Raw genomic sequence first — 71,208 nt, 5'->3', positions numbered from 1 at the left:
GTCGTGAATTCGAGCCCCACCTTGGGTGTAGTGATTACTTAAATAAATAAATACTTTAAAAATGGACTTGGGTGTAGTGATTACTTAAATAAATAAATAAATAGTTTAAGAAATGAACCTGAATGTTAGGCACTGGAAATGAACTAGCTAAGAGGAAACTATTATTCACGCAGTGAAGAGGAATGAGGACCACAGGAGTGATGGTTCTGTTGTTGAGAGAGGCGGGGACCCAGTGCGCATGTGCGGGGTTGGCTCAGGTGGGAGCACAGGCAGCTCACCCGTTGTTAGCAGAGGGAGGTCTGAGGCTCTGGTGGCTGGATTTGTTGGTAGAGTGTGAGTGTTCTCTTGTCTTTTCCTCCTGCTGTTTGTATGTATGTAGTAACGGTACTGTTTTCATCAATTCTGAGAGGCAGATTTCCATATTCTAGCACCTATGAAATTGGAATAAATCTTACATTTTAAAAAAGATTTTATTTATTTATTAGAGAGAGAGAAAATGCGAGCATGAGCTGGGGTGGTGGGCAGTAGGCACAGACGGAGATGGAGAAGCAAAGAACCTGACCTGCGGCTTGATCCCAGGACCTTGAGATCATGACCTAAATCGAAAGCAGACACTTACGTGATGAGCCACCCAGGCACCCCTGGAATAAATCTTAAAAATCAGTGGAACATTTAATTGTTAATATTTACATTTAACCCTTGAACAATGTGAGGGTTTGGGGCAAAAACCCTCATCCCCCACATAGTCAAAAATCCACGAATAACTTCTGGCTCTCCCAAAACATAACTATTAATAGCCTACTGTTGACTGGAAGTCTTACCAATAACATAAAAAATCAAGTAACACATATTTTCTATGTTATATGTATTATATACTGTATTTTTACAATAAAGCTAAGAAAATGTTAAGAAAATCATAAGAAGGGGAAAATAGATTTACAGTGCTATGCTTTATAAAAAAAAATATCACAAAATGTGTGGTGGCGCCTAAGTGGCTCAGTTGGTTAGAGAGTCTGCCTTCAGCTCAGGTCATGATCCCAGGGTCCTGGCATCGAGCCCCGCATCAGGCTCCCTGCTCCACGGGAAGCCTGCTTCTCCCTCTCCCTCTCCCACTTTCCCGGCTATATTCCTTCTCTCGCTGTGTCTCTCTCTGTCAAATAAATAAATAAAATCTTAAAAAAGAATATGTGTGTATAAGTGGACCGGCACAGTTCAAACCTGTGGTGTTTAAAGGTCAACTGTATCCTTTCTCAGCACCACATACAACAGAGAAGAGTTGACATCAAAGGTGACTCAGATTCACTTCCCTGTGGGCCTAACTAGAGTGTCCTTTGGAGAGGCGCCCAAGCAGGGGCCTAGCAAGTGCGGATCACCTTGTAAGCCACAGGGGAGATGTCAACATTTTCAGTAAGAAACTTTGGGCTGGGGTGTGGCTATGTAGAGATGCATCCAGCCCAAACTTCTGAAGAAGGGTCCAGGTGCCTGGGGAGTCGGGGAGGGAGACTGGCCCTCTGCCCACAGGCTACTGAGCTGTCTGGGCTGCGGATTGTTCTTGATTGCTCTTCCTCGGCCGGCACCTGAACCTGGGTAGTGAGGCCTGACTCAGAGACCAAGTGCTTCCTTCAGTCAGATAAGATCTTGGCCCCATATCCTGTGTGGTCAAAACAAGGAGAAGTCCGAGGGTCTGAGAACAGGGAACTGTGTCCCGGCATAGCTCTTGGGGGTTACTTCAGCTTTATTGAGTGCTAGCAGGGGGCCTTTTACTTCTTGGGTAAGGGCACCTGGGGTCCCAGTCATCCTTTTCTGTAGCTGGAGTCTAGGAAAGGTCTGGAGGTTCTCTTGTCCAAAGAGTTGAGTGCTTACCATATTCAGTGCGAGCTGATCCCTGGGTATACAAGACAGCACCCCTGGTCTCAGAACTTACTTCTAGTCAGGGAGATGTAGTCATAAAGTGATCATGTATGTATGTATATAAATATATATATATATATATATATATATATATATATATATATATAGTTAAGATTTTATTTATTTATTTGACAGACAGAGATAACAAGCAGGAGAGATGTAGGCAGAGAGAGAGAGGAGGAAGCAGGCTCCCCGCCGAAGCAGAGAGCCTGATGCGGGGCTCGATCCCAGGACCCCGGGACCATGACCTGAGCCGAAAGCAGAGGCTTTAACCCACTGAGCCACCCAGGCTCCCCGTATATAAATATATTTTTAAAGATTTTATTTATTTTACAGAGAGAGCGCACAAGCAGGGAGAGCAGCAGCAGAGGAAGAGGGAGAAGCAGGTTCCCCGCTGAGCAAGAAGCCCTGAGTCTGGACTTGATCCCAGGACCCTGGGATCATGACCTAAGCTGAAGGCAGATGCTTAATGACTGAGCCACCCAGGTGCCCCATATATACATATACATATGTGTGTGTGTGTGTGTGTGTGTATATTTTTTTAAACCTTAAAGAAGCTATGTCTCAGAACATGTTCTGAACACTTTACAAAGACTAATACCTGTAGTTTGTACAATAATCTAAGAACCAGGAGCTATTACTATTATCCCTGCTGTACAGAAAAGAAAAACTCAGGCACAGAGAGGTTAATTGCCTTGTCCAAGATCACAACCCTCATTAAGTGGCAAATATTCAAACGCAAGCACTTTTGCCCTGGGGAGTCCTAACTCTTAACCAATGAGACCATGTTACCTCTCAAGTTATTTAGTCTAGCACAGTTTTTCTGAAATGCAAAGTCCCTTTGGAAATGGAAATGACGCATCCTGGAAGGAGGGATTTTAGCATCTGACAAGCCAGCGGCTGCTTTGAAGGCTGGCGGAGGGGGCGGGCATGACTGCTGCTCTCTGAGCAATAAGGACTTTGCAGTGGGCCCTTCTGTGGTGTATTAAACCTTGGGCTTCTCCTCCCTTGTCTTCACAGCTTCCGCCTCTGTGGGCTCCTCCACCTCACCTCATTTTCACCTTGTCTTGCCTTGGATGCTTTTAATCTGCGTGCTCAAGCTTTACTGCTGGGGGGTACAGGCTTCTTTTTCTCTTGGCCCATGCTGCTCCAATGCCCTCGGCTAAACCCGACAGAGGATCACATCCATGAGAGGGCCCAGTCAGTGGAGGGGGCAGGGGACAAGGGGAGAGGAGTAGAGAAAGACTGGAAATCAGATTTCAGGAACAGAAGCGGCCCTAGACCAAGACTGTGTCCACCCTGGGCAACAGAAGAGAGTCCTTGTGAAATATTGTCTATTGCATGGACTGGATCAATGGCCTGCAACTTATTCAGGACTCAGCGCTTTTATAAAACCGAGTGGTCCTTTAGTCCTTTCTGCTTTTCCAAACCCATTTGTAGTCCTGATCTCCTTTAGCTCCAACAGCAACTCCGGGAGGTATTCCTGGCAGAACACAGCAGGCTCCCAAGTAGTCTTCAAAGCCACAGTTCGACTTGTGAGACCCTATGATCCCATTCTCCAGGGTGAGTCATTTGCATGTCTAAAGTGAGTTTCATTTCAGAATGACGAGGCTGAACTGTGGCTGTATAGAACAGGGCAGCAGAGCTGGCAGGACAAAGCTGGGATTCTTTGTGCTTTAAACTCCAAGCTCTTCCATTCTATCTTTCCCCCTTTCAGAGGAGGAAGACAAGACAGTCTCAGATGCAGTGCCTTTGAGAACCAAGACTGAATCCCTGGACACAGCTGCTTGCCACCCTGGGCTCCAAAGCCAAATATTGGCCTGATTTTGTTTTTTTCCTAATAAATAAATATCAAATTTCTTCTTAGAGTGCAAACATTCAGGGAAGCTTCTGGTAACTCAGGCACATAGTGGTTCAAGGAATGCGGCCCCTGTAAGGTTAGGAGTTTGGAATCTATGTCTGAACGTGCTTCTGAAACATGTTATTTCTAACCCAAGGGCAATACAGGTCTCTATTTCATAAGAAATAATTAAAGTGAGTTAATAATTCAACATGTGCTCACTTCAGCAGAATATATACTAAAAATCTGAATGATACAGAGGAGTTTAGCGTGATAGGCCTCTGTGATAGGAAGACAGGCTAATGCGTTAAGCATTCCATATATAAAAATCAAAAATAAATAATTCAACATGTCACACATTCCTATTACAATGTTTTGTTTTGTTTTGTTTTTTCTTTACAAAATCTCTATGCTTTCTATATAGGATCGATCGTTGAGGTAGCTGAGAACTTGGGGAGTTTTGTAACTAGATGGGACTTTGTATGTACCGGGATAGAAAGAGACTCGGCCTTGTGGAGCCTGGTACACAAGATGGGTCTGGATCCAGGAAACCCGGCTGCTCACAGAGCCCTCACGCTCCCCGCCCCCACGGCCAGCTGGCTAGCTTTTGTGCAGCTGTAAAGGCTCAGCCGGCATTCTGTGCACTCTTCCTTCAAATGCTAATGAAAGCTCACAAATGGTAAATCGCAGGGTCGAACTAGTTTCTGCAGCCTGCCGAGAGCAGCTGGGAATCCTTGCCCCAAGCTCCCTCCTGGGATTTCCCAGACCCTCCCACCTCCCGATTTCCTGGGCTGTGCTCCAGCTGCCGAGAGCCGACTGCCACCAGAACCCTGTCTCTGGCCTGCCTGGCCCTGGTTATCTTTTGCATCAAATCCGAAAGCCCTAAGCCCCGTGCTCTCCTTGCCAGTCTTTCCCAGGCCTTTGTCATTCTCTACAATTTCACTGGGGATTCCGGGCAAACCACAGCTTCCTACCATCCTCCGCCAAGTATAAAGCACCTTTGAGGAGGGCCCTGAGGCGAGGCCTTCTAGGCCTTTGAATATAACATTCTTTTTTTTTTTTTTTTTTTAAGATTTTATTTATTTATTTGACAGAGAGAGATCACAAGTAGGCAGAGAGGCAGGCAGAGAGAGAGAGGAGGAAGCAGGCTCCCTGCTGAGCAGAGAGCCCGATGTGGGACTCGATCCCAGGACCCTGAGATCATGACCTGAGCCGAAGGCAGCGGCTTAACCCACTGAGCCACGCAGGTGCCCTGAATATAACATTCTTATAAGGTAGGTAGTATTGTCCCCATTTTGTAGATGAGGGACAGAGTCAGTCCCCTAGTGAACAAGTGATAGCGCCAAGATTTAACCCAGGCCTGTTGGGCTTTCTGGCCAACACCATCTCTCCTTACTATGTAACTCTTTAACAGCAGGAGCCATTTCTTTCTTTTGTTTTTAAAATTTAATTTAATTTGAGGCAGGAGGAGGGAGCACAAGCAGGGGCAGGAGGGGTGGAGCAGACTCCCTGCTTAGCAGGGAGCCCCATGCGGGACCCTATCCCAGGACGCTAAGATCATGACCCCAGCCGAAGGCAGACGCCTAACTGACTGAGCCACCCAGGCGCCCTTCTTTTTCTGGTTTAGATTTTTTTTTTTTTTAGATTTTATTTATTTATTTGACAGATCACAAGTAGGCAGAGAGGTGGGCAGAGAGAGAGGAAGGGAAGCAGGCTCCCCGCTGAGCAGAAAGTCCGATGCAGGACTCCATCCCAGGACCCCGGGACCATGACCCGAGCCAAAGGCAGAGGCCCTAACCCACTGAGCCACCCAGGCGCCCTTGGTTTAGATTTTAAAGTCATCGCTATACCCAACATGGGGCCGAACTTACAAACCCAAGATCAATAGTGGCCTGCGGCCAGGTGCTCCTAAAGGCAAGAGACACTTGGGATTCAAGGGGTGATAAGGTAGTTGGGTCCGAATGAGAACAGGGTCCGTGGAGGCCTCTTAGAGACAGAATTACCTGAGAGAGACCTCAAATCTGGCCCTATCTGAGCTCACCCCAGCCCTGCCCTCCCAAGTCTTGGGTGGGACCTGGTCCCTGACTCCATTGGTAGATAGCTTTCAGGCCCCAGGGATGAGAGTGCACACAGGTCATCCTCTAACGCCCTTGACTGCTTTGTAAACGTATCCGTTTCAGGCCCGCAGAGTGCTTTCCTGAAGCTGTGAGATCCTGGGTGGTTGGGAAGTGCCTCTGAGCCCTCTCTCTCTCACCCCAAGAGTGGAGCAGATCTCCAGGATGTTGGTCTAATCCTGCTGGGCTGCAGAGGGAAGACTTGTAGTTGACTAGGGATTATGAGATCATTTGTCTGAAAATGATACAATATGTTTAAGATCAGCAATAATAGGATCATTCACTGTGGTCAGTGACAGCAGGAATTACAGTCCCATGCATATATATAGTGTTTTCGTGGTTTCCAAGGGACTCTTAGGCACATTTTCTTCTTTCCTTGTCACCGGTCAACCTGTGGTATGCACAGCTTGAAGCGTCTGCATCACCATTTCATGTAAAGGAACCTGAGCCCGAGGTCTCACTATTGGCTGATTGTCAGGTAGCTTATCAGCCCTATGGACTATGGACCGGCACCCTACTCCAGCCATGTAGCTGCCATCCAAAAGCAGCTCTGCTCAGAAAGCTCTCATACTACTACCCATGCAGACATTTACTGATTGTGTGCTTAGGTCATGCTCTAGAAGCCACAACTCCCCATCTCCTAGGTTCTTCTCACCTCCATAAAAAATCCTTTTCCCTTCTCTGCGTCATGAGGATGTCAATGGTAATGGTAAAGCAGAATGATCAAATTAGTAAAGATTTTTAAAAGTGGTAATCTTCTGGGGCCCCTGGCTGGTTTAGTTCCTAGAGCATGTGACTCTTGATCTTGATGTCAGGAGTTTGAGACCCACGTTGGTGGAAAACTCAAAAAACAAACAGTGCTGTCTAATGCTGGTGAAGATGGGCAACTCATACACGGTTGATGGGACTATAAATTAGTGCTTTGTTTCTGAAGGGCAATTTGATAATAATCATTAAGAGCTTCTAAAATAGGGACGCCTGGGTGGCTCAGTTGGTTAAGCAGCTGCGTTCGGCTCAGGTCATGATCCCAGCGTCCTGGGATCGAGTCCCACTTCGGGCTCCTTGCTCGGCAGGGAGCCTGCTTCTCCCTCTGCCTCTGCCTGCCATTCTGTCTGCCTGTGCTCGCTCTCGCTCTCTCTCTCTCTGATAAATAAATAAAATCTTTAAAAAAAAAAAAAAGCTTTTTAAAATAAATAGTCTTTGATGTCATATCCACTCATACCTAAAAACGGGCTGTTGATTTTGGCTCAGGTCATGATCTCAGGGTCTTAGGATCTGCTCGAATCTGGCTCAGTGGGGAGCCTGCTTCTCCCTCTTCCTCTGCAGCTCCCCCTGCTTGCGCTGCTGCTCTCTCTCTCGCTCTCTCTCTCATCAATCAATCAATCTTTAAAAATACATACATAAAGATGATGTTGGGTCTGATATTACAAGAAAAGTCAGCAATTAGGCTTTTTTTTTTTAAAGATTTTATTTATTTATTTGACAGAAAGACAACACAAATAGGCAGAGAGGCAGGCAGAGAGAGAGGAAGCAGGCTCCCTGCTGAGCAGAGAGCTCCAAGCGGGGCTTGATCCCAGGACCTTGAGATCATGACCTGAGCCAAAGGCAGAGGCTTTAACCCACTGAGCCACCCAGGCACCCCTAGCAATTAGGCTTTTTTGAAATTGGGCAGGTGGTTTTCAGGTCTGGTCTCAGACCAGGTGAGCTGACTCCCTTCTGCCACTGAGAGCCTCTGGAAAGGAGCAGGGTGGCAAAGACTGCCTTTGGCACAGCCCTCCTATCCCACGGCAATCCAGGCCCCTCCTGCCCTGCCCTGGCCTCTGTCCCAGAAGGCCTTGCACCGCATGGTTTCAACTCATCTGTCTGAAGTGTTTACTTTGACTTATAAATTAGAGGTGGAGGGGTCCTTAGAAGCCTCCTGGTATGAGAAAGAGGACACTGAGGGATGGCTCACTGCCCCCCCGCCACACACACACACTGGGCCCCCGTCAGCAGTGGAACAGAAGGGTCTGGATGGTAGCCAAAGATTAGAATGGTAATGGAGGCTTTTCAGCTACCCAAAGTTGTTCTGGACCCAAAGAAAAATTATAAATAACAATTTTCAGGCATTGTGACCAACAGGCTTATGATCCTTGTGAGTGTATGTATGTGTGTTTTAACTTTTTAGATTTTTTGTTTGTTTTTGCCATTGAAACAGTTGGGGGGATTTTTTAAGGACAGGAGTTATAAAGAGTGTCAGAGTGGACTGGGACTGAAAGTGTGCTTGAAAGATGCATCACAGGGGTGCCTGGGTGGCTCAGTGGGTTAAGCCTCTGCTTTCGGCTCAGGTCATGATCTCAGGGTCCTGGGATGGAGCCCCGCATCGGGCTCTCTGCTCACCAGGGAGCCTGCTTCCTCCTCTCTCTCTGCCTGCCTCTTGGTCTACTTGTGATCTCTCTCTCTCTCTCTCTGTCAAATAAATAAATAAAATAAAATAAAAAAGAAAGACACATCACTGAGAGTAGTGTGATGTTGTGGGAAATACAGTCAGCGTCTCACTGTTCTGAAAAGATAATGCTATGGGGAGCAGAACTAGCACCCCATATGTCATAAGGAGTCAGGTGATGGCATCTGCCCCTGTGATTACTTAATGAAATAAGCATGGCATGGGGGTGATGGGGGCGAGGAGTGGAGAACGGTCATTATGCCAGACAGTAATTAAAAAGATGGGAACGGTTGATTGGAAGGGCTGAGCTCTTGTGGTAGGAGTTAATCCCTCTTCTCTTCCCTTTTCCTCTCCCTATTTCTTCCATCTACAACTCCTACCGGATTTATTCTTTTCTTTTGGTTCCAGAAAGGCCATCTTGCCAATCTCAGTGCTATGAAGATAGGATTGAGAATAGGTAGTTCAGTCTTCAGTGGCTCCAGGATTCAAGCCCAGTGTCTTTTTCATGGGAAGCCCTTCATAGGTGAGTCCTGGCTACCTTTCTAGCTTTATCACTAGCCACTTCCTTCATATCCACTGGTTTCCCACGGAAGTGGTCCCCAGACCCTCCCACATTTTTATCATACCTGGAATAACAGATTGTTGGCTGTCCACTAAGCTCCTTTTCTCCTCCTTCTGGGGCACAGAGACCTCTCTTGCAGTGGGTTGTGGCCGTGTGACTGAATTCTGGTCAGCGGAATATAGAAATGACTGTGTACCACTTTCAGACCAGGGCTATGGAAACCTTGTACACACGACCCTTCAGATTTCCTTCTGCAGTGACCTTGGAAGCCTTCAAGTGGAGAAGGCTGAGTCCCAAGATGGGAGAAGCCCCGCTCATTTATCCCCACTTGGAAGAAAGATTCCCTCCAAACTTAGCCTAGGATTTAGCACTAAGCAGGTAAGAAATAAACATCTATTGCAGTGGATCACTAAGACATACAGATTTGTGTATTAGAGCAGCGAGCCTTATCTTAAAACAACCAAACCCGCGAACTGTTCAAGCTGCAAGGCCCTGTTCACCTGCCCTCTCCTTTAGAAAGCCTTTTCTGATTCCCCCAGGCAAGAGTCCTTCTGTGTGTGTCCACAGTCCTTCAACGACGCACCACTTAGCACTACTCCCATCCCCAACACGCATCTGTGCATCTCTCTTCACATTGGGCCATCAGCTCAGTGGAAGCAAAGATACTGATGTTCGCAGGTCTAGATTCTAGCAGAATGACCGTAGGTGTGCAGTATGTAAAAATTCTAGATTTTAGCAGAGTGAAAGATAGTAGGTGTTCAGTATATGAAAACTAATTCCTTCCCGGATATGTGTCGTGTTCCTTCTATGTGTGAGACACTACTCTAGCCCTGGGAATACAGCAGTGGGCAAAACAGATAAAAAACCCTGGTCCTCTACATTTTAAACCCTGATGTTTGCAGTGTTTTAGACACTGGCCTCCTTGTATTTTAAGGAGTGGTTTAAACTGGGACTTAAATACTAATTTGACATCATAGAGATGAGTGTGTAGGAGACCGCTGCCACCTTCAGATGGTGTTATTTCCTCAATCTTTTAAACAATTCTGCAAGCTAAAATGTTAAAAAAAAAAAAAAAAAACAACTCTGTAGTCCCAGAACTTGCATCACACTGCAGAGGAGTAACTAGGATTGTTAAGTAAATACATGTAGAGTAGCAATACTGGGGACGTGTGTGCCAAAGAAGAAAACAAACTGGAGGGAGGGGGTAATTTCATTTATTTTTATTTTTCTTTTATCTTTCTTTTATTTTTTTAATTTTTATTTTATTTTAAAAGATTTTATGTATTTATTTGACACAGAGAGCCCCAGCGAGAGAGGGAACACAAGCATGGGGAGTGGGAGAGGGAGAATCAGGCTCCCTGCTCGGCAGGATGCAGGACTCGATCCCAGGACCCTGGGATCATGACCTGAGCCGAAGGCAGACGCTTAAGGACTGAGCCGCGCTGGCGCCCCTGAAATAAGTAGTTCTTAGAAGGCCCCGCTGAGAAAATAGTGTTGTAGCAAATACCTGAATGAAGTGAAGACTGAAGCTATGAAGGTGTTTGAAGGGAAAGTATTCTGGGCACCGCTGGAGCAGATTGAGTGAGGGGAAGAAAAGAGATGAAGTAAAAGGGACTGTGTGTGTGTATGTGTGTGTGTGTCTGTGTATGGGGGAGGAAGGCAGGATGCGTATACTTTTTTTTTTTTAATATATATATATATTTTTTAAAGATTTTATTTATTTATCAGAGAGAGAGAGGGAGAGAGCGAGCACAGGCAGACAGAACGGGCCGGCAGAGGCAGAGGGAGAAGCAGGCTCCCTGCTGAGCAAGGAGCCCAATATGGGACGCGATCCCAGGACACTGGGATCATGACCTGAGCCGAAGGCAGCTGCTCAACCAACTGAGCCACCCAGGCGTCCCAGGATGCGTATACTTTTGACAGACTTTGGTTTGTATTCAGAGGGAAGTGGGGAACTACTTCATTATTTGAAATAAGGAAGTGATCTCATCTGATACACATTTTAATAGATTCACTCTGACCGCTATATTGGGAGGAGACTGTGAGAGAGTCAGAGGGAGGGCAACAAGTCACAGGCTATTGCAAGAATCCAGGTAAGAAACAATGGTAACTCGTGCTCGCTTCGGCAGCACATATACTAAAAAAAGAAAAAAAGAAAAAGAAACAATGGTAACTTGAACCAGCATGCTATTTTGGGTATTTTTTCAAGGTATGATTTGTTGACAGATCAGGTGTGGAATATGGGAAAGAAGTCAAGGATGACTCCGTTTTTAAGCTGAGCACCTGGAAGGTCCGAGGTGCAGTTTAAGGAAATGAGAAAACTCTAACAGATGCGGGGTAGATCTGGAATTGAGATTTGGATTTTTGCCTGGTGTGCCTATAGACAGACGCAAGTGGAGATGTTGAGCTGGAGGTGTGTGTTACATGCCTGGAATGGAGAAATCTCGGCTAGAATTGCAGATTTGGGAGTTGTCTGCATATAGATGGTATTTAGAACCGCAGGACTGGATTAGATCACCAAAGGAAATGAGTGTATAGTGAAAAGAAAACAAGTCCAAGGACAAAATCAGAGGCACTCCAGAATGTAGAATTCAGGAAGGTGAGTGAGGCTCTGAAAAGAACCAACTCCATATGAGTTGCCAGGAGTAGGAAGAGAATGAAGACAAGAGTGGTCCTGGATGCCAAGTGTATATAGCATTCAAGCAGAAAGAACTCAGTCGTGTCAAATTTCACAGTTAGATTAAGGAACTTGAAGTCAGCATTGAGCAAAGGATTTACCAAACGAAGGTCACTGCTAACCTTGTTTGGAGTTTGCTCAATGCAATAGTGAATGGAGGTAACTTTTCCCACCATTTATTATTTGGCCAGGAACCAGGTGCAAAGACTAGATCTTTTTTCTCCAGCAAGAGTTTGATGAGTTTGATAAATGGTTGTAAAATGGATTGAATGAAATGGCTTCTCCTTCAGTGTCTGGCCTATCCCATTTCCTACTTTATTTTCCTTAGAATTGTGGAGGGTGGGAAACCGCACAAACTTCCCAAACCCTGGAAGCCAGGCTATCTGGATTGGCCGTGTTTACTTCTCTGTCCAATTCCACAGCACCACATAGTACCCTAAGCCCTTCAGGGCAAAAAAGTCATCAACATCCAAAAAGAAATCACTGGAAAACATGGGACTGCAGACTTAAGTAATGCAGTTCATTTAGTTAGGCAGTTGGGAGAAAACACACTCATGAGATAACTCATCAGTGCTCAATAAAATATTTTCTTTGAAATATTGATGATTCAAGGCATATTTACATAAAATACCAGTGAAAATTTAAGTCAGAACAGCTAGAGTTTTATGCAGTGTTCTCCGCAAAGACAAAGACTCTCTCCCTGGCCTAGTCTTCTACAGTAATCTCTTTTGAGTATTTACTCTGCACCAGGAACTGTGCTAAGAAGCATTTATGGGCATTTAGCAAACTAAATCTTCACAACCATCCTACAAGAAAGGTACTATGGGGGCACCTGGGTGGCTCAGTGGGTTAAAGCCTCTGCCTTCAGCTCAGGTCATGATCCCAGGGTCCTGGGATGGAGCCCTACATCGGGCTCCCTGTTCAGCAGGGAGCCTGCTTCCCCCCCGCCCCCTTCTCTGCCTGCCTCTCTGCCTACTTGTGATCTCTGTCTATCAAATAAATAAATAAAATCTTAAAAAAAAAAAAAAGTATTGTGGACATCCCCAGATTATAGACAGCAAAATGGAGCCCGGGAAAAGACTGAAGGGACATTATATGGATTGAGTATCTTCCCTAGTGAGAGATTCTTAGGAGAGGACTGATCTTCACCAGACGTGTCCCCTGGACAGGATGAGAAAGACCCCTACACTGCTTCTAGAAGGCAACTTTTCCTGGGAGGGCGTGAGGGCACAGGCTGAGGCAAGTGGCCCTGGGAGGCAGCCTCCTGAGAGCTAGACTGGGGGTTGAGGGTGTAAAGGAGACCGCAGAGAGAAAAGAAGGAAACAAATAGCCCATCTGTTGAGCTTTCACCAGGCTCAAACATGGTCACTATTTAATCCTCAGACACCTTTAAACTAAAAAGATATTGACTCCATTTTATAGGTAAAGAACCTAAAGCTTAGAGAGGGTAAGTAATTTCTCTAAGGTCACACAAATGTTAGCAGGGGAGAAAGCAGAATTTCCCCACAGTTATATGATCTCAAGGCTAAGCCTTATCACATTCCCCAGAAAACTGGAGGTAGAACAAATGAGAGGTTCCTAGAGATGCACTACTGAAAGGCAGCCAGTGAAAAGAATTCTGGGGGCGCTAGGGTAGCTCAGACAGGTAAGAGTCTGACTCCTGGTTTCGGTATAGGTCATGATCTCAGGGTCCTGAGATCGAGTCCTATGTGGGGTTCTTTGCTCAGCAAAGGCTTGTCTTTCCTCTGCTCCTCCCCACCCCTGCTCTGTCTCTTCTGTCTCACTCACAAAGAAGATCTTAAAAAGGAAGGAAGGAAAGAAGGAAGGAAAGAGAAAGAAGAAAGAAAGAAAGAAAGAGAGAAAGAATCAATTAATTCTGTACAGTATTCCCTGGCCATTCTTGGCTGTATGTGTATTGAGAGGCAGTCCATTTCTGTTATTCAGGGAGCAATTATTCCATTCTAATGGCAGGTTCAAGGGCATTTGCTCCTCTTGGTTTTCAACCATTTATTTCCCTACTCTTTTTTTTTTTTTAAGAGCCTTTTTTTTTTTTTTTTAAGATTTTATTCATTTATTTGACAGAGAGAGAGATCACAAGTAGTCAGAGAGGCAGGCAGAGAGAGGAAGAAGCAGGCTCCTAGCTGAGCAGAGAGCCTGACGTGGGGCTCGATCTCAGGACCCTGGGATCATGACCTGAGCCGAAGGCAGAGGCTTTAACCCACTGAGCCACCCAGGTGCCCTGTGAGGACTTAAAAGTTCCTCTGTGAGGACCAAGGGAAAAGCAGAATGCTAACCATCCATGTAGGTAACTTGAGAAACGTCTTATTAGGGATATGGTTGGAACATGATATTTTATACAATTTTGTCTGCCCAAATTATCTGGAGCCCACATTAGTTCTGCTCATTGGGATCAGTAAGAAGTCACAGAGGGTCCTTACAGGTCTGTGGCCATTTGGTTTATGGTTGTTCAAAAATTTACGATAGTCACCAGCAACTAACTGATTGACCAAACTTTAGTCCTCTAAGCAGAATGGTGGACTCTCAGGGCTCAAGCCTCTCAAGAGGCTGTCTAGACTCACCCAGTCCGGGCCCCTCACCCTGGGAGGGAGCTCCCGTCTCCCAGGTGCCACATGGACGCCCTGGTCCTTTGCTGCAAGTCCTGTAGTGATGTGGCCCTCTGTCTCAGCAGGCAGCTCTCAGGACTGTGACCAGTGGGACTTGCTAGAAATCTCTTTTGGGCCACCTGGGTGGCTCAGTTGTTAAGTGTATGCCTTCAGTTTGGGTCACGATCCTAGGGTTCTGGGATCGTGCCCCACAACGGGCTCTCTGCTCAGCAGGGAGCCTGCTTCTTCCTCTCCCACTGCTTGTGTTCTCACTTTCACTGTCTCTGTAATAAATAAATACAATCTTAAAAAAAAAAAAAAGAAATCTCTTTCTGTACTGAGGCACCATCAGCCTCCCACTGTGGCTTCCATATATTTCCGCTCTCAGAAAAACTCAAAACCTGTTTAATCCTCGTCTATGACCTAATTCTTCAAACATCTGAGGACAATACTGTTTTTGTTTTCTGCTCCTCCATCACCCAGTAGTTTAGTGGGGAACTTTAAGGTTTATTATTTATTTACTTTATCCTTTCAAAGCAAGTAAAAAGTATTACTTTTTGATTACATTATGATGCTGGCCCTTGTACACCCATCCCCAAACTCTTGCTCCTTTTCTCCCCACCCCCTTTACCTTCTTACATATTTCTTTGGGCTACCAGATCCCACTGCGAGGGAGACCCTGGTCGAAGCATTTAGAATGCAGTGATTAATAGAAAATGGCAGCCATAGACTAGAGATTAACTGTGGTGTGTGTTTACAAACTGTGCCTATAAACTGCATAACTGCGGGCAATTTATCCAACCTTTCTGAACTCCACTTCCTCATCTGTAAATTGGAAATAATAAGCATACTTAATGCGCGGCTTGCGGTCGGAATTAAACTAGTGTTCCAAATCATTAGCTCCTGGCACTTAAGGTAGCTGTCCCAACTATCATCTCGCCCGCTTCACCTCACCGGGCGTGGAAATGGGGCTAGAAGGGGGTGAATAGGTTTGTTAGAGGTCACAGCTAGTTAACAGCAGAGCAGAAACATAATTTCAGATCCTTGACCCCTGGCCGGGACTCCTTCCTGCTCCCCACTGCTTTTGCTGGTGTCCGCAGCCATCCACCATGTCTCTGCAGATTAAAAAGTCACCCCTACAAAACAAAACAAAGCATACAAAAAAAAAAAAAAATCCAACAAACTCACCCCTTATCCCCCCCATTGCTCGCTACACTGGGAAGCCTCTACCAATTACCAGTGACGAAGTCCGTGAGTTGGGGCGTTGGCTTTTTCCCATTTAACAAAGGGGAGGGAAAGACATGGAAGACCCCCGTTCCACAAGAGTAATTAAAGGGTAATGGGAGTTCTGGGCGGGGCCGGGTCTGCGAGAACTCGCGGTCACAGCGCTCCTGTCATTTGCATTCCAATACAGCTACTTCACCGGCCCAGCCCCGCCCGCCGGCGGCTCCCGCACCCTCTGGCCGGCGGCCTGAGCACCTGCAGCGCGTAGGTGGACGTGCGCGAGCCGGGCCAGACTGCCGGGAGCCGGACTCGAGCGCGGGGCGTTCGAGAGGCGGGGTCAAGCCGTGCGTCCCGGCCCCGGGGCGTGGCCTCGCGCAGGTGCGCCGAGCGGCTCGGGTTTCACTGAAACTTATCCAGGTCCCGAGAGGCGCCAGGAGAGAGTTGGATTGGCGCAGGTGAGACCGCGGCTTCTTCGCCGAGCGGCGAGTGGGACTCCGAGTTTCGAATCACTTGCCGGCGAGTGCCCTGCCCGCCCGACGTCGGGGCTGCAGGAAGGATGCGTGGCATAAGCGCGGCGTGGCTGCTGGGGGGCGCCATCCTGCTGGCGGCCTCCGTCTCCTGCAGTCCCACCATCCAAGGTGAGAAATTGGTCAGGGAGGGCTCCTGTAGTTGAGGAGCAGGGGTCCAAGGCACACTGGCAGGTGGTGGAAGCGGGCAGGTGCGCGAAGGGTGTCCTGCTGCCGCTGCCACCACTTCCCACATCCACCTCTAGGTGACTTCGATGGGGATCCCTGCGCCGGGAGGGCTTACTGGCTAGGACATCCTGGAGAGGCAGCGGTCCGCGGAGGGAGGAGGAGGGAATGGGCTCAGCCTCCCTGCCCCCTGGTTGGCTTTCCGCCAATACTGAGGGGCCGACCCCTCAGGACCCTTTGGAGTTAGTTGGCTCGGAGCGGTATGGAATGGGTGAGAGCCCCAGGCCTGAGAAACATCTGTGTCGCGTGTTTTTTTTTTTTTTTTTTAGATTTTATTTATTTGACAATGAGATCACAAGTAGGCAAAGAGGCAGGCGGGGTGGGGGAGCAGGCTCCCCGCTGTGCAGAGAGTCCCATGCGGGCCTCGATCCTAGGACCCTGGGATCAAGATCTGAGCCGAAGACAGGCTTAAGCCACTGAGCCACCCAGGCGCCCTGTATCGCTTTTTGCGACCCCCTTGGGCTTTTGGAACCGCGTCTTCGGGGTAGGCTCACGTAGTTCCAAACTTTCTGGGAGGTGGGGCGCAGAGCTCCTCCGGTACTGTGGATGCCCCAGGTCTGGAAGGGCTGGACCCCGCTGGGTCTTGGGCGCAATGAGCTCTCAGCCTCGAGTTTTAGACAAGTTGCGCGTCGCGCGTATTTTACAAATGGGACTTCCTGGACTGTGCCTTCTATTCGGCCAGGTGATCTTACGGCCCCGGCTTTCGGGCCTTTTGGCTGGCACCCAGGTGTGTACGGCCGAGGCTGCCAGCTCCGGGAGTGGAACACCGAGCGGCATGGGAGCGGCCGGGCGGTGCTGACTTGTGCGGAGGCTGCTGGTTTCCCCCGTTGTGCTGCGCGGGATGTGCTCCAGCCTGTACTCCCGGGGACGGGGTCTCCCCGGCTGAGCGGACCTCTGCGGGCCTGGGGGTTCCTCGGCAGGAATCACGCTACTGCGTTGCTAACGGCTGGCCGGCTGTTTGGAGCTGCCAGAGTAGCCTTAAATGGGAGGTTTTCGTTTCCCTGCGAAATTTGCAGACCTGCTGTAAAAGGCGGGTCACTTTTTATCTTCTTCGTAAAAGCATTGTAAAAGAGCAAATCACTGTCGGTTTGAATTATGAATTAGACTTAAGAATGTGACCCTTCTTCCTCTGGAGTTACAGAAAAGGATGTTATATATACTTGAAAACTGCACCACTGTATACATTTTTATTGGTCAGCGTTAGAGTGAAGGCAGTTATTTATTACCAGGAACATTGAAATTGTGGTGAACACTTTACGATTTGCCTCTGTCTTTTAAAGTTGGTCCCTTAGGGGCGCCTGGATGGCTCAGTGGGTTAAAGCCTCTGCCATCGGCTCAGATCATGATCCCAGGGTCCTAGGATGGAGGCCTGCATGGGACTCTCTGCTCAGCGGGGAGCCTGCTTCCCCCTCTCTCTGCCTGCCTCTCTGCCTACTTGTGATCTTTGTTAAAAAAAAAAAAAGAATGCTTTGGCTTTAAAGTTGGACCCTTAGAATTCCGGGGCAAAACTAAGGATGTGCAAACATTAAAAACAAAAAAAATATGTAGGTGTAGATGACTGAATGCTTTTCTGATTTAGACAGTTCATAGAGGAAGATAGCCCTGAATATTTGACTGACTGTTTACAAATTGAGAAGACTGAGTTGTGGGGGTGCGCACTGGTTCCTGGAGAATGTAGTGAACTTGTTTAACGACAACAACAACAAAACCAAGTTACTTGTTAACCAGAACTATTTAATATTGCTCCTTGAGGGTTTTGTTTTGTTTTGTTTTCTCTTCCCTCCACAAACTTTCATTCCTTTTGCATAGTAACTTTCCTAAAGGGTTGGTAAAGTGACAGACATTAAGGTAGGTGGAGCTTTTCTCAATGGAGTATGATTGAGAAATAGAGCATCCCAAGGTTTTTATGCCCCTTAGTATACTTCTTTGCTCATCCCTTCATAGTTTGACCATTATGCATGCCCCTCAGTTTCCTAATGGCAGATACTGGGTTTGATTTTCTTCTCAGTTTTCTTTTTTTTGGACTGACTCCGGGAGGGCAACTCCACCAAAGATACCCCTTCTCATTTTACAGAGGGGGGCCACGAAATTGGGGTGGGGGTAGGGAAGACACTCCATCAGACCACATTTGCATTCCTGTCCCAACAGTTATTGACAGTTGTTTGTGTAAATATGTTTAATTTTGTCTCCATACTGGATCATAAACTCTGGGAGGCCAGGGACCCTAGTGTCGTCATCACCACCATAGTCCAGCACAGTCTCATTATCTAAAGGAGCTCAATAAATACCAAAAGAGGAATGAAGTGAGTAGGTTTGCCCAGAGTGGCTGCGTAGGGTGGTAGCAGTTGGGGATTTACATCAGCTTGTTTTAGGCATTTACTATTTTTTTTTTTTTAAAGATTGTATTTATTTATTTGACACAGAGAGACAGCAGAGAGGGAACACAAGCAGGGGGAGTGTGAGAGGGAGAAGCAGTCTTCCCATCAAGCAGAGAGCCTGATGCAGGGCTCTAATTCCAGGACCCTGGGATCATGACCTGAGCTGAAGGGGGACGTGTAATAACTGAGACACCCAGGCGCCCCTAGGCGTTTATTTCTTTCTGCCATCTCACAAGCCTGGGAAGTCCCCCGTGATGCATTTGTTTTTCTTTTGGAGCCTGAAAGTTCTGTTCTCTTTGTAACTGATTATGAATTACACAAGTAGTATGTGATCTAGACATGTTCTGGAGAGCAATAATGACCATAGTTGTGTGGAGGGGTAGAGGGAGAGGGAGAGAGAATCCTAAGAAGGCTCCACCCCAGGCATGCCACAAAAATTTTTTTTGAAAAAGAAAAGTTTAATTAAATCATATTTAGTACTCAGGGGCACCTGGGTGGCTCATTTTGTTAAGTGCCCGACTCTTAATCTCAGCTCAGGTCTTGATCTCAGGGTATTGAGTTCAAGCCCTTCTTTGGACTTCATGCTGGGTGTGGAGCCTACTTTAAAAAAAAAAAAAGTCATTTTCGGAGTCCTGGGTGGCTCAGTTGCTCTAGGGTCTGATTTTGGCTCAGGTTATGATCTCAGGGTCCTGGGATCAAACCCTGAATCGGGCTCCCTGCATGCTCTCTCAAATAAATAAATAAAAATCTTTTTTAAAAAATCATTTTCAGGGCGCCGGGATGGCTCAGGGGTTAATCTTCTGCCTTTGGCTCAGGTCATGATCCAGGATCCTGGGATCAAGTCCCATGTTAGGCTCCCCGCTCAGCAGGAAGCTGGCTTCTCCCTCTCCTACTCCCTCTGTTTGTGTTCCCTCTCTCACTGTCTCCCTATCTGTCAAATAAATAAACAATATTTTTTAAGGAAATCATTTTCAGTACCCAAAGTAAACCACTGCTGACATCATACATCCATGCATAAAATACGTACTCACCCCAAAATCTTTCCGAGCCCTAGGTGGGCTCAGTCTGTTAGGCTCTTGGTGTTGGCTCAGGTTGTGATCTCATGGATCGTGGGATCAAGCCCCATGACTTGGTCCTGTCCCTCCCCCTACCCGTGGAGCCCTCTCCCCAGTAAATAAATCTTTATCTTTTAAAAAATATTTTATTTTTTTATTTGATTGAGTGAGAGCACGAGTAGGGGTAGGGGCAGAAGGAGAAGCAGATTCCCAGCTGAGCTGAGCAGGGAGCCCAGCGTGGGGCTTGATCTCGGAATGGCACAGTCATGACCCCAGCTGAAGGCAACTGCTTAGCTGATTGAGCCACCCATGTGCCCCTAAATTAAAAAAAAAAAAAACAAAAAAAAAAATAACAAAACATTTTTAAATTCTACAGTTTGTTCTAGGAGGATTTACAATAATTTTTAAATTAGTCTTCTGTTAATAGATGCATTGTGTATTTCTGGTGTTTTGTAATAAGAGAGAAATATTATAATAAATGTGAAGATGGGACTCTAAATTTGTGTTTGGTTTCTTGCTTGCCTTGTGCATAGTTACTAATTAACCTGGATAGATGATGTTTTGGTCAAGTCTGTGTTTGACTTTCTTATGGTTTTATTAGCTAGGCAAGTGTTGAGATGAAAACAGCTCATCCTGAAAGAACAAATGAAAATTTACTAATGTGTACCTGGGGTGGGGTGGAGGGACAGGGTCCTCTGGTATTTGAAGCTTTTAGTTTTCAGCCTATGTTCCCAGAGGTTGAAAGCAAATAGATTTGGGGTGAGGGAGTAGTAAAGAAAAGGATACAAGAGGAGAGAGAGTTAACACAAATAAAATACTTGCTCAGTACTTGTGGTTTGGTGGGAGGGGAGGGCCACGGAAGGATGCTTCAAATAGCAAAGAGCAAGTAGTAGTTTCAAGATTTATATATGTATTTAAGAGAATGGGGGCAGGGCAGAGGGAGAGAGAATCTTAAGCAATGAGTGCAGAGCGGGATCTCGCCAGCTTAAGATCATGACCCCGGCCAAAGCCAGACACAAGCCCGAGATCATGACCTCTGCTGAAGCCAAGAGTCAGATGTTCAACTGACTGAGCCACCCAGGCGCCCCACAGGTAGTAGTTTCAAAGTTAAAAGTTTTTCATACATTTTTCTTGAAAGTAAACCAGAATTGTTTTAAAAAGGTGAAAAATCCCCCATTCTCTCTCCTCTCCAGTCTCAGCCGACTTCTCTGGACAAATACTATATATTTTGTAACAATAGAAGGATTTTATTGTATATACTCTGCAACAGTTATTTTTCTAACATTACCTGCTCGTGGTCACTGTAGGAAAGTCTGTCCATACTTTTATGGGGGGGGATATTACTCATTTTATAAATGTCATAAGTTAACTGAACTAATCTTTTAATTTTTTTAATTTAATTTTTTATTAATTTATTTATAATTTATTTTAAGTAATCTTTGTGATTATTTTGGGGCTCGGACTCATGACTTAGAGATCAGGAGTTGCATGCCTTACCGACTGAGCCAGCCAGGCACCCCAAACTGGTCTTTTTAATGTTTGTTGAGACTAACATTTTGTTTTGTCAGGATAAACAATAGTGCAGTAAGTATTCTGTACATTCAGTATTTCTGTGCATATTAGCTAGTATATGTGCAGGGCAAATTTCTGTAACTAAGTTGATAGGTCCTGGGGCAAGTACACTTAAAATTTTCCTGTTTCGCCACGTTGACCTCCAAAAAGATTGTACCAGTTTACATTCCTTTGACAAAGAAATTCAAACAGTTTAGAGGCATGTGAAGAAAAAAAGGAAAGTTCTCCCTTCCCCACCTGCTTTACAGAGATGGCTTTTTATACTTCGGTGGATACCCCTCTAGATTTCAGGTGTTGCATATAAATGCATATTTTGTTACACAGATGGAAGCATGTTCTGTCAGTTGCTTTTTTCTGTCGATGGTAAAGTGTAGTTATTTTTGCATTTCAAAGATAGGTAGAGCATCTACTATTAATGTTAGGGACCATCTGGGGATTTGGTAAGTTAGGAATAGGGGCTGATGAACATTGTTTATTTCCTGTTGCAGTGGGGGTAGGGGATGCTGCCTTGGATATTGGCAGGTAGGTATTCTTGCATACTTGGGCAAATGCTATTGATTACAGCCCATAAATGGAGATGCTTTTGTACCCAGTCCATCATATGTGTTCAAAATTCATATGTGCATTTGATTTTTTCCCCACTATGAAATAGAAGTGATTTTACCAAGGGATGGGGGGGTGATCCTGGGTGGCTCAGTCTGTTGAGCATCTGACCCTTGGTTTTGGCTCAGGTCATGATTTGAGGGTCGTGGGATTGAGACCCCCATCGCACAGTGCAGTCTGTTCAGTATTCTCTCCCTTTCCATCTCCCTCCCCCTTCTCGCTCATGCATGGGTGCCCTCTATCTCAAATAATATCTTTAAAAAAATGATTTTACCCTATTTACAGGTGGGAGATTATGGGTATGTAGGTAGGTAGGTAGATAGTTGGGAGCTGGGTTAGTATCAGTTCTAGACAAGTTCTGTGAGTCTTGGTGACTGGTACAGAGCATTGCATGTGGTAAACATCTGTGCGCTATGCTGAAAGGACATTAAGGATCTTTGAGTAGCATCTTGATGTTCACTAGTGTTAAACAGCATGCTGTTTTTGTACTCTGTGACCAGTACAGTGCATACAGTTAACAAGAATGCTGTTGTTGTTTTTTTTTTTTTAAGATTTTATTTATTTGAGAGAGAGACAGTGAGAGAGAGCATGAGCGAGGAGAAGGTCAGAGCGAACAGACTCCCCATGGAGCTGGGAGCCTGATGTGGGACTCGATCCCGGGACTCTGGGATCACGACCTGAGCCGAAGGCAGTCGTCCAACCAACTGAGCCACCCAGGTGTCCCAAGAATGTTGTTTCTGATTGAGACAATTCAAGGACATATTTTAGAATATTCTCAGGAAATTGCTCTCAATCCCTCCTTCCCTTTCTTTCCTCTTTTTTTTTTTTAAAAAGCGTTTCTTGCTCTTTTCTCCCCCTCTTTATTTTAGTATTCTTATTTTAAACAAAATTTGATCTCTTTACATCAAACTCTTGACCCTATGTGCTTGATACTATGGAGAGTTTTAAACATCTGAAAGTAGATTATAGTGAATCCATGCACTCCACACTCGGGTTGTAGCGTGTATCATTACTACTTTTATTGCCAACTAGTATTCCATTGAATGCATATACCACGTTTTGTTTAGCCATTCATCCACTGATGAACTTCTGGGTTGTTTCCACCTTTTCTAAAATTTTTTAAATTATTTTTTTAATTTTTAAAGATTTGTTTATTTGACAGAGACAGTGAGAGAGAGAACACAAGCAGAGGGAGGGGGTAAGCAGACTCCCTGCTAAGCAGGGAGCCTGATGTGGGACTCAAATTTCAGGAACTCGGGACCATGACCCGAGCCAAAGGCAGCCGCTTAACCTACTGAGCCACCCATGTGTCCCTGGGTGGTTTTTTTTTTTTTTTAAGATTTATTTATTTATTTATTTATTTGAGAGAGAGAGAGACCGTGAGAGAGAGCATGAGAGGCGAGAAGGTCAGAGGGAGAAGCAGATTCCCCATGGAGCTGGGAGCCTGATGCCGGACTCGATCCCTTCGACCTTTGCGGAAGGCAGTTGCTTAACCAACTGAGCCACCCAGGCGCCCCCTGGGTGTTTTTTTTTACTGTGGGTTTTAGTCAGGTATCTGAGGAATACTGTAATATATAGCAATATTTTATTTTACTTATTTATTTATGTTCATTTTTTAAAGATACTATTTATTTATTTGACAGAGAGAGACTCAGCAAGAGAGGGAACAGAAGCAGGGGGAGAGGGCGAGGGAGAAGCAGGCTTCCCGCTGAGCAGGGAGCCCAACATGGGGTTGGATCCCGGGACCCTGGGATCATGACCTGAGCTGAAGGCAGATGCTTAACAACTGAGTCACCCAGGTGCCCCAGTATTTTGTTATTTTTAATTTAAAAATAATTCATATGCTTCTTAAAGCTTTGTGAAAGACGTTCGGTAGAAGGAAAGTTGGGCGTATCCTAAGTGCTTAGTTTCCTGTGGCTGCCGTAACAGTAGCCACTACCTGGTGGCTTTCAGCAATAGAAATTTATTCATTCACAGTTCTGGGGGGCAGAGGTCTGAATTCAAGGCATTAGCACGTCTGAAGACTCTCGGGGAGAATCTCTTCCATTTTTTCCAGCATCTCATGGTTGGTTTTACTTGGCATTCCTTGGCTTGTTCCTCAGCATTGTTCAGCCTCTGCCTCCATCTTCATACGGTTTTCTCCTTTTGGTCTTGTCTTCTGTTTTTCTCAAGTCTCCGCCTGCCTTTCTCTTATAAAGACACTTGTCATTAGATTTGGGGCCCACCTAGATAATCCAGAATGGTGTTCTTGTATCAAGATCCTTAATTATGTCTATGAATATCTTTTTTTTTTTTTTTGTAAAGAGAATTTTATTTATTTATTTATTTGAGAGAGCACACACACGAGTACACAAGCAGGAGGGGAGCAGTGGAGGGAGAGGGAAAGAGAATCTCAGGCAGACTCCCCACTGAGCACAGAGCCTGATGTGGGACTGACCTTAGGACCCTATGATCATGGCCTGAGCAGAAATCAGGAGTTAGATGTTCAGCTGACTGAGCCACCAGTTGCCCTCCAAAGATCCTTTTTTCCCTTCCTCTCTCCCTTCCTTCCGGTCCTCTTTATTAGAGAGAGGAGAGACAGAGCACATGGAGGGGCAGAGGGAAAGGGAGAAGCAGACTCCTCTCTGAGCAGGGAGCCCAATGTGGGGCTCCGTTCCAGGACCCGTGGGTCATGACCTGAACCAAAGGCAGACGCTTAACTGACTGAGCCACCCTCCATGAACACTTGGTTAGGCGGGATGTAGGCTGGGTGTGCCATTTGTGTGTGGTTTCTAAAGTTGAATGCACATACGGAAATGACAGCATAAATTGTTGGTACTTGCTTGAAAGTCAGAGATTTGTCTGAACACAAATAGTGCACTGACATGTTCAGTGACCCTGAGGTCAGAAGACTTGCCTGCCAGCTGGCCTCCGTAGGAAGGTTTCCAGGAGGCCCACACAGAAGCAGGGGAATCCCTGCCCATGGCTTGCACTGTCCTTGTGGGTAGAGAGGGAATGTCCCTTGTGCTCCTGGAAATCTCCCTGTGTCAGACTTTGGGAGAGGGAATGACTGGCCAGGCTGGATCCTGTCTCACAGCCAGAGAGAGATGGCCATTGTACAACAGTTAGGAGCTAATAACTGTGGATAGTTTGTAAAACAATAAATTGAAATACTCAGTTTCTTTTGAGTCCTAGAAATCAATGTTCTATTTCACATGTATCGTACAACCTTCTAATAAAAAAAAAATTGTAAAAACAAAGAAACAAAACTCAATAATCCCATCACCTGAAGAAAGCATTTATAAGCCTTTTGTGTACTCCTCCTGTCTTTGTCTAAAGTTCTTTTATTTAAGGATTTTATTTACTTACTTGAGAGAGGGAGCGCACATGCAAGTGGTTGAGGGTGAGAAGAGGGGGAGGAGAGGGAGAGAATCTCAAGCAGACTCCACACTGAGCATAGAGCGAGGCAGGGCTCAGTCTCACGACCTCATGACCTCAGTGGAAACCAAGAGGCAGACACCTAACCAACTGAGCCACTCAGGAGCCCCTGAAGTACTTTTATTTAAGCCATTACTGCTGAAAGAGTAATCCCTGAAATGACCCTTGTCTGCCTTGCCTTTCTTGTATAGGAACCAATAGAACCTCCAAAGGAAGAAGTCTCATTGGTAAGATTGAGAGCTCCTCTCAGATCACTGGGAAAGGAGTTACCGTGGAACCAGGCTTTTCTGTGGATGAGTTTGCTGCCTCCGTCCTCACTGGAAAACTGACCACCGTCTTTCTTCCAGTTGTGTACACAATTGTATTTGCTATTGGTTTGCCAAGTAATGGCATGGCTCTGTGGGTCTTTCTTTTCCGAACAAGGAAGAAGCACCCTGCTGTGGTTTACATGGCCAATCTAGCCTTGGCAGACCTCCTCTCTGTGATCTGGTTCCCTCTGAAGATTGCATATCACATACATGGCAACAACTGGATTTACGGGGAAGCTCTTTGCAAAGTACTCATTGGCTTTTTCTATGGCAACATGTACTGTTCCATTCTCTTCATGACCTGCCTCAGTGTGCAGAGGTATTGGGTCATTGTGAATCCCTTGGTGCACCCCAGGAAGAAGACAAACATTGCCTTTGGGCTCTCGCTGGGAATATGGCTGCTGATTCTGCTGGTCACCATCCCCCTGTATGTTGTGAGGCAGACTGTGTACATTCCAGCCCTTAACATCACAACCTGCCATGATGTATTGCCTGAGGAGGTGTTGGTAGGGGACATGTTCAATTATTTCCTCTCTCTGGCCATCGGAGTCTTTCTGTTCCCAGCCTTCCTCACAGCCTCTGCCTATGTGCTGATGATCCGAACACTCCGGTCTTCTGCGATGGATGAAAACTCGGAAAAGAAGAGGCAGAGAGCCATCAAACTCGTTGTCACCGTCCTGGCCACTTACCTGATCTGCTTCACTCCTAGTAACCTTCTGCTTGTGGCCCATTATTTCCTGATTAAAACCAGGAGCCAGAGCCACGTCTATGCAGTGTACATTTTAGCCCTCTGTCTTTCCACACTCAACAGCTGCATTGACCCCTTCGTCTACTACTTTGTTTCCCAAGACTTCAGGGATCACGTGAAGAACGCGCTCCTCTGTCGAAGTGTCCGTACTGTGCGGCAGATGCAGATATCCCTCACATCACAGAAGTTCTCCAGGAAGTCCAGCTCTTACTCTTCGAGTTCAACCAGTGTTAAGACCTCTTACTGAGTTATTCAGCGTGTCTGTAAAACCACGGGGGGATGTGGAACCTGCGTAATGTACGGGTGTGTTTCTGTTGTTCTCTGACCCAGTGGATCTCACCACACACCATGTATATGGAGCACCTCTGAGGATGGCTAGAAGCTCCCTGTTACCATGAGGGAAGTCTCTCAAATCAACCAAGATGGCAGTTTCAGAATTCCTCTCCTCAGGTGCTCCCGGAAATGGAACTAACAGAAGCAGACTTCTCAGAAGGCAGTGAGAAAACAGAAGCTCAGGGTCACTAGTTCTTACTAGCGCTGACGTGAAGGCATAGTTCGTAGGAGAACCTTACAGCCGTGTGGGAGCTTCCGTGTCCTCTGAGATGAGCAGTTCAAGGGACTGACTGTACAGATTGAGGAAAGTGAGGAGGTGAAGAAGCTATGCGAGTCGGCGTTGCTTCCATTCCAACTGGGGACAGCGGTTAGGATTGGACTGTAGACTTACAGCGTTCAGTGGGGTTCTTCTACACCTCCTGTGGATCTTGTTTAAAAATGGGGGTTCGTCAGACTCAGGAATGAGAGGGCTCAGGGTCTGAGGTAACTGCATTTTAACAGGATTCTGCCATGCACACTCGGGCTCACCCAGGTTTGAGAACCGCCGGTCTGGGTCCCAAGGGAGAAGCAAACTGCTGTGTGTCTCTTCTGTGAGAATACATTGAAGATTTGAAATGTGGAAACACAAAGTTTGTGTAACTTTATATCGACTCAATCTTCAGGTGATCTGAGATATAGATGGTTTCAGAGTGAGAGGGGATTTTACCACTTAGTGTTTTCTAGAATTATAGTTGAACTATTTATTGTTAGTTTTTTTTTTTTCACTTGCTACAAATACGAAATTGTAATGCCTTCACTATATTTGAACCACATCTGTTTGGAAAAGAATGCGAAAGAGATGTGATTTGTAATATATTTAGGGGGTACATATTCCAAACTGAATTTGTATAACTTGTATTTGTGAATTTTTGGAAATAATCTCATTGTAATGATTGATTTATAAATAACACATGACCCCTTTTTTTTTTTTTTTACAACTTATTTTTGAGTTGTGTGTTTTGTGGGTTTTTTAAAGGAGGGTGTGGGAAACGGGAAGCCCCAGCATCACTCCTATAAAAAGCAATGTGATGCTCACGCCATATTTTCCTAGGTAAATAGGGCCAATATAGTACATATTGCTTGATGACAGTTGTTTTCACATAACATTTTAGAATTCTTCCATTCACTGTTCATTGACCTCCATTTTTCATGGATACAGACTCTAATTTGGGGATATGTTAAGATGTATTTAGCCATTCCCCTAGCAATGTCTCCTGAAGTCTCTCTCTTTTTGTTTTTATTGTTGTTATTAAAACGGTGCTGCACTGGACATCTGTGTAGACATGTTTGTGAGTATTTCTGTAGGATAAGTTCCTAGAAGTGGAATGACCAGGTCAGAAGTCAGATTACCATTTTAAATTTTGGTAACTCTTGCCAAATTGCCTTCAGTAATTTATATTTCAATCAAAATAGTACATTTGCACCTGTTTCCTGAAATGCTCATCCATATTTAGTCTGTCAGTCTTTTACAATTTTGCTAATCTGACTAGAAACAGAATCTTACTGTCCTAATTTGTATGGAAGCAGCATAGCCTCGTGGAGAAACAGAGCTGACATCTGACCCCCTCATAGTTGGTTTCATGAGCTAAGGGAAGATCCTTCTCTGTGCCTTAGTTTCTCAGTTGTAAAATGAGGATAACGGTATTTTCCTTACAGAGGTACAAGGATTAAGTGTTTGGCACATGTATGCACTTGTAAATACCATGGAGCACTGTGACTTCCTCTCTTGACTGCTGATGAGATGTCATTTCTGCTTCGCCCCCCCTTCCCCTTTCAGTGCCTGTTTATACGCTTGCCTTCCCTGAACACACTGCTTGGTGTCTCATAGCAGGCTTGGGTTGTCTTCATTTTATAGGTAAGAAAGCAAAAAGGTGGTGGACACAGAAGAAAAGGAAGCAGAAGCAGATGGCTCACAGGGCCCCTGCAGGTAGTGTATGGACTGATCCAGTGGAAAAACGTACTTCGGTATTTGCATTTCTTTATTCATTTTTATCATACGTGCTGGTATATTAAACTGAACAAGAACATATGATATGAAAATTTTCTTTCCTACCTATGCCCATTCTCATCTCCCAAAGAAAACAAATTTTTATAGTAACTTATAAAATGTATTCTATATTAAATATCTTAAATATATATCTTAAATATTATATATTAAATATCTTAAATACATGAATATGTAACATGTGCACACATGTTAACTTATAAATCCATTAATGTGGATCTTCCTAATTTTTTTAAAATATATTTTTTAAAGATTTTATTTATTTAGAGAGCAAGCACAAGTTGGGGGAAGGGCAGAAGAAGAGGGAGAGACAGACTCGCAGACTGAGTGCAGAGCCCCACACAGGGCTCAATCCCATGCCCCTGAGATCGTGAACTGAGCTGAAATGAAGAGTCGATGCTTAACCAACTGAGCCACCTACCCTTTTTCATTATTTTTAATGACCAGGTAATATTCCCTGTATGGGTGATTATTGTTAGTTTCCCAAGGAAGAGGGTTTTTGTTGATGTTGGTTCATTTTTCATCAAACTTCTTTTTTATTTTTATTTTTTTAAGATTTATTTAAGTATTTGAGAGGTTGCTGTGCATGCCCGCAGGCAGGGGGAGGCACGGAGTGTGGGTGAGGAAGAAAGCAATCTCAAGCAGACTCCTTGCTGAGCAGGGACACTCAGTCCTACTGCCTGTGAGACAAAACTGCAAGTCAGATGATTAACTGGCCCATCCAGGCACAGCGGGGTCCACATTTTTAAATCATCTGCAAATTTGAGTCTTTTGCACTCCACTGGCTCCATTCAAATTGAGGTACATCTTTTTTTCTTTCTTTATTTCTTTTTATTTTTATAAAGATTTCATTTATTATTTGACAGATCACAAGTAGAAAGGCAGGGAGAGAGAGTTGGGGAAGCAGGCTCCCCGCTGAGCAGAGAGCCCCTGAGATCACCAGGACCCTGAGATCATGACCTGAGCCAAAGGCAGAAACTTAACCCCTGAGCCACCCAGGCACCCCTGAGAGGGTGGTCTTAAAAGTGAATGTGGATTTGTGCAGGCAAGAATGCTTAACTGCCTGGTTTGGAGTTGTTTTATGGATATTTCCTAGGTGCCACTTTTGTCGTTCATAGCAGCAGTTTCAGACTAACTGATTTCCTGGTCACCAAGATTTCATAAGTCCTGGGGCTGTAAGCTCATCAGTATGCATAGTTCAGTGATTATAACTTTCTTCCTGGAACTTGAACTCACTGGAGGCCCTTGGGAGGATTGGACTATGTTAACAGAATCAAAGGTAAATTTTGTCACTGCTTCCCCCCAGTCTTATTGATCAAAGTCATCTTCCTGTGCTGCAGAGTTTAGATGTTGTCTTTAGGAGAGAAGTTTTTGATTCCACTAGTCAGAGGCATGTGTCATCCACCCCCAGTTCTGAAGAAGAAAGAAATGAAAACCTCTGGCAGATGAGTCCCACATTTTTTTAAAGCCTAGGAACCTCAGAGAGACGGGGGGGTTCTCCACACCTTGTCTTTATTAAGGAGAGTCTGAGCTGGCTCGGGTGTAGGCTGCTCTTGCCTCTATGAGTCAGTCATTTGGTGGAGTATTTCCCAGCTCTGTCTTTATTGGCGAGTGAGAAGGCTCAACTGGAGTTAGGGGCCATCCCCTCCTGCAGAAACCATTGCCCGAGCCTGCAGCCTCCATGGGGAGCTCCAGGCAAGCCATCAGCACATAGCAGCAGTGTGAGTGGTTCTTTTCTCCATGCCACAAACAGCTCTGCAATGTTACTGCTTATTAAGTGCAAGTAATCAAATAAGGATTCCTACCTTAGCAGTAGTTGTGGGGTCCATGTTCTCAGTGAAATTCACTGGTACTAGAAACAAAACCAGGCCTCCGGTATTTGGGCTGCTGGAGAGCCTTTAAGGGATATCAGCCTATTCCAAAGTTAGATCTTGATAATAGGAGAAAGTCAAGGAAAGCATGAAGGAAAAGGCGGCTTGGGAAAGGCCATCATGGTTTATCCCTCTGAACACTTTTGCTTAAGTATTATTATTTTTTTAGAGAAATGCAGAGTTTTGTTTTAAAGATTTGATTTATTTATTTGACAGAGACACAGTGAGAGAGGGAATACAAGCAGGGGGAGTGGGAGAGGGAGAGGCAGGCTTCCTGGTGAGCAGCCAGCCAGGGACGGGGCTCAGTCCCAGGACCCTGGGATCATGACCTGAGCAGAAGCAGCAGCCGCTTAATGACTGAGCCACACAGGCACCCTGCTGCACCTTTTTAAAAAGGATTTTATTTTTAAGTAATCCCACACCCAACCTGGGGCTTGAATTTACAACCTCAAGATCAGGAGTCTCACGCTCTACTGACTGAGCCAGACTTTTTTGAGCAGAAAAAGAGTCTGTTAAAGAGATTGAAAAGGACTGGCCACTGGGGCAGAGAGAAAAGCCAAAGAAGGGAAGCCAAGGATGTGCAGGAGAGAGTGGTCAACTATGTAGAATAAAATCCGAACAGCGAAGTGAGCCAGTGCTCTTCATGGAGAACACTGATGACCTTGACCATATCATGAGGCTCAGTCACATGGTGGGAATAGGAGTCCACGGTGGGTGTGTTCAAGAAAGAATGAGAAGTAAGTAAGGAAGTAGACATGATAATGACAGATGACCCTGTTCAGCAGGTTGAATTACGAAAGGGAGCAGAGGATTGTGGGACAGGACAACCACTGAGTGATTCTGTTATCTTTAGAATATGCTAATGAGTGTGATTCAGGAGAGGGAACTGTGAGGGTGGAGTGTTCTTTGGATATACTGTGTTACGAGAAATATAACTTTTTTTTTTAAATAGAATTTCGTGGTCAAAGGGGGTGTGTCATTCTGATCACAATAAATTACCCTCCGGATGTTGGGTCAGTCTGCACTTGTCAACACTGTGTCCGTGTCTGTTTACCTGCTCTGTCGTAAACAGTTGTCACAGCCTGAAATACTTGCCAATCTGAACGTCTTGGAAGAAATAAAGCTGTGTCCTTCCTTTATAATTTCCCCCAGCTCCTTCTCACCTGGAGACGTTTTTGAAAGAGTCTGGCCTGGGGGAAATATAGTCCCATTTCTCTTTGTATTATCTCTGAGAGGAAATCTAAATTGCTTTTCTGGGTGGGCTGCAGAAAACTTCTGTTCTGAATAAACGTTGTTTATTCTGGAAAGTTTTCTTTTCTTTTTTTTTTTTTTAAGATTTTATTTATTTATCTGACAGAGATCACAAGCAGGCAGAGAGGCAGAGAGAGGGGGAAGCAGGCTCCCTGCTGAGCAGAGAGCCTGATGCGGGGCTCGCTGAGACCATGATCTGAGCCGAAGCAGAGGCTTAACCCACTGAGCCACCCAGGTGCCCCTATTCTAGAACGTTTTCTATCATTCCTTCATGGAGAATGTGAAGGCATGGCTTTGGTCACCACAGCTGATACTAAGAGCCTGAACTCCGAGCCTTGGACCCTGGCCTGCTCACCTGCAAATGGTTTAATTCACAACATCACTGTGTCTTGGCTCAGTTCCAAGTTCCTCACCCCAGTTTCACCATGTAGCCTGGGGTGAATGATGTCAGTACACAGAAGGGTTTAATTATAGCTTCTGTGTAGCACAGGGTAGACTTAATTACTTAATCCGGAGAAAGCAGTTGTAGCCAAGCTTTGTGTTCTGAGTTCTTTCAGAAGCCACTTGGGCACCTGTAGGGGACTGTGTCTTGTTCTTACTGTTTGACAGACAGTTTTCACTCCAAAGATTTTTGTAGATGGGAGATTTTGTTAAAAATACAACTGCTCTAGGGGCACCTGAATGGCTCCGTGGGTTTTAAAGCCTCTGCCTTCTGTCTGTCTATCAAATAAATAAATAAATTAAATAAAATGTTTATGCTCTATCAGAATTTGTGGTTTTAAATATATATATATATATATAACACTGCTCTATCAGAATTTGTGGTTTTTAAAAAAATTGCAGGGGCCAAGAGGAAGATGGTGTTTATTCAATAATGTTTCTGTTAATTTAAAAACTATAATTCTTTTTCAAATTTAATTAGGGAGGATTGTACTCTCACAGATGGTATACTGTATAAGGAAGTGCTGTGTATCCATCACTCAATCCTCACAAACATTAAACTCTTGTTAAATTCTACCCCATTCACCTCCTCATCTCATTTATTCTGAAGCCAATCCTGGAAATTGTTTTATTTCAAATGTTTCAGTACTCTAAAAGATACGGAATTTATTTTATTTACTTAATTTTTTAAAAAAATTACTTCATTTATTTAGTTGACAGAAGATAGATCACAAGTAGGCAGAGAGGCAGGCAGAAGAGAGAGGAAGAAGCAGGCTCCCTGCTGAGCAGAGCACCCTATGCGGAGCTTGATCCCAGGACCCTGGGATCATGACCTGAGCTGAAGGCAGAGGCTTTAACCCACTGAGCTACCCAGGTGCCCCTGAGATACGGAATTTAAAAATTATGCTTTACAAAAGGCAATTTCTTAATATCAAGTATTCTGTCTGCATTCAAATTTCCAATGGTCTCAAATATTCTTAGTGGTTTCTTTTTTTCAGTTTTATTTTTATTTATTTTAAAGCTTTTATTTATTTGAGAGAGAAAGTGTGTGTGTGTGTGAGTATGAGAGAGAGCATGAGAGGGCAGAGGGTCAGAGGGAGAAGCAGACTCCCTGCTGAGCAGGGAGCCTGATGCAGGACTTGATCCCAGGACTCCAGGATCAAGACCTGAGCTGAAGGCAGTCACTTAACCAACTGGGCCAACCAGGCGCCCTTTTTTTTTAGTTTTTAAAAAGTCAGAACCCAATGAAGCTCACACTGCAACAGATTAATGTCTTTTAAGTCTCTTAATTTATCTTTTATCCTCCCTTGCAATGCATTTGTTGAGGAAAACAGGTTGTAGCTTTTCCCACTGGATTTTCCTAGTTGCCCTCCACTGACATACAGTCTGGCCCTCCACATACAAAAAGCAAGCTACAGGATTAAAAGGTTCTGTTGACTAAGACCTCTGATCTGTTCATATTGCACTTACGGGAAGCAGTCAAGAATAGTAAAATTCATAGAGCTTTGCTGCCTCATGGTGATGTTAATATGCTTCTAAGGATGGGGAAAAACAGAGACCAGGACCCCCACCCCCAACCGCACACCTACCCTCTAGATCTGGCTGGCTGTGCCTGAGAATTCCACTCTGACAGGATTTATCATTAACTGGCAATGAGGACATTGCACATGTGCCTTTTGCTCCTACATATTTGGTCTGATCTCCCTAGAATGCCCGTCATTATATAATTCTACCATTTGCATACTCTGACTTTTCCCCACCTCCCTTCCTCCCTTCCCTCTTCCCTCCTTTCTTTCCTTTTTTGCTGTTTTAACTTAATTTATTGCAAAAGGAATAGAGAGATCTCACAGTTATGAAAGCAAAAATAAAGGAAATCAGGAGACATGAAAGAGGCCGTTATGAGGTGATAAATATTCCTAAAATCTTAGACGCTAAATGCTTTTGATTTTGGCTTGGTGCTGAATGATCTGGTTTGGTTTGATTATTGTAGTCAGATTCGGATAGTCCTCTTACGCCCTCAGATGTTGGGCTCTTGGGGCAAAATTTCCGTGGAAGGCAGAGAATCCGTGCCCTCCATAACGCTGTGGCTGGCTGCAGCCGTATCTGTGGCCTCCTCAGCTCAGGCCTCTGTAGTAGCTGCTGTAGTAGCTCGTGGTGTAAGGGGTGTTGAATTTGGTTAGTTATTCAAGGCAGGATCCTGAGTGAATGTTAGTATGTGCGGAGGGATGCTTGTATACCTCGGTCAGAGCATGTGATAAATCATGTATATACCTTTTGTGTCATTTTTTTTTTTTAAAGATTTTATTTATTTGACACAGAGAGATTACAAGTAGGCAGAGAGGCAGGCAGAGAGAGAGGCGGAAGCAGGCTCCCCACCGAGCAGAGAGCCCGACATGGGGCTCGATCCCAGGACCCCGAGATTATGACCTGAGGCTTAACCTGCTGAGCCAATCAGGTGCCCCCATTTTCTAACTACTTGACACAACTCATTCATTCACTGCCCCCTGACACAGGATTGATCCTCTTAATTTTTGTTTTCAGGTGGGTTAGAAAAGTTATTTCAGGAAGAGAAATGTTCCAGTCTTCAGAACCTGTGCTGGAGTCTTTGTTTCAAGATAGTGTTGTGTGTATTGGACATCAATGCTGGACAAGCCCAGCATTGATGGTCTCCCCATTCCCAGTGCTGGCAGCTCTGAGGAGGGGTACACATGCCTGCCGGGTCTTCTTGGGAGTGGAATGAAACTGGCATCTGGGAAGACATGAGCATGGCATGACATGGTATGTCTGGGAAGACATGAGATTAAGTAAAATGTCTTGAGGAGGTCTAGGTCCAGGGAGCCCCGGTTATATATTGAAGTTACTTCTGGATCCTTCTGCCTGGACAGGGACAGGAAACCCTGAAGTTTTCAAGGTGAGGTGAGAGTCAAACAGGAGCCAGAATAGCCACAGGAGCCAGAAGGAAGCTAACCGTAGGGCAAGGGGCCTATCAGAACCCCAAGGCTCTGAGCCTCTATCAGGCTGCTTATTGCTTATGGGCTGTGTGGCTGTGTGTGTGGCTGTGTGTGGCGCTGTGTGTGTGGGTGTGTGGGGGGGGTGTGTTTCCTTTGTGGCCAAGGTAAGGGCACCTTTTAAAGAGGCTGTCCCATGGCACCTGCCTTCTGCCCTTGTTTGTGCTTGCCAACCCCTACTCTTTTGGCCCCAAGCCTTCCTCCCTCAAACTCCAGCTACTAGGTTTAGAAACAAGAACCTCCCCCGCCCCTTTTTTCCCCTCTTTTGACCTTCCAGTTGCCTTCTGGGGAGATGAGGTAAGGCGAATGCTCTTATCTAAATTTCAGGGGTTGGAGTTTAGAGCAGTCATCCGTCTGTCCCAGAGCTGCAGTGAGGTCTGGCTGGGAATCGCAGGGTTCTGAGGAAGCCTCTGTGGCTGCAAGAGTCCAGACTCAGGGCGTGGATGGCTTGTTCCTTATCACTAACGAAAGCAGGAATTGCTGTAATTTATGACTTAGAGCCCATGGGTCTCTGAGGAAAAAGAGGAAGCCACCGAGTCTCCAAGAAACAGCTTGAGACAGATTTCCATCCCGCCAACCCTGCGTGCGCGCCTCCCAGTGGTGAAGGTTAAGTACTTCTGGAGCCAGATGCCAAGGGTTCAAATCCTCACTTCGCCATGGTGGTGACTTTGGCAAAGCTATGTAAGCCTTAGCTTAAAGGGTTGTAAACCTGGGCCAATTATTCCTGTTAAGATTTTTGAGGATGATCGGGCACCTGGCTGGCTCAGTTGGTGTGGAAGGGGACTCTTGATTTTGGCTTGTGAGTTCAAGCCCCACTCAGGGCATTGAGCTTACTTTAAAAAAAAAAAAAAGAAAAAAGATTTCTGAGGATGAAGTGAGTACATTTAAAATGCTTAGGAGAGTGCTTGGCCAGGGTATGTGTTCATTAATGTTAGCTCCTATTATTATCCTCTAGTCTACTTCCTGTGCAGGGATAGAGGAAAGCCTGAGGCCAAAGGGAGCTTTAGGAGGAGTGGTTTACGCAGTGCGGTGAGTGTTGGTATTGCTGTTGACAGCAAATCAAGGAGAGTCCTGTATGGACTAGAGGGGTGAGGATGCCATGGAGTACAAATGACACAGTCTCGTGCGACTTGTGGGGTGAGATACTGATGGCATATGGGGGGTGAGGGTGTCCTGCAGTCTATTTATATTCTGCTCTGCCCTAGGTAGGATTTTATATATATATATATATATATATATATATATATATATATATATATATATATATATATATAGTGGTTTGGGTTTTTTTTAAAGATTTTACTTATTTATTTGACAGAGAGATACAGAGAGAGAGCACAAGTAGGCAGAGTGGCAGGCAGAGGGAGAGAGAAGCAGACTCCCTGCTGAGCCTAGAACCTGATGTGGGGCTCGATCCCAAGACCCTAGAACCATGACCTGAGCAGAAGGCAGCCACTTAACTGGCTGAGCCACCCAGGTGCCCCCTCCCAGGTAGGATTTAAAGTGATACATAAGAATACACAAAATAGAATAAGAAATTGGAAATTAAGTAGGAGAGAAGAAGAAACCACAAGACTGAAACATAAAATGGGGCCGGTGGTGGAGTAAGATTAACAAGAGGAAGTCACAGCTGGCTGGGTTGAGCTGAATTCCTTCGTGGGAATTGGCCTGCAGCTTTGTCAGTTTATTTTCATTTGGGTGTGTTCTTTTGTTGTTTTGAATAATAGTTAAAATCCAGGCATTCTCAAAAATGAGGATTCCTGTTTTTTTCTAAAAAAGAGTGCACGTTCTGGGAGCTCTGAGCCATATTGTAGTTTGGCGGTAATCATCAGAATCTGAGGAACAGTCCCTATTCCTAAGAGGCCTGTGCAATTTACCAGAGTCCCCTCACTGAGGCAACACTGAGGTAGTGTCATTCCCAACATTGAGGCGGAGTGTCATCCCCACTCATTATCATGGACTATTTCTCTGGACTCAGATCTCTATCAAATGTGAATAAAACAAAAATAAGCCAAGATTCTTTTTTTTTTTTTTTTCTTATTCTCTCTTTTGCCTGTCTGCATTAGCTGCCTGGCCATGGAGGCCAACTCATTGTTTATAATTGCTGTCAGTCCTGATTGGTCCATGTGTGTTGTACTTGTTAAACAGTTTGAACATAACCCCTGCTGTAGGTATTTGTGTTTAAATAGGTGATAAAGTCATGTGTTTGGCTGACTCCAGTCCTTCTACCAACCAAAGAAAAAGAGGACACCTTATCGGCCAGGCAATTTAATGTCTGTAAGATAATTGCTTGGACAGATCAGGACTCTTCTCTACACAAAGACCACATGGGAATTTGTCCTGACAGTTTTCATAGAGAGGGGAGGATATGTTCAAACAATAGCCATCCCCCTAGTAGACTTGTAAAAGACTAATTCTAGCAGCTTCCCTCAACATAGTCAAGTGGCAGTCTCCCAAAACACCAAATTGCTTATGCAATTTGGGGGGAGTCCAGTCTGATACAGTTTAGAAACTTCTTTCTCTCCTGTGTTGACTGAATACAGGGATAATATTAGAAAATTTAGAAAGTCTGGAGGCATGGATGGATTCCTCCAAATAATCCTACATAGCTATTCCAAAGAGACAATGCCTGGACTTCAGACAGCTACTTTGTGACCAGGGGACACATCAGGGATGAGAGCTAGAAGACAGACAGAAGATCTTGGGTCCTTGCTGACACTGTTGAAATACTGAAACAACTAACCTTTATTGTGTGAGATAGCAGGTGTCCTTATTAAGTTTGAAGCACTTGTATTCATTATTCTAGTACTTGATGACAAATGCATTCTAAGTAGTATAGCCTATATACAGCCAATTCAAGTCCGAAGAAAAGTAATGCAGGCGTGCCTGGGTGGCTCAGGGGGTTAAGCCTCTGCCTTCGGATCAGGTCAGACAATCCCGGGGTCCTGGGATCGAGCCCTGTGTCGGGCTTTCTGTTCAGCAGGGAGCCTGCCTCACCCTCTCTCTCTGCCTGCCTCTCTGCCTACTTGTGATCTCTCTTTCTCTCTGTCAAATAAATAAAATCTTTAAAAAAGAAAGAAAGAAAGAGTAATACAATTCATAACCTAATTTCTCCTCCTGGAAGTGTAAGTATAAAAAGGATAAGTCAGAGGCCAGCTTTTAGGCAAATAGGCTTGAGCAATGGAATGTCGAAGGCACAAGGTCCAGCAAGCGACCCACCTCAAAATAGCCTCAGGCCCTAACTGACCAATGGGCTACTTAAAACCAGGCATAGTTCCAGAAAAAGGGAAGATTCCATACATCACCTTACCTTCTCATCTCCTCCATTTAAAAACAGCCCCCATCCAATGCCTCATTCCAAACAGCCTCTCCTCAGCTGTCCTGCCTGCTGCTCCCTGAGGTATATTCAGTAAACTTATGTCTCTTTTTTGTTCTGTCTCAGGTGGTTTCTCTCACCTCCTGTGGCTTTTACCAGATAGTCGCCCCACATCTGGGGCTCCCATCCAATTGAGAGATACCCCATTTAGGCACCAGAGTAGGCAGATAGGCTATGCAAAACACTGGTGTGACCTGAGAAGTTGTAGGTCTATACTCTAATTGAATGGAGTTAAAACAGTGCTGATATGATTCTCAGGGGTCTCAGGTCAGGGTTGAGGAAATTGATTTGGGAATTGGAATTTCATAGTTGGAAGGCACAACCATCACAGTAGATAAAATTGCCTGCGTTGACCACATAGAGCTATGGCAGATACCCACATTTAAATGGCAGATATTGGAAGTCAAGATTCCTGCAGAGGAAAGAACATGTAGGAAGAAGAGTTAGAGGTTAGAGAGAAACCAGCATAGTACGAGATCATGGGAACAAAGAAAACAGAAGCTTTAGGAAGGCAGGGATGGGAAACAGTATCAAACACAGCCCACCTGTATAAGACTTAACATGTATCATGTGATATCTGGGCTTCCATATATTCATTCTCTCTCTCAGATGGATTCTGTAGATAAAAATTTTCCTGACCCATGCCATTCTTGTTTTTAATAATCAAACCTAGAATCTTCTGCAGCAACTTTCTTACCAAGATTTTTAGAAAAAATAAAAATTGTTTAAAATACAATATAAGACCATGAGCTCCTAGGAACATCTTTAGTTAAATTCGCCTGCCATTTTCTTTACCAGTTTTTAAAAGGGCTCAGTGGAAGTTCTTATCTATTCAGAATTTGAAGCCATAAAGAGTTTTCTCGCTGAAAGATGAAACTGGGGGCATCTGGTGGCTCAGTCAGTTGAGCATCTGCCTTCGGGTCATGTCATGATCCCAGGGTCCTGGGATCGGGCCCCGCATTGGGCTCCCTGCTTGAACTTCTTACTTAGCAGGGAGCCCACTTCTTCTCCCTCCGCTGCTCCCCTTGCTTGTGCTCTCTGTCAAATAAGTAAAATCCTTAAAAAAAAAAAAAAAAAAAAAAGGTAAAAGATGGAACTGCCAGGACCAATTTTAATTTGTCAGTTACCTTTTGATAGGTGCAAAGAGGGTGGAGCCTCTCTTGAGGTGATCAAAATCAAGTTCCAGGAGTACGTGAAACTCAAGAGATTTCCCAGAGTTCTTCATTCCTTCTCAGCCTTCTGCCATCTTCTCTTGCCGGTCAAGTCTCAGCACAGACTGGTTCAGGGAACATCAGGCCAAGAGTGAGGTGAGGGGAAATGGCTGATCCATCCGACCATCCAGGGGCACTGAGAAGCAGGGTGGGGGCTAATCATTCTGATGTCTAAAAACAAATTCTTCAGAATTTCAGAGTTTTCAGAACAAATTCTTTCAGAATTCTCAACATTTATTCCAAAACTATAAATTGTGTGGGGCGCCTGGGTGGCTCAGTGGGTTAAAGCCTCTGCCTTCGGCTCAGGTTATGATCCCAAGGTCCTGGGATCGAGCTCCACATTGGGCTCTCTGCTCGGGAGGGAGCCTGCTTCCCTTCCTCTCTCTCTCTGCCTGCCTCTCTGCCTACTTGTGATTTCTGTCAAATAAATAAATAAAATCTTTTAAAAATAATAATAATAAATTATGTTTATAAGTGAGGAAGTAGAGGAGTTTTTCAACTCACTTTCCTTCACAGGGATGATACATAAGAAATAAACATATTGGTAAGGTTATAGACTCTAAAGAGAAATGTGTCAACTTGGTGAATACATACAATATTAAAGAAATCTAAAAGATTATTCAGTTGTAACCAAATAATTTGGTTTGGGTAAAGAAAAGTAAACATTGAAGGATATCGTGTCCATATAATTGGGAGCCAAATCAAGGTAGGAGGAGGAATAGATCATTATTACATGAACTTGGGAACTCAGAGTTGACTAAGATTAGGATATCTGAGCAACTTTTACCACCACCCGTCTGTTTCTGAGCTCTTGGGAAAAGTAGGAGTGCACGTCCTGAAAATGAGCAGATAACTTTTTTGGAATCCAGGTCGTTTGGAGGCATATGTATTAAAGCTCCAAAGAAAAACAAATGATGTAGGACCTTCACACCAAGGACCCCATTCCGCTCTGGTTGGAAGTGAAGAGCCTTAGCAAATTCCAGGGAATCTAGTGGTCTGGAAAGATGCAACCATAATGAGGTTCTGCAGCCTTGCATAGGTTTGCTACTTAACCTGAAACTGGCAAATCCAGTCTATCAGGCCAGGTCTTTGTGGAGTCTGCTGCTTTCTGAATGAACCAAGGGCAGGGTTTCTTGGAGGCTTGATCAACTTATCAGAAGTATTTTATTATTTTATTTTATGTAATTTTTAAAAAGGGATTTTATTTATTTATTTGACAGGGAGACACAGTGAGAGAGGGAACACCAGCTGGGGTAGTGGGGGAGGGAGTAGTAGTCTCCCCACTGAGCCGGGAGCCCAATGCAAGGCTGATCTCAGGACCCTGGGATCATGACCTGAGATGAAGGCAGATGCTTAATGACTAAGCCACCCAGGCACTATTTTTTTTTTTTTTTTTTAAAGTACTCTCTACACCCAGTGTGGGATTAGAACTCACAGCCCTGAGATCAAGAGTCTCAGGCTCTCCTGACTGAGCCAGCCAGGTGCCCCTATAGCAGAGTGTCTTGAATGGGGTGCCTCACTTAGGGCTCTTAATTGTGAGCAATGGAAGCTGAATCTAGCTGCTGAAGCAGAAAGGAATTCGTTGATGTAAACATGAGTGGCTCTCAAAACTCTTGTGAGAACTGTCAAGAAACAGTGCTGGAGGCGAATCTTCTAAGAATGATGTCCAAAACCACACTGCAGAACTGGCTGGGGGAGAGAACTCCCTCTGTGGCCCCAGGCCCTGGAGACGGTTCACTGCTCTGCTCAACTCTTCTGCAGCCATTGCCACCGCGGCCAGTATATGTGTGGTGTCTGTACCAGGAACTCCCACCTCCTCTGTGGTAGCCAACTGGTTGGAATGAGCCTGTGCTACAGGTCAGCTTTCAGAAGAAGAAAACTTTGGGGTTTGTCATTTATTGGAGGGGCTCCAAGGGAAGGAGGAGAAAACTTTGTCCCTGAAGATTCTGAGATGGGCACTCTTCTCTCCACTTCTCCCCGTGGGAAGCTGGGAAGGGGCTGGTGGAAGGCTTTTGGAGTTCTGGATTGTGTATCACAGAAACAGACAAATGAGAAATAAGTGCTAATGCATGGCAAAGAACTTTGGGAATAATCTAAAGAAGTTTTATTATAGGAGATGTTGTTTGGATGTTGCTGAGGAGTGATAAAGCAAAGCTACTGTGTGATCTGAGGTGATTTTTGGCTAAACTGCACATTTTTTTTAAAGCCCTGTATTAACTCTGTTAAGACATTCAAGGAAGTCACTGGCAGAAAACTTTACTTCCCCTAAATTTTCACTGCTGCTCTGTGGAGAAAGATGCTGTAGAAAATAGGAAACAGTGCCCTCTGCTGTAAGAGGTTGGAATGTTTCTCCATTCTGAAACCACATATGAGAATTTCCTCATGTTTTTATTCCTGAGAACCTTTAATAGAAAGAATCTATCTATTTACATGGCACCATTTTTCTGAAGAGTCATGTAAAAAAGACTATTAACTAATTAGCTACTCTAGATGTCTATGTTTCATAACAATTTACCCCAAATTTTGCTTAACAACATGTATTATCTCATATAATTTCAGGAATTTGGGAGCTGTATAGCTCTGGTTGTGACTTGGAGCTTCCCAAAAGGTCATACTGCAGTCATGTGAAGACTTGACTCTGGCTGGAGGACCCCCTTCTAAGGAGGATCCCACATGCCTGTTGGGTTGGTGCTGCTTGTTGGCTGGAGGCCTCTGTTGTTTGCCACATGGATCTCTCCGTAGGGCTCCTTGGGTGTCCTCACAACATGGTGACTTGACTTCCCCGAGAGCGCATGGTCCAAGAGGAAGCAAAGCAGAAGCTGCAATGTTTTTTGTTTGTAGGTTTTTTTGGTCTTTTTTGTTTTGTTTTGTTGTTTTTTTAAGATTTTATTTGTTTATATGATAGAGAGCACACAAGTAGGGGGAGCAGCATGTAGAGCTAGAGGGAGAAGCAGGTTCCCCACTGGGCAGGGAGCCTGATGCAGGATTCAATCTCAGGAACCTGGGATCATAACCTGAGCCGAAGGCAGCAGCTTAACCAACTGAGCCACCCGGGTGCCCCTTGATTGTGTGAGTTTTTAAAAAGATTTGTATTTGTTTATTTAACAGAGAGAGAGCACAAGCAGGGGGAGCAGCAGCAGAAGTAGAGAAAGAAGCAGGCTTCCTGCTGAGCAGGGATTCCCAGCACAGGGCTGATCCCAGGACTCTGGGGTTATGACTTGGGCTGAAGGCAAACGCTTAACCAACTGAGCCATCCAGGCATCCCTTTCTTTTTAAGATTTTATTTTTAAGTAATCTCCATGCCCAACATGGGACTCGAGCACACAACCCCCTGAGCCAGTCAGGCATCCCTATAATTCCTTTTCTTTTCGACTCTCAGCTTTAGTTTTCAGGTAGAGAGCAAGATGAAAAATACTTTTCTTTCAGCAGGAAACTCAGGGTTGTCGGAAACATCACTTAAGGGGGAGGGAACGGAAGTCTCCCTTCTGCAATTCCTGGAGCAGAGGCAGACTTTCCTGACAGGAATGTGTGGCCAGTCCCCTAAGTCTGTGTTTTTTTGTTTTGTTTTGTTTTGTTTTGTTTTGTTTGTTTGTTTGTTGTTTTTGAACTGCAAGAGTGAGGACAAGTGTGTAGTCTTGGCCCTCCTTGGAATTCCTCCTCTGCCCTTCACGTCATTGTCCTAATTGTTTTCTGAAGGATGAGGGGCGCCTGAGTGGGTTAAAGCCTCTGTCTTCGGCTCAGGTCATGATCCCAGGGTCCTGGGATGGAGCCCCGCATCGGGCTTTCTGCTCAGCGGGGAGCCTGCTTCCTCCTCTCTCTCTGCCTGCCTCTCTGCCTGCTTGGGATCTCTCTCTCTCTCTGTGTCAAATAAGTAAATAAAATCTTTTAAAAAAAAACAAAACAGGATGGGAAACACACAGGGCAGCCCACTTACACCTGTGAATGCACATGCTGATCCTTAAACTGATTTTTAAAGATTTTTTTTTGGAGAGAGAGAGCGAGCGCACAAGCAGGAGGTTGGGCAGAGGGAGAGTGAGAGGGAGAAGCAGACTCCTGGTTGAAAAGGGAGCCCAATGGGGGCTCAATCCCAGGACCCCAAGATCATGACCTGAGCCGAAGGTGGATACTTAATGGACTGAGCCACCCAGGTGCCCCTTTAAACTGATTTTGGAATAGAAAAATCTATCAAGGTAAAAGGAACTTCAAAAGCATTAACTTGAGGTTGTCCTTTTTCTCTTGTGAAAAAGGAGGTCCAATTATGTATGTATCTTATGGTTGATTTAGTATTTAATAATAACCTTTAATGTATTTTTTGGTAATATTTGAGCATTTGCCTGAATTATATAATTTCCCACAGACTATGTCCAGCACTAGGCAAATATGTGTTACTTACTAGTGTGCACAAAAAGGGCTTTGCAAACTGGAAGGTGCCCAAGGAAAGTCTGTGAATATTACAGCCAAAAATCTATGTTCAAGTGGTTCAAATGCTTTGTCAGCTGTATGATTTTTTTTTTAAGATTTTATTTATTTATTTGACAGACAGAGATCACAAGTAGGCAGAGAGGCAGGCAGAGAGAGAGGTGGAAGCAGGCTCCCTGCCGAGCAGAGAGCCCGATGTGGGGCTCGATCCCAGGACCCTGGATCACGACCCAAGCCAAAGGCAGAGGCTTTAACCCACTGAGCCACCCAGGCGCCCCAGCTGTATGATTTTTTAAAAAAGGTTTTATTTATTTATTTGAGAGCGAGAGAGTGAGAGAGAGCACGAGAGGGGAGAAGGTCAGAGGGAGAGGGAGAAGCAGACTCCCTGCTGAGCAGAGAGCCAGATGGGGGGCTCAAGGACCCTGGGATCATGACCCGAGCCAAAGAAAGACGCTTAACGGGCTGAGCCATACAGGCTCCCCAATTCTATGATTTTTAAAACACTTTGCTTCATTTTTTTGGGTTATAAAGTGAATTATAGCTATTACTGAAGATTTAAAATTACCAAAACAAAGAATAACTAACACAAGCAGAAAAAAGAAAATCACCCTGTAAAAACGCCTATTAACTTTTTGCATTATTTCCTTTGTCTTTTCTCTTGCATATATAAAAACATAACAGGATCGTTTTAAATCTAGAATTTTATATGTGAAGTTTTAAAATTAACATTATACCTTAAAAGACATTTGCCTAAGGGACATCTGTGTGGCTCTGTGGGTTAAGCCTCTGCCTTGGGTTTGGGTCATGATCTCAGGGTCCTGGGATCGAGCCCTCTATCAGGCTATCTGCTCGGCAGGGAGCCTGCTTCTCCCTCTCTCTCTGCCTGCCCTCTCTGCCTACTTGTGATAAATAAATAAATAAATTTAAATAAATAAATAAATGAAATAAATGAAATCTTTAAAAAAAAGGACATTGCCTAATATGGAGATAGATTACAATTTTAAATACTGTACAATTACAGTTGATGTTTTAATTGAAAATACTTTTTTTTTTTTTTTTTTGTGGGGAGGAAGAGGCAAAGGGAGAGAATCTTAAGGATGCCTTACGCACCCTGAAGCCTGATGCGAGGCTTGATCTCACAATCCTGAGATCACAACCTGAGTCACAATCATGGGTCAGACACTTAACTAACTGACTGAGCCACCCAGGTGTCTCTGAAAGTACTTTTTTTTTTTTTCCTAAAGATTTTATTTATTTATTTGACAGAGAGAGACAGCAAGAGAGGGCACACAAACAGGGGAGTGAGAGAGGGATAAGTAGGCTTCCTGCCAAGCAGGGAGCCTGATGCAGGGTTCAGTCCCAGGACCCTGGGATCATAACCTGCGCCGAAGGCAGAGGCTTAACCCACTGAGCCACCCACGTGCCCCAATAAATAAAATCTTTAAAAAAAATTTAAAAGAGGGGCACCTGGGTGGCTCAGTGGGTTTAAGCCTCTGCCTTCGGCTCAGGTCATGATTCCAGGATCCTGGGATCCAGCCCAGCATTGGGCTTTCTGCTCAGCAGGGAGCCTGCTTCCCTTCCTCTCTCTCTGCCTGCCTGTCTGCCTACTTGTGATCTCTGTCAAATTAAAAAAAAAAAATTAAATTAAAAAGAAGAAAAGTAAAGCTCTAAGAAATAATAGAACATGTAGAGTGCTACCACACACCCCTTCTGTGCTATAAACAGATGTGTGTTCCCTGCCCACCCTGGGATTTCGTGTCACTTGTACATTTGTCTTCCGAGCCTGACAGGGTCTTATTAAGGCTTTTGACTTTATCTTGGTTTCTGAGAGACTCCTGGAGGGCAGAGGCAGGGGCTGGCTTACATCACAGATAAGCTCCTGAAGGGCCTGGAGTCTTTACACAGTTTCCAGCGCTTTCTGGAATTAGAGGGCTTCCAGCTGCAGTGATGTGGCTGGACACTAAGGGGCAGCAGTTACCAGAAGAAACATCTAGCTCCGCTGAAGCCAAGCACAAACCAAGTGGAAACCTTGTTTCTAAACCCCAAGAGCAAAGAATAGAGAGCACATTCTCATCTCTTGATTCAGATTATAACGTTACAGTTTTAAATATCTATTCTATTAAGAGTTTTGCTTGCCAACTGAATTCTCCCAGTAAATTAATTTGTGATCAAATATGATTTAAGGGGCGCCTGGGTGGCTTATTGGGTTAAAGCCTCCGCCTTTGGCTTAGGTCATGATCCCAGGGTCATGGGATAGAGCCCCACATCTGGCTCTCTGCTTCGCAGGGAGCCTGCTTCCCTTCCTCTCTCTCTGTCTGCCTCTCTGCCTACTTGTGATCTCTGTCTGTCAAATAAAAACAAAAAAACAAAAAAAAATATATGATTTAAATATACTGCTGAAACATATACCACCTGCAAGAGTTACCCATTTAGCTGCATTTATAACTTCAGCAGCTTAATCTGAAAATATTTAATTCCAAATTCAAACTCCTTGTATTCTCTGAAAGGACTGTTGTCTGTCGTCTCTTTCTCCCTTTGATGAAACAAATTTTTTGTGTGTGAAATAAAGGCAATTAAATAATTCTTTAGACAGTTAAACTCAGCAAGGCTAAAGTCTTTGGAGATCTTACAGTTTCCTTTCTGGGTCATTTGCTCATTAAACCATCCACCAGCAAAGATTTCTGAGCATTTCCCTCATATTGTTGGATCTTGCTCTTAAGTGCTATAGAATGGAAAGATGGACCAGATACCAAATCCGCCATCAAGGGCCTCATTCAAAGTCTGGAGAGCAGGGAGTTATATGGGCAGACAAAAACAGAACAAAACAAAACAACAACAAGCCTGATTATAGGACTGTGTGCTAAATGAAATGATCAAAACAATAAAAAGATGCTCCAGTGATAAGAGAGGACAGAGGAGGGAGGTTGGAGGTAGGGAAAGTGCTACAAAACTTTCAAGAGGAGATACTTGAACCGAGCTTCAAGGAGTGGCCAGAAGGAGCATTCTCAAAATGTGCCAAGGCAAGGGAACAGTAAGAGCGCGCAGTCTTCTGGTCAGTTTGTAGGCAGGGTCAGACTTGTGAATGCCCAGGGGTGAAGGCATTGATTTGTGTTTTTGATAAACAACTCTGACAGCAAAATGGAAATGGGAATGGAGAACAGAAAGCAGAGAGAGCAGTAAAAGAGTTACCTCTGTTTTGCTAATAAAAACCAAAATTACAAAGCCTGAGGTAGGGAAGAATTGAGAGAAATGGGTGAGTTCCGCTGACTTTAAAATGCAGAGGTACCTGGGTGGCTCAGTTGTTGAGCGTCTGCCTTCGGCTCAGGTCATGATTCCAGAGTCCTGGGATTGAGCCCTGCATCGGGCTCCCTGCTCTGCTGGAAAGCCTACTTCTCCTTCCCCCAATTACCCTGCTTGTGTTCCCTCTCTCTCTTAGTCTCTCGCTGTCAAATAAATAAATAAAATCTTTAAAAAATGAATAAAACAATATGATGAGGGTAGCTGGGCGGTGGGTAGGGCTGTGGGTAGGGCAGTGGGTTAGGGATATTGGCCTGAATGGCTGATGCAGCAGGAGCAGGTTTGGGTGGGGAGGACATGGGTTTTACTCTGGTCTTAATTGAATTTGAGATGCTTATGATACATTGAGGTAGGAATTGAGGCTAGCAGGCTATTGGATAGATGGTTCTGGAGCTTAGCAAAGAGATAGAGGCCAGAACATATAATTTGGGGAGTAATTGAAATTACAGGAGTAGCTGGAATCATGGTGGGGTGGTGGTGGGGTCAATGATAAGCTTTGGAAAGAGTGCATTTAGAAACGAGGAGACCCAGAAAAGTATGGTCACAAGGCCATAGGTGTGTTCTTGTGTGGGAAGACCCAACATAAAATAGGTGCCAGTGTTCCCTGCATTCTATATGTTTAACACAATTCCAACAAAAACAAGGGGGCGCCTGGGTGGCTCGGTCGGTTAAGCTCCCAATTCTTGAGTTCAGCTCAGGTCTTGATCTCAGGGTTGTGAATTCAAACCTCGCATGGGGCTCCATGCTGGGCCTGCAGCCTACTTCAAAATATAATAAATTACAACAAATTTGCTCCAAGGGCAAAGTTCTTCTGTCTTCTCTACACAGGGCCTGGTGTAACAGCAATGCCTGGTAAACATTTCTTGCCTGCTTGTAGGTACATTCATCCAGCAGAATAATATGCACTTTAGGGAAGAATGGGCTAGGTTTATGTGCTGACATAAAAAGATTTCTAAGGTATGTTAAGTGAAAAAAACAAGGTGTACCACACGTCGATACTATTATGTATGTATATGTTTAAGGACACATATGTAATATTGCATATCTTACCTAAATTACATATTTTTTTTTTCTGTAAGATAATGATAGCTGACACATACATAGTATTTACTATGTTGCAGGCACATATTTTAACTCGTTTAATGCTTTCTGTTAGGGAGGTACTACTGCTATCCCATTTATACTGGCTGGGAAACAGCGTGGTAAGTGACGAGCCCAGGATCACCCAGCAAGTTCACGGCAGAGGTGACAGCTGAAGCCAGGGAGTCCCAGTGTCTCGGCAGCACAATCCTGCCTCTCACCTGGGCAAGTGTTAATGGAGAGGGACTAGGATGGGGAAGGGTGGAGCAAGAATTTTACTTTTATACTCTTGAGTATTGAAAACATTATTTTAGCACATGCGTTATTCCTTTAATAATAAAACACTAATTTAAAAATATTTTTGAGAATTGGACTTTAGGTATCTAGTGAGAACATCCCCCAGGGACCTCAAGGGAGGTTTCAAGGGGAATGTGGGAGTGGTAAGGAGGAGGGGAATTGGCTGAGAATCCATCCCAACAGGCTTATTGCAAGGAAATATAAATATTGCTTTTTATATAATTGAATTTCAGCCCTGAGAGAACATTTAAAAGCACAGTGGCCAAGGGGCGCATGGGTGGCACAGTCGGTTAAGTGCCCCTGACTCTTGGGTTCTGCTCAGGTTGTGATCTTTGGGTCTGAGTCCGAGCCCCACCTCTGGCTCTTTGCTCAGTGCTCAGCGCAGGGTCTACTGAGGACTCTCTCCCTCTCCCCCTGCCCCTCCCTGCTGCCGCCTGCCTCTCTCTCTCTCTCTATCTCAGATAAATAAACCTCTAAAAAATGTAAAGTAAAAGTGAAAACTAAAAATAAAATAAAAGCACAGTGGGCAATTTCTGGATTTAGTTTTTCTTTTTCTTTTAGGATTTTATTTATTTATTTGAGAGAGAGCCTGAAAGTGAGAGCACACAAGCAGGGGGAGCAGCAGAGGGAGAAGGAGAAGCAGGCTCTCCACTGAACAGGGAGCCAGATGAGGGGCTCAATCCCAGGATCCCCATGTCATGACCCGAGTCAAAGGCAGATTCTTATCCTCCTGAGCCACCCAGGAGCCCTTTTTATCTTTTTCTTTGTTAACTTTTTCTTTTTCTTTTTTAAAAAGATTTTATTTATTTATTTGTCAGAGAGGGAGCACAGGCAGACAGAGTGGCAGGCAGAGGCAGAGGGAGAAGCAGGCTCCCTGCTGAGCAAGGAGCCCGATGTGGGACTCGATCCCAAAACGCTGAGATCATGACCTGAGCCGAAGGCAGCCGCATAACCAACTGAGCCACCCAGGAGTCCCAATTTTGTTTTTCTTTTTCTTTGTTCACTTTGTCTCACTTAGAACCCTACCTGGTGTGGTAGCCAGCATACACAGTTGCTCTAGGCTTTTTTTCTATTTCCACTTTTGGGCCAGGTAATACATTCCTTTAACTGAAAAAATTAAAATAAGTTGAAAATACATAAATGAGTAACTTACTCCCAGCCACTCTGTTCCATCCTCTATGCCTCTAGCTCCTTAGAGCCACACTTCTACTTCGTAAGAGTCCTTTTAGTGACTCCTTGGGCAAATGCAAGTATGTATGCATATGTGTTTGTGGGATTTTTTTCTTGGTACACAGCGGGGATCACTTTGTTCCTTTCTGACTTGCCATGGAGAGCTTTCACATTCTTTTTTTCTTTTTCTTTCTTTCTTTTTTGTCAGTGGCACAACCGTTCACCGGATTAGTTTAACTAGTTTGCTCTGTTTACTCCCTTGACCTTGCTATTGGCCTGGCTAAGAAGTCTCCAGGTTTGAACCAGTGTCTCTTCTCTTCTGCTCTGTTTTCAGAGTTCTTCCCACCAATCGCCTCCCTGGCATCTGGCTGCAATATCCACTCATATTCCCCACCGTGAGAGTACGGAAGACTTCCTCCTTGCCTCTCCTTGCCTTCTCCTTTAATGCCCACAGTGGGTGCCAGAGCTAACTTGAGGGCCCCGGGGGCAGCAGGGCACACCTGTTCCTTCTGATGATTAAAAACAGACACACAGTCACTTCCAGTTGAATCTCTTGTCGCTCGTAATTTTGGTCTTCTTGGGAACAGGTGTGCGTAGGTGAAACCCCGGGTATAAATGAGTAGAGTTTAATTATAAACACCTGTTGACAGAGCGGTGACCTGGCTGAACAGGTAGGAGGTTGGGTACTTTCTTCATCTTCTAATAATTTTTCATTGATTTTTATCTAATTTTATTTTTGTTTATTATTATTATTTTAACCTATGTTTTGAAATGACCCTGTACTGGTGTCTGATCACTAACTTGTGAACACGTGGGGCCTGCTAGATTTGGGGGGAGCGGGGATTGGGAGGAGAAAACTCCCCTGTGAAAGTTCTATGCAGCCCCTCTGAGACAGGCAGAAGGCTTCCACTGAAGGGCATTAGGGTCGAACAGCCACCACCTGAGGTGTGAGGAGGGGAACTCCCAGAGGCAGTATTCTCTTTTAATGCAAGTGTTGATGCTTCCCTGTCTGCTTGTTTTGAAATAAATGTTTTTTCCTTGAGTTCGGGACTGTGCCTGGAGTGGTTGTCTACCATGCCCACTCAGCTGGAGGTGGCCATGAACATCATGATTATGACCTTCCACCAGTACTCTTGCAAGGAAGGGGACAGATTCAAGCTCAGTAAGGGGGAACTGAAAATGCTCCTGCAGTGAGAGCTCACAGAGTTCCTCTCGGTGAGTTGCAGCTTCCCGCATCCCAGGGCGGTCAAGTATGGGTGGAGTACTTGTCCACGGAGAGCCTCCGTGCAACGCCTCCTATGACCCTGCCACCAACAGTGCGGTTGGTACTGAGGTTCAAAGCCAGAGGCAAGCAAACCCTGGAGGCCTTTGTTTTCTGTGTGCACTTGATCCTTGACCAATCCAGGTCTGTGCTGCATGGGTTCTCCTATTGTGGATCTCTTCCAGTCCGGGGCTGTATGTGTATTTTCTTTCTTTCTTTCTTTTTTTAAAGATTTTATTTATTTATTTGACAGACAAAGATTACAAGTAGGCAGAGAGGCATGGAGGGCTGGGGTGGGGGGGGCGGGAAGCAGGCTCCCCACTGAGCAGGAGCTAGACGCAGGTCTCAATCCCAGAACCCTGAGATCATGACCCGTGACCACTGAGCCACACAGGTGTCCCTGTACATGTATTTTCTCTTAGGATTTTCTTCATAGCATTTCCTTTTCTCCAGCTTCCTTTATTAAAAGAAGATAGTATATAATACATAGAAGACACAAAACGTGTGTTAATCTACTGTTTATGTTACTGGTTAGGCTTCCTGTCCATAGCGGGCTCTTAGCAGCTGAGGATTTGGGAAGTCAGAAAGTCACAAGTTGTAGGTAGGTTTTAATCTGTGTGTGTTGGGGTGGAGGGCGCCAACACCCCTAACCCCGTGTCGCCAGAGGGTCATCTCTACATAGGCATGTACCCTTCTCCATGTTGCCTGTGGCTAGGGTTTCCAAGGGTTGCAAATGGCATTCAGGCTTTCTCAATTGTGCAACATTGCGGTGCAGGGGTTAGAGTTAATAACTGGTGGCACTAGTTAGAGCTAGAGCTTCACATATCTGTCTGTAAAATTAATATTATGTAATGGGCCAGAAGTGAAACCTGGGGTACTTTTTGCTGCAGAGGCAGGTTTTCTAGTAAATGAAAAATACTTAGCTTTGTCAGACCAGCACAGGCTGATTCCGAGGGTCAGAAAGAGTGTGTCTGGCCAGTGACCAGTCAGGTAGCAAAGAGGTTCACATCCCAGGAGTTCATTAAAGTCTACACAGGAAATCTTCCAGTGGAGTGTTTGGGTTCTGAGGAAAACCCTTTACTCCGATGTTATGCAGACACCTCAAATTGCCTTTAGCACAGTGTGTTATCCTTGCATGGTGTTATTTGTCCAAACCCTGTGTTAAGACTCCAGTATTTGTAACTACGACACTCTTTTCTTCTTTTCCTTCTATAGGAAAACCTTAAAGTAAAAAAAAAAAAAAAATTTTTTTAAAGTCATCTCCATGCCCAATGCAGGGTTTGAACTCACGACTCTGAAATCAAGAGTTGCACACTCTGCCGACTGAGCCAGTCAGGTGCCCCTAAAGTAAAAAATGTTTAACCTAGTAATTCTTCCCAGTGCCTCTTCAGTTTGGCTACTGGTTTATAAAACATTTAGAATAAAAGTCTCAGCAGGTCAAATTTGTCACATTGATTTATTCAAATGAAGTTTATTGTTGTTGGGATGCCTGGGTGGCTCAGTTGGTTAAGGGCTGCCTTCAGCTCATGTCATGATCCCAGCATCCTGGGATTAAGTCCCTCATCGGGCTTCTTGCTCAGCGGGGAGCCTGCTTCTCCCACTGCCTCTGCCTGCCACTCTGTCTGCCTGTGCTCATGCTGAGAAATAAATACATAAAATCTTAAAAAAAAAAAATCACATGAAGTTTATTTTTGTTTTGATCAAGTTGATTTTGATTCATTAAAGTTCCCAACCTTTTAATGATTGGCGCCTACTGAGAGGGCAACAGGAATCCTTGGAGGGAATGATCTACTTTTAGAACTTTTCTCAGTAGTAACCACCCATCATAGGAGAGGTGAAGGCTTCAATGCCCACCCATTCTGAAGCCTGACCTCTTCTATGGGCTTCTGCTTTACTTTCCACCCCTATAATGCTGTCATCCTTCTAAGACCTATCCTTCATCAGGTGCCTCTTAGTGTATCAGGTGCTGTGCCAAGTAAGGCTGCAGATACAATATTGTATGTCCCATGCAATATTAGGGATATAAGTGGTTTTTTTTTTTGTTTCCATTGTTCTGAAATTTGCATTTAACTGAATGTCCTGTATTTTTATTGACTAAATCTAGCAACCTGTCTCCCACAACTTTGTGGGGAGATAATCTTCCCATTTTAGAAATAAGGAAATTCAAAAATGTTAAATGATTTGCTCCAAGCCTCATTGTTGGTAAATGGTAGAGCCCCCTACTATCCCCTTTTGGCTGTAAAGCCTGCTTTGTTCCAGTTTGGAGTCCTGGCACCCCCCCCCCCACCTTTGAAGTAGTGTAAATGCATTTTCAGGCACAGCATCTCACTTAGCTGAGATGCTGTTTGCTCTTCTTGGTGTTTAAATCCGAGCCAGCATTACGTGGCCCTGGGGCAGAAGGCCAGACTCCTTTAGAATTGGATTTAAAACCAATTCTACCTGCACATGGGCTCTTGGGAATTGTCCTTAGATGCCAAAATGGAAATAAAAACTTGAATGTAAATAGAAGGAAAATGCAATTTTGGTTGTCGTGAACCTCAAAGCCTGGGAGTTAGAAATTTTCTTTTTCCTTTTAGTGCCAAAAGGACCCCCAGTTGGTTGATAAGATAATGCAGGACCTGGATGCCAATAAGGACAACGAAGTGGATTTTAATGAATTCGTGGTCATGGTGGCAGCTCTGACAGTGGCTTGGAATGATTACTTTGTAGAACAATTGAAGAGGAAAGGAAAATAAAGATAAGTATAGTAAGCTTATCTAAGGGCAGAAGTATATCCAATAGTTATTTACTTCCTGTTCATCTATAGTCTTTTGAGACCTATAGTTATAATAAATGCCATTTATAGATATAATATACATATAAGATACATACATCGTATTATTAAATGATGTGTACCTTAATAGTTTTATTTATTTATTTATTTATTTATTTATTGAAAGATTTTGTTTATTTATTTGAGAGAGAGAGATCACAAGTAGGCAGAGAGTCAGGCAGAGAGAGGGGGAAGCAGGCTCCCTGCCGAGCAGAGAGCCCCACGCTGGGCTCGATCCTAGGACCCTGAGATCATGATCTGAGCCAAAGTCAGAGGCTCACTGAGCCACCCAGGTGCCCCAATAAATAGATTTAAATATTCCAGATCTTATATGCCCTAGTTGAAATTTTCCTATACTACTAAGGGTGCTTATGCATTTTTTTTAATCTGTCAAAGAACAAGCATCACAAAATTTAGCTACTTTCACATGAGACTAAAGCTTAGCAAACTTCCAAGAGACATTATCACCCTTAAATTGTATTTGAAGCTTCTAATCCTATTAACAAAATTAAGTGGCTCTCCCACCCTCTTGTGATTCTGCTTCAAATGGAAGAAGTTGTGCAGATCTATAAGCAGGAAGGCTGATACATAGAAGAAAGTGCTAGCTTTGGCAGTGAGCTAGGTCAGGAGGAGAGGTGCATTCAGGGCTAGGAATCTAAGCCAGGAGAGCTGAAGCCAGCCACTCTTAAAGGCTGGTGTATAAATACCTTCCCTTGCCTCTTGGGTCCCCTAATTCCAGGACAAGTGTTTCACATCACTTCCCAGTGCTTCCCCTGGGGTTAAGCTTCAGTGGCCTGCCCTGCCCAGGGAGGTGTGCTTGATATCATACCTTCTCTGCGCTCCCTCCCTTTCTTTGTCTCACTCCATACCCCCACCCTGTGTGTCTGCACTCTCAAATAAACAACTTGCATGCAAATTCTTGTCTTACAGTCCGCTTGGGGGAGACCAGACTATGACAGATCTCTTGGAGAATTTAAGAAAGAAAGTGGTTAATGAGATTTATACTTTTTCTTTTTATAAATTGTCGCTCTTGCCAGCAAGAACAACCAGGAGACACGGAGTGACAAGCTTGCGAATCTTTATTGTTCTCACCTTACCCGGATGTTTACCCCTATTTATATCCCCTCTCCTCCAATCAGCAGACTGTACACGTGAAAAGAAGCCTGATCAACGCTAAGCATGATAAAAAGCTCGCAGCGTCCACGGGCTTCCTGTTCTGGGCATAGCCAATCATCTTTCAGGTGGTGCGCAGGTCCTCTGCCTGGCCGCAGGCGCAGACGCCATGTTGCGTATTATGTACGTAGCTGCCCCCGACAGCAAATTTATATGTGTTATTATTTTTAAGATATTATTTTAAATCTCTACACCCGCTATGGGGCTCAAACTCATAGCCCCAAGTTCAAGAGTCGCCTGTTCTACCCACTGAGCCAGAGAGGCACCCCTGTATTTATACTTTTTGGCTACTGTGTGAAGAAAGGACTATGGAGAGGGCCAATGCAGAAGAGGGAGATTAGTTAGGAAGCCGTTCTTGTGTTCTGAGCAAGAGAGGGTGGTTTCTCAGCCCACGTTTCAAGCAATGGAGATCAGTTTGTTAAGTGCTTTGGCTGTAGGAGTTACAGGATATGCCAGTGGACTGGTGAGGAAGTGTCAGAAAGGCGGGCAGTGCAGGATATATCTGTTCTCCATTTCCCTCCGTATATTAGAAGCCTAATTTGTGCAGGGTAGCAGCGTGCCCAGCTAAAAAGCTCTATTTCCCAGCCTCCCTTACAGCTGAGGTGGAGTTTGTAACACAGTTCTGGACCCCGAGATATAAGCAGAAGTCTCCTGGGAATTTCTGGGAATGTTTTGTTATTTCCATATCAGTTCTGTGCCTTCCACCGTGTTCATTCCTTGCTTACTGGAATGTAAATGTGAGGCTGGAGGTGAGGCTGCCCCCTTGCCACCATGAGGATAGAGAAGAAAAGGAGAGAAGGAGCTGGGACATTGTTGTCCCTGAGGAGGCACTGCCCAGCCCTGGTCTGCCTGTTTCTGGTCTTCTCATGTGAAGAAAGAATGAGCGCTCTCTGATTAAGTTGGATTCTATTACATGCAGCCAAACACAGTCTCTAATGTTTAGATTTTTGGTCAAGCAAATTTAGTAAGTGGGAAAGGCTGGGAGAAGAGCAGCTTCGGGGTGGGGATGTTAGGGGGAATAGCTCTATTTAAAATGCCTGTTGGACATCCAAGTGGACATAGTACATGGGCAGTTGGATAGATGACCTAGTCTAGGGCTCGGGTTAAAGAGAGGAATTAGAGACATAGATTTGGAAGTCATTAACATCAAGATGATATTAAGCCACAGGACTAGAGGAGATCACTTAGGATTAGAGTATAGAGAGGGGAGAGGAAAGGTCCAACAGTTTGCTGTCAGGAAAAAAAGAGGAACCAGTAGGTCATACAGCAAAGTCATGACTACGAAGATAGTAGGAAAACCAGGAGAATGTGGTGCCTCACAAGCCTAGAGAAGAAGGTATTTGAGGAAGGAAAGAAGGTAAAATCTATAATCCTCTGAGAGAAGGAGTAAGAGGAGTTTGGAGAACTGACCATTACATTTGCCAAGGTAGAAATCCCCAGAAATGGCAATGACCCTGATGAGAATGATTTCCCTTGCAGAGGTCTCTATGCCTCGGGCTTATAGATGGTAGGTGCTCAATAAATACTTGTTAAATGAACAGATGAAAGAACCTGCTGGGTGTTGATTTTCTTGTGCTAAGACCTGTCATTTTTCTCTTTAAGTAGTTTTTTGTCTCTCTCAACCCAATTCTGAGCAGACAGGACAGAAAGAATTTAGATGTCAGAGCATTCAAGAGCAGAAATGTATACTCTTGGTGTTTACTCCTGTTGCTCAAAAGGTTGGGGAAAAATTAGAAGAAAAAAGTGGACCACATATTTCAGAGATGTTCAAACTTTTTTCTTGCAAGATGGCACACTATTTGTGTGCCAGAGAGGGTTTAAACATTTCTCCGGGGCTTTTAATCATTTCCTTGTAATTTGGGCCAAAGTTTCCATATTCTACAATGAGTCACCAAAACATGAAAAGTAAATTCAAAATTTTCCTCATGTCCAAGTCAAGGAAGGACAATCTCAATATAGAGAAATAAATGAAAAAACAATGTTCATTTCATGCTGTTTCTAAAAATCAATCAAAAGGGAGGAAAAGCAATTTATGTGTGAAATTAGATATCAAATGAGTAAGGATTACATGATGCACCAAAAGCTCTTTCCTAGTGAAGGGAGGGGTGAGGGTGGGCTTTCTTTTGTGTGTGGTTAGGTATGCACAATTTGTAGGATGACAGAACTGATTTACTTCTTATGCCCACAGACTCTGGCCTGTGCATTTTCTGCCGTTTAAATCAACTTGAAACAATATTCAAGGGTCGTCCCTGCATTAGCATGTTCTAATGTTTAACATTTCCCCAATGTTCTTTTTTAAAAAGATTTTATTTATTTATTTGACAGAAGAGCAAGAGAGCACAAGCAGGGGTAGCATCAGGCAGGGAGAGGGAGAAGAAGCAGGCTCCCCGGAGAGCAGGGAGCCAAATATAGGGCCTCAATCCCAAGACTCTGGGATCATGACCCCAGCCCAAGGCAGATGCTTAAGGGATTAAGCCACCCAGAGGTCCCTTCCAGTGTTACTGGAAGATAAGACTTAAGGGAGACAGTAGCCTAGGTCTGATTAGGGCCCCATCCTTGAGATGTGGCTGGCAATCCAAATAGCTAAAGGCCTTCCAGAGGCAGAAGCCTGGAGTTGAGGGTTTGATAAGGGAAAAGGGAAAATTAATTAAAGAGAATTTGGATAAAGCGGTGGAAATATGAAGCAAAAGGACTTTTGGGGGGGCAAAGCACATGGTTTGGCGCCCCCTAGCGTGTAAGGATTGGTGAGCAGGAGATGGGCTGGAGAGGCCTACAGGACTCATAATCAGAAAGGGCCTTTGGTGCCAACGTGAGAAATTTGAGATTTATCTGAATGTTATGAGAAACCGTTCTGCAGTTTTATGCATGTTTACTTTTTACTGAAATCACTTTTATTGTCTCTAAACAGTCCCATAAATTTTTCAATCTATAAAGCAGTGACTTTGGGGGTGCCTGAGTGGCTCAGTTGTTGGGTATCTGCCTTCAGCTCAGATCATGACCCCAGCATTCTGGGATTGAGACCCTGCTCTGCAGGGAGCGTGCTTCTCCCTCTCCAGTTTCCCTGTGCTTGTGTTCCCACTCTCGCTAGCTCTGTCACAAATAAATAAATGAATAAATCTTTAAAGCAGTGATTTTGTTTTTGTTTTTTGTTTTTTAAATTTGACAGAGATCACAAGTAGGCAGAGAGGCAGGCAGAGAGAGAGGGGGAAGCAGACTCCCTGCTGGGCAGAGAGCCCGATGCGGGGCTCGATTCCAGGACCCTGAGATCATGACCTGAGCCAAAAGCAGGGGCTTAACCCACTGAGCCACCCAGGTGCCCTTTAAAGAGTGATTTTGTATCCTAATTTGACATCACACTCACATGACATGTTATTAAAAATATATATGTATAAGCTTCACTTTCGACAAAGATTCTGATTGGTTTTGTCTGGGGACAGGTCCTAGGCATTAGCATTTTTAGAAGAGTGATTGTTGATTCTAAAGAAACCGGGGTTGAAAATCACTGCTTTTGTGGTGATTCATTTAATCAAACAATCAGATCAACATCTGGCTGAGAAATGTCTAGGACAGCAGCTGTTGCGACTTTCATTAAGTGGGTGTGAATCACCTAGGCATCTGATTCAGTTGCAGTAGGTCTGAGCCAGGGGCTTGAAATTCTGCAGGTCCAGCAAACTCCCTGGTGATGCTGCTGGTGCTGTTGGAAACGGTCTCGACTCTTGGGTGAAGAGGAAAGAGTGCAAGTGTCATTTTGGAAGCAGGCATCTGTAAAATAGTTCCTGCTGGGGCATATTCCCCTTGGAAGAATTTAAGACAACACAGACATTAGGCTCAGAGAGGGTTGGGGAAGAGGCGAGAGAGAGAAACGGGAGAAACCAGGGCAGGATATTCCCTAGGGCCTTGGGGGAGGGAAGCTCCAGGCTACCTCAGGTCAAAGGTCTTGGGCAAGTCTTAGAACTTCTTGAAACCTCATTTTCTGGCAAAGCCTCAACTCTAGTGGCTCATCTGCGTCAGAATCAACTAGGGACTTTTTGAACCCTGGGATTCCTGGGGCCCCACCCTAGTCCTGATGAATCAAAGGGAGGAGAGGGTAGGGTAGCTTCTGTGCAGACTTCAATGGCAGACCTAGAGCTCCCGGTATTAAAACAAGAAAGCAGGTGCCCAGGACATAGTGAGTGCTCAGGAAGTGATAGCATGAAGATGAAAACAGTGGAAATGGTGACAGGGTAGACCTCTCTGGAGAGGAGCCTGGAGTCTAGGGTTTATCTAGCCTGCCTCTCAAGTTGGTGCCCCCAGGGATATCTGCCAGATACCTGCTGTGGGAAAAGGCTCTTCCGTCCTTGACTTCTCTAGCTTTCTCAGAGAGTCTCTTCTCAAGAGATGAACTGCAGGGTGCTTGGGTGGCTGTCAGTCAAGCGTCCAACTCATGATTTGGGCTCAGGTCAGGATCTCAGGGTTGTGAGATCCAGCCCCCATACCCTGCACTCAGTGGGGTGTCTGCTTGAGATCTTCTCTCTTCCTTTGCCCCTCCCTCCCCCCTCACATAAGTGCTCTCTCTCTCTCTCTCTAAAGCATATAAATCTTAAAAAAAAAAAGGGGGGGGGCGGGGAGAGAGATGGACTACTCTGCAGTCATTATGTTTTGAAAGAATATCTACTCTGATGGGAAATGTTGACCATATAATACCAACTTTAATATTTGCTATGGTCCCAAATGGGTTGCTAAAAAGTGCTTCAGCATGCATTTTTCAGTTTTAAAGTCTTTCTATCTATAGTCAAGGGGCAGAAAGAGAGAATTATCCCAGAGGATGGGATTTCCTCTGAGACTAAGAGACTTCCTGAGTTTTGGAGGAAAGAGAGGTTTGTGGTTTGCAGAGGAGTACTGATCTCATAGTGTTCAGGTGACCTCTCCCTGGAATTTTCTTCTAACAGCTAAGCATCCGAATCTCTGACATTTATCACTGTTGGAGGTGGGAGAGGCAGCAGCACTCTAGGCTTTATCCCATCTCTTACAAGTCTTGCTGTGTGTTCTCCAACTTTCCTTCAGAATATAACACCTATTGTTTTGAGCCCTCAACCAAAATTCTAATTCTAATACATATCCCTTGGAAAAAGATTAGAAGGAAGCCCACCAAGTATTCGCCATGATGGTGGCTTCATAAGCAATGTTAATATTTTCTTTGTATTTTTACCTAATTTCTGATTTTTTTTAGTGAATACCGATCAGAAAATAGTGCTGTGATATATATTTTTTTTAATTAGGGAGTTCCTGCTACTCTAGCTCTACACATTTTTGCTCCTCCCTTACTGCCAGCCTACTAGAATGTCTTTTTCTCTGAGACCACTTCCTCAGCTCTGTAATGCCTTCCTTTTCTTTCTAACCTGGACACCTGTCATGGTACCAAAAAAATCAGAGAAGTTGAGAAGTTATGCATATGCTTTTTTAAGTGAAGTAAATGAAGTTGTCTTTTTTTCCTTTTTTCAATTTTATTTATTTATTTATTTATTTATTTATTTATTTAACAGAGAGAGAACACAAGCAGGGGGAACTATAGGCAGAAGGAGGGAGAGAATAAGACTCCGCAGTGAGCAAGGAGCCCAACATGGGTCTCCATCCCAGGACCCTGGGATCATGACCTGAGCTGAAGGCAGATGCGTAAGGACTGGACCACCCAGGTACCCCTTTAAAGAGATTATTGGCAAAAATTTCCCTCAACAGTTCCCAAGTGATAGTAATTTGGCCATTATATATTATCAAGTACCATCAAAGACCAATGAAAAGTTTTAAGGCCCAAGAACATTTTAAAACCCCTGCTGTCAGGGCGCTTGGGTGGCTGAGTGTGTTAAATCTCTGCCTTCGGCTCAGGTGGTGGTCTCAGGGTCCTGGGATCCAGCTCCATATCAGGCTCTCTGCTTGGTGGGGAGCCTGCTTCTTCCTCTCTTTCTCTACTTGCCTCTCTGCCTGCTTGTGATCTCTCTCTCTGTTAAATAAATAAAATCTTAAAAAACAAACAAACAAACAACCCCTGCTGTCCACCTAAGCAGTTTCACTTTTAGTGAAACTGAATGTTTCCTACGTGAAGGTATGCTTATGACTTCGGGAAATGAATAGGTCTTGTCAATTAGGTGAGTGCTTTGGCATTGTCCACAGGTGCATCTGATGGTCCATTTATAGATAATTCAAAAATAAGCAAGAAACATCCCATCTAGGGGATGAGCTCCCTAGGCACTCCTTGAGATTTTTTAAAAATTATTTTTATTAACATATATTATTTGCCCCAGGGGTACAGGTCTGTGAATCTCCAGGTTTACACACTTCACAGCACTTACCTTAGCACATACCCTCCCCAATGTCCATAACCCAACCACTCTCTCCCAGCCCTCACACGCCCCCAGCAACCTTCAGTTTGTTTTGTGAGATTAAGAGTTTCTTATGGTTTGTCTCCCTCCTGATCCCATCTTGTTTCATTTTTCCTTTCCCTACCCTCTTCAATCCCCCATCCTACCTCAAATTCCTCATATCAGAGAGATCATATGATAATTGTCTTTCTCTGATTGACTTATTTCGCTAGCATAATACCCTCTAGTTCTATTCACGTCATTGCAAATGGCAAGATTTCATTTCTTTTGATGGCTGCACAGTATCCCATTGTATATATGTACTACATCTTCTTTATCCATTCATCTGTTGATGGACATCTAGGTTCTTTCCATAGTTTGGCTACTGTGGACATTGCTGCTATAAACATTCGGGTGCACGTGCCCCTTCAGATCACTACATTTGTATCTTTAGGGTAAATACCCAGTAGTGTGAAATACCCAGTAGTAGAATTGCTGGGTCACAAGGTAGCTCTATTTTCAACTTTTTGAGGAACTTGCATGCTGTTTTCCAGAGTGGCTGCACCAGCTTGCATTCCCACCAACAGCATAGGAGAGTTCCCCTTTCTCTGCATTCTCACCAACGTCCATTGTTCCTGATTTGTTAATTTTAGCCATCTGACTGGTGTGAAGTGATATCTCAGTGTGGTTTTGATTTGTATTTCCCTAATGCTGAGTGATGTGGAGCACTTTTTTGTGTGACTGTTGTTGGCCATCTGGACGTCTTCTTCGCAGAAATGTCTATTCATGTCCTCTGCCCATTTCTTGATTGGATTATTTTTTCTTTGGGTGTAAAGTTGGATAAGTTCTTTATAGATTTTGGATACTAGCCCTTTATCTGATAATGTCGTTTGTGAATATCTTCTCCCATTCTGTCAGTTGTCTTTTGGTTTAGTTAACTACTTCCTTTGCTGTACAGAAGCTTTTGATCTTGATGAAATCCCAATAGTTCATTTTTGCCCTTGCTTCCCTTGCCTTTGTCAGTGTTCCTAGGAAGAGGTTGCTGCCTGTGTTCTCCTCAAGGATTTTGATGGATTCCTGTCTCACATTGAGGTCCTTCATCCATTTTGAGTCTATTTTTGTGTGTGGTGTAAGGAAATGGTCCAGTTTCATTCTTCTGCATGTGGCTGTCCAGTTTTCCCAACACCATTTGTTGAAGAGACTGTCATTTTTTTGTTGGACATTCTTTCCTGCTTTGTCAAAGATTAGTTGACCATAGAGTTGAGAGTCTATTTCTGGGCTCTCTATTCTGTTCCATTGACCTATGTGTCTGTTTTTGTGCCAGTACCATACTGTCTTGATGATGACAGCTTTGTAACAGTGCTTTAAGTCTGGAATTGTGATGCCACCAACTTTGGCTTTCCTTTTCAATATTCCTCTGGCTATTTGAAGTCTTTTCTAGTTCCATATAAATTTTAGGATTATTTGTTCCATTTCTTTGAAAAAAATTGATAGGGATTTTGATAGGGATTGCATTAAACATGTAGATTGCTTTAGGTAGCATAGACATTTTCACAATATTTGTTCTTCCAATCCATGAGAATGGAACATTTTTCCATTTCTTTGTGTCTTCCTCAATTTCTTTCATGGGTGCTTTATAGTTTTCTGAGTAAAGATTGTTTGCCTCTCTGGTTAGGTTTATTCCTAGGTATCTTATGGTTTTGGATGCAATTGTAAATGGGATTGACTCCTTAATTTCTCTTTCTTCTGTCTTGCTGTTTCTATATAGAAATGCAACTGATTTCTGCACAGTGATTTTATATCCTGAGACTTTAGTGAATTCCTATATGAGTTCTAGTAGTTTTGGAGTGGAGTCTTTTGGGTTTTCCACATAAAGTATCATATCATCTACAAAGAGTGAGAATTTGACTTCTTCTTTGCTGATTCAGGAGCCTTTTATTTCTTTTTGTGGTCTGATTGCTGAGGCTAGGACTTCTAGTACTATGTTGAATAGCAGTGGTGATAGTGGACATCCCTGCCATGTTCCTGACCTTAGAGGAAAAGCTCTCAGTTTTTCCCCATTGAGAATTATATTTGCAGTGGGTTTTTCATAGATGGCTTTGATGTTATTGAGGTATGTACCCTCTATCCCTATACTTTAAAGAGTTTTGATCAAGAAAGGATGCTGAATTTTGTCAAATGCTTTTTCAGCCTCTATTGAGAATATCATATGGTTCTTATTCTTTCTTTTATTAATATATTATATATCATTGATAGATTTGCGAATGTCGAACCAACCTTGCAGCCAAGGAATAAATCCCACTTGTTTGTGGTGAATAACACTTTTTATGTACTGTTGGATCCTATTGGCTAGTATTTTGATGAGAATTTTTGCATGCGTGTTCATCAAGGATATCAAGGATATTGGTCTGTAATTCTCCTTTTTGGTGGGGTCTTTGTCTGGTTTGGGGATCAAGGTAATGCTGGCCTCATAAAATGAGTTTGGAAGTTTTCCTTCCATTTCTATTTTTTGGAACAGTTTCAGGAGACTAGGTATTGATTCTTCTTTAAATGTTTGGTAGAATTCCCCTGGGAAGCTGACTGGCCCTGGGCTCTTGTTTGTTGGGAGATTTTTTTTTAAAAGACTTTATTTATTTATTTGACAGAGATCACAAGTAGGCAGAGAGGCAGGCAGAGAGAGAGAGAGGAGGAAGCAGGCTCCCTGCTGAGCAGAGAGCCTGATGCAGGGCTTGATCCCAGGACCCTGGGATCATGACCTGAGCTGAAGGCAGAGGCTTTAATCCACTGAGCCACCCAGGCACCCCTGTTGGGAGATTTTTGATGACTGCTTCAATGTCCTTACTGGTTATGGGTCTGTTTGGGTTTTCTATTTCTTCCTGGGTCAGTTTTGGTAGTTTATACGTCTCTAGGAATGTATCCATTTCTTCCAGATTGTCAAATTTGCTGGCATATATTTGCTCATAATATGTTCTTGTAATTGTTTGTATTTCTTTGGTGTTGGTTGTGATCTCTCCTCTTCCATTCATGATTTTATTAACTTGGGTCCTTTCTCTTTTCTTTTTGATATGTCTGACGAGGGGTTTATCAATCTTATTAATTCTTTCAAAGAACCAGCTCCTAGTTTCGTTGGTTTGTTCTACTGTTCTTTTGGTTTAAATTTCATTGATTTCTGCTATGATCTTTATGATTTCTCTTCTTCTGCTGGGTTTGGACTTTCTTTGCTGTTCTTTCTCTAGCTCCTTTAGGTGTAGGGTTAGGTTGTGTACTTGAGACCTTTCTTGTTTCTTGAGAAAGACTTGTATCACTATATACTTTCCTCTCAGGACTGCCTTTGCTCTGTCCTATAGATTTTGAATAGTTGTGTTTTCATTTTCATTTGTTTCCATGAATTTTTTCAATTTTTCTTTAATTTCCTGGTTGACCCATTAATTCCTTAGTAGAATGCTCTTTATCCTCCATATATTCGAGTTCTTTCCAACTTTCCTCTTGGAATTGAGTTCTAGCTTCAGAGCATTGTGGTCTGAAAATATTCAGGGAATGATCCCAGTCCTTTGGTACCAGTTTAGATTTGATTTGTGACTCAGGATGTGATCTATTCTGGAGAATGTTGCATGTGCACGAGAAAAAAATGTGTATTCTGTTGCTTTGGAATGGAATGTTCTGAATATATCTGTGATGTCCGTCTGGTCCAGTGTGTCATTTAAAGCCTTTATTTCCTTGCTGATCTTTTGATTAGATGATCTGTCCATTTCAGTGAGGGGGGGGGTTAAAGTCCCCTACTATTATTGCATTATTATTGATGTGTTTCTTTGATTTTGTTATTAATTGGTTTATAAATTTGGCTGCTCCCATGTTAGGGGGCATAGATATTTAAACTTGTTAGAACTTCTTGTTGGACAGGTCCTTTAAGTATGATATAATGTCCTTCCTCATCTCTTATTATAGTCTGGCTTAAAATCTAATTGATCTGATATAAGGATAGCCACCCCAGCTTTCTTTTGATGTCCATTAGCATGGTCAGTTGTCCGCCCCTCTCCACTTTATTTATTTTTTAAAAGATTTTTTAAAATTTATTTGACATACAGAGATCACAAGTAGGCAGGAGACAGGCGAGTGGGGGGGTGGGAAGCAGGCTCCCTGCTGAGCAGAGAGCCTGATGTGGGGCTCAATCCAGAACCCTGAGATCATGCCTGAGCTGAAGGCAGAGGCTTAACCCACTGAGCCACCCAAGTGCCCCATCCACCCCCTCACTTTAAATCTGGAGGTGTCTTTGGGTCTAAAATGAGTTTCTTGCATGCAGCATATCAGTGGGGCTTGGCTTTTTATCCATTCTGATAACCTGTGTCTTTTTTTTTTTTTAAGATTTTATTTATTTATTTGACAGAGAGAGATCACAAGTAGGCAGAGAGAGAGGAGGAAGCAGGCTCCCTGCTGAGCAGAGAGCCCGATGTGGGACTCGATCCCAGGACCCTGAGATCATGACCTGAGCCGAAGGCAGCGGCTTAACCCACTGAGCCACCCAGGCGCCCAAACCTGTCTTTTTATTGGAGCATTTAGCCTAGTTACATTCAGGGTAACTATTGAAAGATATGAATTTAGTGCCATTATATTGCCTGTAAGGTGACTGTTACTGTATATTTTCTCTGTTCCTTTCTGGTCTATTACTTTTAGGCTCTCTCTTTGCTTAGAGGACCCCTTTCAATATTTCCTGTAGGGCTGGTTTGGTGTTTGCAAATTCTTTTAATTTTTGTTTGTCCTGGAAGCTTTTTATCTCTCCTTCTATTTTCAGTGACAGCCTAGCTGGATATAGTATTCTTGGCTGCATATTTTTCTCCTTTAGTGCTCTGAATATATCATGCCAGTCCTTCCTTTCTGGCCTGCCACATCTCTGTAGATAAGGCTGCTGCCAATCTAATATTTCTACCATTGTATGTTACAGACCTTTTGTCCTGAGCTGCTTTCAGGATTTTCTCTTTGTCACTAAGACTTGTAAGTTGTACTATTAGATGACAGGGTGTGGACCTATTTTTATTGATTTTGAGGGGGATTCTCTGTGCCTCCTGGATTTTGAAGCTTGTTCCCTTTGCCATATTAAGGAAATGCTCTACTACAATTTGCTCCAATATTCCTTCTGCCCCTCTCTCTTCTCCTTCTTTTGGGATCCCAATTGTTCTAATATTGTTTTGTTTTATGATATCACTTATCTCTCGAATTCTCCCCTCATGATCCTGTAGTTGTCTGTCTCTCTTTTGCTCAACTTCTTTATTCTCCATCATTTGGTCTTCTATACCACTAATTCTCCCTTCTGCCTCATATATCCTAGCAGTAAAAGCCTCCGTTTTTTATTGTACTTCTTTAATAGCTTTTTAAATTTCAACTTGGTTAGATTTTCATTCTTTTATTTCTCCAGAAAGAGCTTATATTTATCCAGAAAGGGATTCTCTTATATCTTCCATGCCTTTTTTGAGCCCAGCTAGCACGTTGATAATCATCATTCTGAACTCTAGTTCTCACATATTACCAATGTCCATATTGATTAGGTCCCTAGTTGTTGGTACTGCCTCTTGTTCTGTGTGTGTGTGTGTGTGTGTGTGTGTGTGGTAAGTTTTTCCGCCTTGTCATTTTATCCAGATAAGAATATATGAATGAGAGAATAAAATACTAAAAGGGTGACAAAGACCCCAGAAAAATATACACCAATCAAATCAGAAAAGACCTGAAACTGGGGGGAGAGAAAGGGAGAAAAAAATAAAATATATATATATTAGACTGGTGAATAGAACAGAGCCACCCTCTTTATTTTGGGTGTATTCTTGTCCCTTAGAAGAAGCTACCTCCCAAAATTTTAAAGAAAGAAAAACTTATATATATATATATATACAAAAATAAGCATAAACATGATGAAGGGATGGAATATGACTGTAAAGATAAAAATTTAGAAAGATTCTAAAAAAGGAATTGATAAGATAAGTTGGTTGGAAAAAGAAAAAAAAAGAGGAGAAAATGTGATCAGGCTGAAGACTAGAACAAAGCCATGTGCTAGATTTAGGGTATATTTTGATAGATTAGAAGAAATTGTATCCCAAAATTTTAAAGAAAAAAAACCATATTATTTGTATACAAATAATAAGGTTAAATACAATGAAGGGATAAAATATGACTATAACAGTGAAAATTTAAGAAGTTTAAAAAAAAAGTTATTAAGATGAAATAGTTAAAAACATTAAAAGAGGAAGAGGAAAAGTTAAAAAAACTAGAATAAGAAAAAAATTAAATTAAAAAAATTTAACTTTGCAAGACTAAAGGATCATGGGAAAAAATCCATGAGTTCTATGTGTTGCTTTCCCCTAGCTCTGGAATTTCGCAGTTCTCCTCAATCAGTGAACTTGGTCTTAGCTGGATGTTCTTGCTGATCTTCTGGGGGAGGGCCTGTTGCAGTGATTCTCAAATGTGTTTGCCCAAGGCAGAATTGTACCACCCTTGCCAGGGGCCAGGATAAGTAATCTGCTCAGTTCTCTTTGCTCTGGGGAGCTTTTGTTCCCTGAATGCTTTCCATAGAGCTCTGGAGGATGGGAATGAAAATGGCGGCCTCCCAATCTCTGGCCCAGAGGAGCCGAGAGCTCAGCGCCCCACTCCTCAGTGCACCCTTGGAGAAAAGCAGTCAATTGCTCCCATGTCCCTGGTCTCCGGCCATGCTCCATGTTCACCCAGCCTGTGACCGAGCATTTCTGTCTCTGGCCCACAGCCCTGCCCAGAGTCTCCAAACCCAGCAGATTCCTGCCATGATGTCCCTCCTGGAGGGAGAAAGTAAGTGTCCCCAAATCTGCCACTTGTGGGGTCCCTGCTCAAAGAGCAGTGGTCTGACTGTGCCACAGATCACAGTTTAAGGTAACCCCAAGCTGAGAGCTCACTCCTTGGCTCTGTCTCTGTAGCCGGCTTCCCTGCTCTGATACCTGGCAGCTTTGTCACACTCAGACACCCCTGGTCTTTCTGTGACCCCACACTTCCTGAGATCACACTGTCCCCACAAGGGCTCCACCCCTCCTTAGCCTCTGGAACAATGTCCCTCAGTGGAGCAGACTTCTAAAAGTTCTGATTTTGTGCTCCGCTGCTCCACCACTTGCCAGGAGCTGGCCCCTCCCCCTGCGGTCTATCTTCCCGTGGCTTCAGATTCACTGCTCTGCACATCCTGCCTTCCAGAAAGTGGTAGATTTTCTGTTTCTAGAATTGCTGCTCTTCTTCTCCTCTATCTCCTGTTGAGTTTGTAGAAGTTTAGAATGGTTTGATAACTATCTAGCTGATCTCCTGAGATATTTCAGTCTCTTACTCCTCCACCATCTTGCTCTTAAGATTTTATTTTTAAATAATCTCTATACCCAATGTGGGGCTTGAACTCATAACTCCAAGATTAAGAGTCATTCACTCCACCCACTGAGCCAGTCAGTGACCCCTGGTATTATAGATTTTTAAGTTTTAACCTTTCTAATAGGTGTGAACTGGTGTTTCACTATGGTTTTAATTTGCATCTTCCTAATGACTAATGATGTCAAACACTTTTTTATATTTGTTTGCCATCTATATGTCTTGTTGGTGAGGTATCTGTTCAAATCTTCAGCCCATTCAAAAAGTTGGTGGTTTATCTTTTTATTCTTGAGTATTAGGAATTCTTTATATAATCTATGTTATAAGACCTTTGTAAAAAATGTGTTCTGTGAATATTTTCTTCCTTTCCATTCTCTCTTTTATTTTTAATTCTTTTTATTTTTCTCTCTCTTTTATTTTTAAAAAAGGATTTTATTTATTTGTTTGTCAAAGAGAAAGAACACAAGCAGGGAAAGAACAGGCAGAGGGAGAAGCAAGCTTCTCTTTGAGCAGGGAGCCTGATGTGGGGCTTGATCCCAGGACCCTGGGGTCGTGACCTGAGCCAAAGCAGACACTTAACTGACTGAGCCACCCAGGCGTCCCCCTTCCCATTCTCTTAACATTGTCTTCCACAGAACAGAAATTTTCAATTTTAAAGAAGTCAAGTGTATCACTTTTTAAAAAGTTTAATTATTTGAGAAAGAGAGAGATGAGTCGGGGAAGAAGGGCAGAAGGAGAGGAAAAAGCAGACTCCCCACTGAGCAGGGAGCCCCATGTTAGGCTCCATCCCAGGACCCTGGGATCATGACCCGAGCCAAAGGCAGATGCTTAACCAACTGAGCCACCCCGAAGCCCCTCAAGTTTATCATTTTAAAAAAATGGATCATACTTTTGATATTTTATCAGAGAGGTCTTTGCCTAACTCAGTAGTTTTCAAATGGAAGACAACTCTCTTACCCCAAACATTTGGCTGTGTCTGAACACATCTTTTACTGTTAGACTGAAGATCTAAAGCCCATCGTGAAGCCCCATCTCCTAATACACTCACATCAGGGATTAGGGCTTTAACATACAAATTTTGAGGGAACAAAATTCAATAGCAGAGTCTATTTTTAGGGTTGATTCCTAAAAATGAAATTGTTTTTTTTTTTAATGTCAAAGATATTTATGTTTAAATTTCTTATTTATGATTTCAAGTTTCCATCCAAAACCTTCACACCAGCTTATACTCCCAGAATTTTCATGTGAGTCTTTCTTCTGTATCTTCACTAACATTGCATATTATCCAACTTTATTTTTGGCCAATAGGTTTTTTTAACTTGTGTTTTAAATTTTGTGAATGCTTTAGAGTATCTTTTATTTTTTTTCCCCTTGAAATGCACATTTTCCTTCAACCAGCATTAGAAGTTGGATCCACTGCTAAGACTTCTTTCCAACTGCATGCACTGCATAATGAGGTACACAGTGCTTTTCTTTGTTGGAATTTGCCTAACAGAACGTGCCTGCCCACCTTCTGTTAAAGGCTGTGCATCTGAGTATAATGGAGGGCTACTGACTCTCTGCAACACAGAGCAGAAATAGTCACCAGAGCAGTATGTACACTACAGTCAGTGTGCCCAATTTCAATGCTACAGTAATCAGCAAGAAACATACTCCATAGCCATTGGCTGACTTTCAAGCGACTGTGTGGGCCTGTGATGTCAGGAAGTTCCTGAGTGCTCATCAAGGGCTAAAGAGAGTGGAAAGGATCCTTGAAAAGCATCATTCTCAGGAGGGGGTCTGCCTGGAATAGTACTGGCTTGTCTCAGGCAGTGTCTAGCACTTGGGGGCTTTGGAGGAAACTGCTCAAGCTGATAAATCAGGGAGGGGGCAGTGAGGGAGTGTCTAGGTAGCATGTCAGCAAAGTGGCATGAAGGAGCAGTGGGCTGTGGATTCTCTGATTTTACCCTGAAATTCATAATGGCCACAATGAAATGTTTTATCATTTCTCCTTATAGAAGTAATAACAGTTTGTTGTAGGGGGAAATGTGGTCTTTTTTTTTTTTTTTTTTTTTTTTAATAACCTTTGGTGGCTCAGTGGGTTAAGTGACTGCCTTTGGCTCAGGTCATGATCATGATCCCAGGGTCCTAGGATCGAGCCCCAGGTCGGGCTCCCTGGTCAGTTGGGAGTCTGCTTGGGATTTTGCTTCTCTGTCTTCTTTTTCCCTCCCCCAACTCATGCCCACTCTCTCCCAAATAAATTAAAAATATTTTTTAAAAAAAGATTTTATTTATTTAT

At 43.9% G+C, this 71,208-nt stretch overlaps 2 protein-coding genes across 5 annotated transcripts; both read left to right on the top strand.

Moving 5' to 3' along the window:
* The first annotated feature begins 15,564 nt into the window (after nucleotides 1-15,564).
* F2RL1 (F2R like trypsin receptor 1) lies at nucleotides 15,565-48,743 on the top strand. 4 transcript variants are annotated; one of them, XR_004283937.1, is made up of 4 exons: nucleotides 15,565-15,994; nucleotides 25,325-28,416; nucleotides 42,284-42,408; nucleotides 48,597-48,743. XR_004283937.1 is itself a non-coding variant. In XM_032335912.1 (2 exons), exons 1-2 carry the CDS (start codon nucleotides 15,913-15,915, stop codon nucleotides 26,434-26,436), a joined length of 1,194 nt encoding a protein of 397 aa, XP_032191803.1. In that variant the 5' UTR covers nucleotides 15,565-15,912; the 3' UTR covers nucleotides 26,437-28,654. The 4 variants fall into 4 exon arrangements, 1 of the variants encoding a protein (XP_032191803.1); XR_004283936.1 differs by having other exon boundaries at nucleotides 42,284-42,561; XR_004283938.1 differs by lacking the exon at nucleotides 42,284-42,408.
* Nucleotides 48,744-51,033: 2,290 nt separating this feature from the next.
* On the top strand, nucleotides 51,034-54,021 carry S100Z (S100 calcium binding protein Z). Its single transcript, XM_032335917.1, is given in 2 exon segments — nucleotides 51,034-51,202; nucleotides 53,825-54,021. Coding segments are annotated over 2 exon segments (300 nt in total). The 5' UTR covers nucleotides 51,034-51,061; the 3' UTR covers nucleotides 53,984-54,021.
* Nucleotides 54,022-71,208: the final 17,187 nt, after the last annotated feature.

Source organism: Mustela erminea, chromosome 3, assembly GCF_009829155.1.
Source record: "Mustela erminea isolate mMusErm1 chromosome 3, mMusErm1.Pri, whole genome shotgun sequence".
In the NCBI taxonomy this organism is placed as follows: Eukaryota; Metazoa; Chordata; class Mammalia; order Carnivora; family Mustelidae; genus Mustela; species Mustela erminea.
This window is presented reverse-complemented; position numbering and strand designations above follow the sequence as displayed.

Excerpts from the sequence above, each read along its gene's own strand:
- F2RL1 (XM_032335912.1), top strand. The coding sequence starts at position 15,913 with ATGCGTGGCATAAGCGCGGCGTGGCTGCTGGGGGGCGCCATCCTGCTG. Across the intron at positions 15,995-25,324 it reads CTGCAGTCCCACCATCCAAG|GAACCAATAGAACCTCCAAA; the intron begins GTGAGAAATTGG and ends TTTCTTGTATAG.